General features: G+C 42.5%; 1 protein-coding gene across 1 annotated transcript; it reads left to right on the top strand.

The window, feature by feature from the left end:
* The first annotated feature begins 15,363 nt into the window (after nucleotides 1–15,363).
* LOC149919116 (uncharacterized) lies at nucleotides 15,364–43,734 on the top strand. Its single transcript, XM_090136142.1, has 4 exons — nucleotides 15,364–15,538; nucleotides 18,159–18,360; nucleotides 31,447–31,611; nucleotides 43,620–43,734. The coding sequence occupies exons 1-4, from the start codon at nucleotides 15,364–15,366 to the stop codon at nucleotides 43,732–43,734; spliced, it is 657 nt and encodes a 218-aa protein (XP_089992268.1).
* The last annotated feature ends 28,355 nt before the right edge of the window (nucleotides 43,735–72,089 follow it).

A 72,089-nucleotide genomic window follows, 5' to 3' on the forward strand; every position in this document is an offset into this window, starting at 1 on the left:
TCATTTAGGATTTTGTTGTGGATGCTCAAATTTTGATTCATTGGGTCCTATAGCAGTGCTGGCCCACTGCTGTGTATTATGTAAGGGGTCAGGGAACACACATCATGGCATATCTTTATTTCTCCCATGCTGAGACAGGACATGGAAACAAAAAGCCTGGAACTCTATGCATACAAATGATATCAGCTTCAGAACAGAGGAACATGAGACGGGAGCCAGATCAGAAAGTTTAGCGTTCAAAGTATGAGACTCAATGTATTTCTCTACATTCAGAGACTCCCTGCTCTCCTCAGCTTCATCCTGTGTGAGACGGGTTTCCTAATGAATAAAAGCTGTGTGAGCCTCCTGTAGCATTAAAAGAGGTGGGGAACAGATAATTTTAATGCCCTGGAGACAGTCATTATTCAAATATATATCTCTGCCCTCACCCCACATTACTGCCCGTTAAGGCTCAGAAGTTGTTGTGTGTCCTCAGCATATCTACAGGAGTACAATAAATATGCATGCATCTCCCCCCTTACCATGCTGAAATGAAACTAAGTAAACTCTGCATTATTAGACTCTTCAGAGAGATTTTAATATTTTCTTCCTTGTAGTCCACCAAGCAAAAACCTTTACAGAAAATCAGATAGTGATAAGCCAGAGCTGCTTCCTGGGTTAGGGAAAGGCCAGCGTGCATAAAGTGAATATTGCTAGTGCTTTGGTTACAAGGCCTAAGCTGTTCAAAGCCATGCTGCGTCATCTGTGGCTGAAAATCATTCACAGTACTGCTTCCTGAGCCTCAGATTTGCTTCGCTTTACACAGGCTAATGAGAAAGTGTCGCAAGTGATCTCAGTAATAGTGCTGCAGCAGAACCCCCTACCCATTCTCAGCTCACTTGAAGAGATTTTGATTAAACTACATAAAAAAAAAAAAAAAGAAAAAAAATATACATTCTCACAACTCTTTGTTTTCTATCCTCAACCTAAAAATACTGAATGTGGAAATCAAAACAATGGGATAAAGAGAACTTTATGCAAGATGTGCATAGGCTTGTAACACTGCCTGACCTGCATTCCACTAAAGCCCTAAGCAGAACAGAGCTCTTAAAGGCAGTGAATTGTATGGCACTAGCATCATCAAGTTATACAGCAGCATTTTAGGATTTTCCAGACAAAGGTATCAGTTTTTCAAGCATATCTTTTTGCAACTCCCTCACCTCCTCCCAGCCAGCTTCCCCCCCCGCTTTCCAACAGTAGAGCAAAGTGGCCTCTAAACCATCCACTCTCATGCGGGTTTGGAACAAGGACTCAGGATACGGGTCAGGACACAAATGAAAATATGCTGATCACAAATCAGAGTTCACCACAGAGCCTTCTTGTTAAGATACAGTAAAGGAAGTTCTTTGACCTGAATGTGATAGTATGGGGACTCTTGCTGGGCTGCTGAGACAACAGAGCTGATCCGTTGTTTTACAAATTCGTCTTTGCCATGCACTGTAACTCTTTTTGCATTTGCATGGCTCAGGAGGCAATACAGAGCCCTCTGCCCCTTTCCTTTTTCTGTTTCCAGCGCAGCTTCAGGGTGGAAAGGCAGCAGCCTTTGTTATACACTACCACGATGCTGACAGGTCAGAAAGCATCATGACCATAAACCATTTTATTGCAGGCTAAGGCCAAGGTTTTCAAGGATCGATTTTGCTGCCTTGCATGCTTCCTGGAGCCTTCACTAATTGCACTGCTTTTCTCATGAACTGTTGCATTAACTCCGGCTTTCTAAAGAACCGCCCTGAAAATACCGCAGACATAAAACTAGACATAAAACACATACCATGGTCTTGCAACACAAGTATTCCTTGTCTAATTTGCTTGCTGCCCACTACCGTATATTGTACATTTTGATACAACTTTCCCAAAAGAGCCATCAGGCTAAAGGGGAAGCGGGCAAAGCAGGGAGCAGACTGGGAAGCACTCAAAAGAAAGAGGAGGCCTGTCTGACAGGGGAGCTGCCTCACTGCCAGACTTTGATAGAGTTGTTTTGGCTGAGGAAGACACCGAAATTTGAACAGGGATTGAAGAAATGGACCTAATCTTTCCAAGATCCACTGGAGAGGAAACAGTGCTTACCAGCCATACTAGTTAATCTGTTTCACCTGCTCAACCTGAATTTTCTCCGTTGAAATAACTTACCTATCTTTGATACTGTTTGTATATTTTAATAATATCTGATTTGGGATAGTCTGGTGTCTTTTGAGTAATGGGTTCAGCTGGAAGAGAGATGAGATAACAAACTTTACCTCAAGGCTGTGGACTGTTTTGGGCATACGCAACCTGCAAAATGGAATCTGTTCCTTAGAGAAGACTTTTACATCACTTGAATGAGGAGAATACCCACAGGTACTGTGTCCTCTGGAGGCTCACAGGGATCCAAGGTTTGGAATGTCTGGAGTGTCGCAGTTAAGAGACTCACTGCTTCCAGCCTGGATCTACCTCAGTATGGAGCTAGAAGCTTTCCAACCAAGACTGGAAGAAATTCTCTGCTGAGAATTATACTTCAACCATGAAACCAGTCACCAGTTCTGAGCTCAGAAAGCTAAACCAGAGCATTCAGAATGTCATTCCTCACTAGAAGTCACAGTATATCCTGTGTATCCTATGGTAAGTTACACGCTTCAGATGGAAGAATGCAAGTGCCAGAGACCAAAAACATACATTCTTATCACTGCAACACCTGTTCTTTTCAGCATGTGCCTGATTTTGGCACTCAATCTCATATTTCTTCCAAAAAGCAGCTTTTACTCTAAGGTATTACATGGGTCAGGCTCTGTTCTCTAGAGGAAGTGATTATAGTTGTAAAGTTGGAGGGTCATTAAAGGAGGAAGTGTGGAAAATTCCTGAGAGTTTTTTCTTGGGCACTGGTAAAAAGTTTGCCTTAATTGGCAGTGGGTATCATTTCAGAAACAGACCAGCCTAACAGCATAAAGCTAGTTACAGTCACCTCTCCTTTCTGCAATAGGCACTTGTACTGCAATATGATGAGAACTGAAAAAGGGGGAAAAGGAACAGAATGGGAACAAGATAGATATTGAAAGGGGTACCAGAATGAAGTCAGTGACATTTCTGACCCCTCTGGTCATTCAAGATGGCGGCGATTCAGGATTTAGAGCACATTAATAATAGGAATTCTATACATTAATGTTCATTCTCTATCTAATTATAATTAGGAAGGGAACACTTTTTCCTTTCCACTAGACTGCAAAAAACTTAGACAGGATATGAGCTCCATCCTTTACTTCTCACCTTACTTTTTTAAGGCTGGGCTAAGCAGAAGACCAATGAGGTTGGGGTCTAGCATCTGGGAGGCAGTCCCTCATCTACTCAGTGTTACCAGATTACTCAAACAGAAAACTAGAGGATGTGCTGCAGCCCAAAGTAATTCCTGGGACTAACAGCAGAACAAGTCCTGAAGAGGAACATTACCGTGGTTTAAGCTGTTAAAAAGCTAAATGGGAATAAGAAGAAGTGATGACTGAAGGGAGAAAAGCTAATAGCTCTCAGGGCATAGCAACATTTATGGGTTAATGCATCTCCTGGTGTTGGCTGCATTTAAACCTCCCCTGCCTTTGTCGTCTCATAAGAATGGCGAGACATAACTGCTGAGACACAGAAAATATTTCTTCCCCTGGCTTTTGCCTCGTTTGTGTCATGGCCATTAGACAGAAACCATCCTTAGCAGGTATCTTCAAGAGGAAACTACTGAGAGGGAGAGAGGGAGCCGACACCTCAGTGGATTGCCGTCTGCTGCTTCCTCTCTTTTAACAGTGCAGATGTTACTTTCCAGCTGTGTTTGAGAGAGAAGCCCTACTGTTTGAGGATGTTGAGAAGATTAAGGGATTAAACTGAAAGGGCTCCTGCAAGAATTTCTCTTCCAGCTGATCTCAGTTGGGGTAGAAACTTTTCTGAGATGGATGCAGATATGGTGTGCATATGGATATATTTGACTCCTCTTTATTTAATTAATTTAATATTAATACAGTGTTATACTTTTCCTCTGGAGAAAATTAGAGTGTGAGATAATGCCACATGCTGTCAGTCTTGTAAGGAAATCAGTAGGGACAGATAAGTCCTAAAATTATTTTTTCAGGCTTCTAGTTCAGACTTGTCGCACTGCCCCTCCCCTTTTTCCATGTAATTCTAACCTTTTTTTTCTTTTATTTTTATCAGAAATGACACAGTTATTAACTAAGAGCTGAGTAGAGTAGGTGGACTGTGAATTTCTCTCCCTTTTGCTGGGTTGAGCCCATCCTTTCAAGTCATTTTACACACAAAGACGTTTGACTGCCTCTGATCTCCGTGCACTTTCTCTTGGTTTCTTTAGAATATGAAGGAGAATGGCTCAAGCAGTCCAATGCCCATTGAAGTCAGTGGTCCACAGAGATTAGAATGGCATTCTTGCTATGTATTTTTGGGGCAGAGTAAGGCACTGAATACTGGGCGTATTGGGGAGGAAGAACTGTACTTGGCCTCTCCTCTCTGTTCATTGTTAAAGGATTGCTAATACACTTTTAAGGTGTTTTGAACTTGAGAAATCCTCCTTAAATAAAGAAACACGTCTTATTTTTTAACACGTGAACAGACACACTGTGCAGCTGTGAAGAGCAGAACAAACCAGGATCTGGACTGACTAATCCGTGTTACAAGGGCCACTCATTGCTTGCTTTTTGTACAACATTTATTCTTTCTCTGTTCTGTTCCTCTGCTTCTTTCTTTCTCTGCCTTGCTCTGCATTATTTCTACCATATTCTTTCTTTGAATTTCTCTTTTCCATTCCTTTCCACTTTCTTTCAACAGGGAGAGATCAGGGAAACCTGGTGAGGACACTCTGCTCTTTATGGATCTCAGTTTAAACACGGTTAACACTGTGGACACAACATTAACCTCGTCAGCCTTCTCTCCCTCCTTCCCCTATCAGACTGATGTTGCCCCTGTGGATGTTTTATCTCATAAATCTGATTTTCTGGGATAGGAAATTTCAGAATGCAAAGTTTACCTGCAAAAGAGACAAAAAGAGTTCTCATCCTTTCTAAGTGCCTTGAAGAGGGATTGTAAGGGAGGCTGCAGTCTCTGCTCAATTGATTATATTATTATGGGGACAATAGTTTAGAAAAGGAAGAAAAATTTCACGTATCTTCTGTACAAGTCACTTATCTTTTCTAGTCATTTAACCCTTATTTCATATTAGAAAAAGAATCACCAGCACAGTCAGTCACTCCATTCTATTTTCCTGGTAACCACAACAAATTCCTTAGAGATTGAAGATACTTGTATTCCTGTAATTTGAACTGGACATGACTCCAACTAAGAGAAAGAAGGAAATTCACAGCTCTTCCACTTCACCCTTTTCAGCTAAAGTTGTTTGTTTTGTTTTATGAAAATCACCAGATTTGCAGAGCAGTTACCTTTACTTGACATCACTTACTTTGTTGTCATGGTCATTGCTGTGAAGGAAAGCAGCAGCACAAGTTCTTCAAGGACAGTAGCTCTGGTCTTGTCCAACGTCACCCACAGCTGTCAAACGATAAATAAACTGGTTCCTCATATTAGTCTAGGTCACAGTTGTCTGAAGTTACGGGGCTCAACAATGATGGTGGATGCATGTCCTCAGGGAATGTCTGTATTGAAAAGACACAACCCCACCATCAGGAAGGGATGACTGGGTGGCTGATTTGCATTGACTTGTGACCTGTGTTCCCAAGGGCACTTTACTAGCCTTGTGCTTCTGACTGCTGCTCACCCCAGGGCTGCGGCAGCCCACATCCAGCTGGAGTGTCCCAGCTGGTGCTCGAGGCATGGTGGCTGGGCTGGGCGGTTCCACCTGCCTCAAAGCACTTGGCTTGTCACTCCCGGGGACTGACACAAGCTGTTGGCTGTGACGGACGCACACTTGACTGGTGCTGAGAGCGGTGTTTTCTTTCATGCTGCCATGTTATTTTAACAGATCGCCTTTGTTCAGAACTCTCCATACAATCCTTTGTCAAACAGTTCTTTTGAAATAACACATCTATATGAAGTTCCCAAGTTTGCCTGCATTTGAAGCAACTTCTCTGCTCTTCAGTTTTTCAGAGCTGCTCGTGTTATACATGAGCATAAATTTTGAAGAAATTTACTTATTTGTTCAAGTGCAGACGCAATCATAGAATCATAGAATCATAGGATCATAGAATCATAGAACCATAGAATCATAGAACCATTGAATCATAGAACCATTGAATCATAGAATGGCTTGTTGGAGGGGACCCCAAGGGCCATGAAGTTCCAACTCTTTGCTGCAGGCAGAACCACCAGCCTGGTCTTGAACACCTCTAAGGATGGGGCATCCATGGACCCTCTGGGCAGCTTGTTCCAGCATCTCACCACTCTCTCTGTAAAGAACTTCTCCCTGACATTCAAGCTAAACCTTCCCTCCCTGACCTTAAAATTATTTCCCCTCATCCTATCACTGTCTGCCTTTGTAAAAAGTTTATTCCCCTCCTGTTTGTAATCCCCTTTTAAATACTGGAAAGCTGCAATGAGGCATCTCAGGAGGGAAATCAACTCTTTGAAAGGGTGAGTGACAGCAGGACAAGGGGAAATGGTTTTAAGCTGAGGGAAGGGAGATTTAGGTTGGATGTCAGGGGGAAATTCTTTACGGAGAGAGTGGTGAGGTACTGGAACAGGCTGCCCAGGGAGGTTGTGGATGCCCCGTCCCTGGCGGTGTTCAAAGCCAGATTGGATGGGGCCCTGGGCAGTCTGGTCTAGCATTAGGTGGAATGGTTGGTGGCCCTGCGTGTGGCAGGGGGGTTGGAGATTCATGATCCTTGAGGTCCCTTCCAACCCTGGCCATTCTGTGATTCTGTGGCCTAGGATGCCATTGGCATTCCAAGCTGCTAGAGCATGCTTCTGACTCATGTTCAGTTTTTCATCTACCAGGACCTCCAAGTCCTTCTCTGTAGGGCTACTCTCAAGGAGTTCTCCCATTCTGTATATGTATCTGGGATTACTCTGACCCAAATGCTAAATCTTGCACTTTGCTACGTTGAACCTCTTTACATTCACACAGGCCCACCTGTTTGTTCAATTGAGGTCTCTCTAGATGGCACCTCTTCCATCTAATGTGTAAACCTCACCTCTCAGCTCGGTGTCATCAGCAAACTTGCTGAGGATGCAGTCAAGGCCGTCATTGATGTCATTGATGAAGTAGTTGAAAAGCACTGGTTCCAAGACAGACCCTTGGGGGACACTGCTCATCACCAGCTTTCATCTGGACATTGTGCCACTCAGCACAACCCTCTGTCTGCTGCTTTCCAACCAATTCCCTATCCACCAAATAGTCCACCCTTCAAATCCATACTTCTCCAATTTAGAGATAAGGATATGGTAGGAGACCATGTCAAAGACTTTGCAGAAGTCCATTTGATGACATCGGTCGCCTTCCCTTTGTCCACCGATGTTGTCACTCCATCATCGAAGGCGACCAGATTGGTCAGGCATGACCTTCCCTTTGTAAAGCCATGAATCAGATCTTCTCTAGTGGCCTTGACTATTTGTGGCACACATTGGTATTGAAGCTCAGTCAGAGAAGAGCTCTTACTGTTCCCTGGCATTTATATCAGCTTCTCTTGGGGGAATGAAGATTCCAGAGGAGACCTAGCAACCATGCATAGAGGGGATTATCTATGCAGATCCCTATGTAAGAGTTTCTCCGGAGAATCTTCCAGATTTTTATACTGCAGCTGTAACAGGGTGAGCATAACCCTAACAAACTTCAGAGCCATGAGGCATTGGCTGGCAAAACAAAGAAGCTGGAGCCATGTAGAAGCACACACAGGGCTCAGTGCCCAATAATGCACAAATTTTCAAGGATGAAATACAGATGTAAGCCAGCAGTGCTGCTGGAAACTGGAAACTGGGCGATCAGAGGACTGCCTGCCAGTGAATAATATATATTTTGTGGTGCCACAGCTCAGGAAAGAAACAATCAACAACTTTAGAAACAGAAAAACAAGTTAACATATTGTTGCTGTTCTCTGTGTGTAGAAGCAATCTTGAACTCACAGGAATTACGTGGATAAATGGAATGGAAACCAACTAAAGGTAGCACAGTACTTTTTCATGCACAGACAAGTAATTATTATCATCTCACTTTTTATAGAAATAATGATTTTGAAATTGTCAGAAAGCAGAAATGAACTGTATTTTTAAGATTAAAGGAGTTCCAGGGTGAGTGAGAAATGTTTCTGTCATTTTTTCCTTAAACTCTTCACAGTTCCCCCACCCCAATAACCTCTGTTCATTTAATTTCAAGACCCAGAAGATTGTTTTTTCCTACTGCTTTCTTGGGGCCACCTAGAGCAACCTGCTTTGTGCAGAGCAGTTTCCAGCACTAGATCAGATCAGCTGCTGCTTTGTATGGGTGGGTTAAGAGATGATTTGTGGCATGGCTGTTAACTACCAGATGTGTCTCTGCTGTGCTGGGGATTGTCTCCCATAGAAGTGGGCTTACTCATTACAAATACAGAAAACAGCACATTTTGCTGAGTTTTGCTAGGCCTACTCCTTCAGTTTTATGGCTCAATATAATGTCAGTATCGCATGTGTACACATCAGCAAAGGTGCTGCCAATTAAGATATCTCACCACAGTATAAAGCTACTGGACACTAAGAATATTTGTATTTGAGGCTCTGCACAGTGCTTGAGAGCAGTACTCTACAGAATTATCAAAGGAGCTGATTAGAGTAATGAATGTTGATCCCATCCAGAAGTTGTAACAAAACAGTTTGCCGAGCAACTATCACTCAGTGGCAAAATTAGAGAAGGAGGCAAACTGTGCTTGCAAGAACATAAACTTACGTGCTGAAATATACGTTGCACATGCACAGAGAACAGAGCTTTGTTACAGTGTTCAGTGTATCACGTAGTGATAAAGTGGGGTAAAGTAGTGATAAATTGCTGCATGTGTCATAGCATAGTCTTTAAAATGTCAGAACCCTGTGTAAGTGATGGAATGGATGCTTTGCTGGAGCAGGTCCCCAGAGATGTGCTGGATGCACTGGTTTGCACTGTGTGGCACACTCTGGCATGAAATTAGACCACAAGCAAAATCATTTTCAAAGGAATCAAGCATATAAAGTATTAAATGAAAACTCTGATCTTGGAAAACTTATGGATTTGCTTATCTTTTCTTTCAAAAAGGTACGTTTGCCTAAAGAATGGCTGGACTTTGCAAACTCTCTTTACACAAAACAGCACAAGCCCCTACATGGCTGTGTGTGATTATTACATTAACACATCTCTATGGTTACACCACAGAAACCTTTAAGTGTGAATGCATTTTTTTTCCCTTAAGTACCAAGATGTTCCCGATGGAAAAAAAAATGACCTCTTTTTGGCTCCTGAGATAGAGTCAGGGATGTGATTAATGCTGACTATATTCCACTGTTTTTCCCTGAAGATGAACTATTAATATTTCCCAGTGATGTATGTCCTTTCACTTAGCCACAAATGGGTGGTCAGCAAGGTATTTAAGCCCATATTTTGTCTAAAGTAATAATTTTCTCAGTGCCACCCGCCATAGAGCCTTTGACTTGATGTCCAAGGGTTGCCCAGTATTTTTCTACTGCTCTCTGTACCCAGCACCACTCCAAAAATACATGAATGGAGCACCTCAACACATTTCTTCCATCCCATCTTATTTTTTATTTAACCTGACATTTAAAGCAGATCCAATAGCCTGTGAAATGGGTGGTATTTCTAGATTTAGTATATTACCTGGTTAACTCATAGTGGCAGACTACTGAAAAGCCTTACACATCACTTGCCACATGCTCTTTGATGTATGGCCTTGCAAAATCCATTTGATTTGGCTTTATTTTTTGTTCCATCATTTGTATCAAGTTGGCCCAAGAAATCAGCTAACACTTTAAAAAGGATTCACCTCTCGTTTTCCTTGAAGTGAGTATGTTAAAAGAAAGCAAAGGTTTCTGAGGTTCAAAGCTGTCCATTATTGCACAAATGTGTACAAATAGTTTAGAAACAACAGCAACTTAAACCACAAACTGGAGCAAAACAAAGCAAGACACTGATGGGTCAGACAGATTAAAGAAAAGGTTTGAAGTCAAAGGTGTTCCTGGACTCTTGGTTGCCTGCTCTTTACTCTCCTATGCAGGACTCTTTCAATTGCTTCCCAGGATCTATGCATTCCTTATGATCCTCTGTATATTCCTAAGGATGTCTCCATTCTTTTACTACTCCAAAAGCCTGATATGGACTTAGCTTCTTTCTGCATTGCCTTCTTCTCTTCCTAGGCTTATCTTGGTCTGTACTGAGACTTGGTACTTTGTTGTGCTCTGAGCCATGTCACACTGCTGCTGGGGAGAACCAATGTCTTCCTCTTGTAGCTTCTCCAGGGGTTTCACTTCATCTGGCAGCAAGTACAAGCTCCCACCGTGCTACCACCCACTGTCACAGCCTCCTTAGCATGTCCTGTCCTCATCCCATACCCCATCCTGATCAGTGGTAACACACAATGGGAAGAAACTTTCAGTATAAAGAGCTCTAGCTGGCACCAAAACCGGTGGTTTTATTCCACTTTACCTTTGCTTTCTCCATCTTCCCCACTGTTGTTCATTATAATTACTTGCATTTCTTTACAAACTAGTTTGCAAGCTGCACAGGGCTGGAGGAACCTGCAGCTCAGCAGCACTCTGCACAAAGGAGCTAGGCTCCCTAGGGAGGTCCTCACTAGCCATCAGGGCCATAAGGGGACATTGGGGGCAGCTTCAAGGTAGGGGTTTTGTGCAAGTGGTCCTGAAGGAGTGGGACATGTAATATTGGCATAGGCAAACTTGTGGCTTCATGAGTTAACATCTGTCAGGGGATTTTCTGCCTCAGCTTTCACTCTTTATATTTAAGCTCTTGTGTGACTCCAGAACTGCATCCAGACCTTTGGATGCAGTGCCACATTATTTTGCCTTGTTACTGAACTTCCCTGTTTCCTTTGTGCACATTAATTTCTCGTTCTACATTCTGCTGCTAGAAACTGAGGTCTTCAGTTTGTAACACTTTTATAATTTTATGACATATGTACTTAAAAACATGGTTTTTATAACTCCACAGTCAACTGAATGCATACAATCAGCACTGCAATGGTTGCAATGCCTTGTCACTAGTAAGTTTGAATTATGAACATGTTTATCTGTGAGTTTTAGTATCTTTAATACTGTCCCGGGTTGCCCTGATCAGCTCTTTGAAGTCATTGTCAAGACTGGGTTTGCTATTCTCCTCCATATAAACAAAGGACATTAAATACAATCCAGGGAGCGTGCCCTGGGTGTCAGGAGACCATGGCTGCATGAGGGCTTCCAGCAAGTTTCACAACAAAGCTGTGAAGTACCCGAGTACCAGTCGTGCATGCTTTTCCTCTTCAACAGAATTTTTTTGCCCTGAAAAGCCAGGCCACATCTATTGTGTATGTCTGTTCTACAGTTGGCTCTTCACTTCTCTGTGGGCAACCGCTTTGACAGAAAAGAGTATTTCTACCTTTGTATAATTTTGATAGAAGAAAGGGTAAATATTCTCCTCCTTTCTAAAGACATAACAGCAAGTGGTGTATCTCACTCAGAAATTTTTCTGGAATATGCCTGTCCCCCCAAAGACATACAATGTCCTGTTGCCAGGAGGCAATTGATATCTTCATGGGGAGAATGTAATAAATTAAAGCACAGTGGTCAGCCTCCTAGAAAAATGTCAGAGAAGGGTAGGTGTCAGGGAGAAACTATAGTAACACGGGAGGCAGATGCAGAGAACTAGCAATGTATGAGTCCAGACAAATCAATTCCTGCCACAATTTGCCATCCTGTAATTGCATGGAAATGAAGGTGAGCTGAAAACCTGAAAGGCTTTTAGAATAAGGAAATGAGTTGTGTCTCCAGGAGGACTACATCACTTAAGGACTACGCACTGAGTAGATTAGGCCCACATTTTCATTTACTCGTGGGATGATTTTTTTGTCTTGCAAGGCCTGGGATTCATGCAAATGATCTTCTTCATTTGTATGTATTTTTTGATTGTTATTATTTCCTCATAGATTTTGTAAACTCCAATAGCATGGTAGTGCACATGAGCTGGGAAAATGGAGGCAGTTAGAGTGAGCAACTGCTTCCAGACACTACAGTGATACAAATGATCCTATAAATCAACAAGCTCAATGGCTGATATGAAATAGTGAAAAATAAATAAGATTTATTTTGAACTTAGCTCATTTTAGATGGTCTAGATTGAACAAGCTATATATTAGAGATGAGAGTATTTTCCCTAAATATTGGCCACATTATGAGATTGATTTTTAAATGTGACCCCATGCTAAAATCAGTGCATAATTCTGCCTACAAAATGGCTGGTTGTTTGATGTATCTGCACTGTCTATCTGGAATGTCTTTAATCAGGGAAAAGGCTCCAAATCAGAGACATCCTCAAGGAGCAACATTTACATTTGGATTTACAAGTTCAAAGCTGCCACGTTTAAGTTTTCCATCCATCTCATTATATCTTCAGGGTATTTACAGACTCCAGCTTCAGATAGATAATGTTGCAGTGGTTGGATTTAGGCACTTTAAGTAAGTTTGCTGTTTGCAATTTTCTACTGGTATGTTTGGAGCTTTTTCATCTCCTTTAACCTGCAGAGACTCCACTGAACTGATTTAATGCCAAAAGCAAGGCAGAGAGCTCTGTGACTTCTACTGCTTTCAGTATCAATATTCTTGGCCGCCGTACCAGCAGAAACACAGATCTTTGAATCTAGGTGTCTAGGGTAAATTTTATCTGCTCCTGCCTGTCTAGCTCTTCTAGTTATTCAAAACACCCCCAAGAATGGCTTGAGTTGGAAAGGACGTTAAGAATGATGCCTCCTTTCTAATGTATCTGATGTTAGAGATGCTGTGCTCTTGATGTTGACCAATGTTTATTAGCATTTCTGGGTGGCACTTGAGTTCTTCTCTAAGCAGGCAAGTCTGGGCATAAGACCACAGAAAATAGATTTTATAAAGATCTGTATATTAAAAAAATGCACACTTTGGGGGGTTATGAATAACATTTTATGTCTCAAAGTGAAAAAGACAATCTATGTTTATCCTTTAGGAAAAAAGTTTGAAGCCACATTCACTCAGATTTTCTTTTAAACACTCAGCCTGGCCCTCTGAACTGAGATGCATGGAGAGATACTGACATCATGTCTTTAGAGGATGAATAACTTCCCAAGAAGCTTACAATACATTAATACCCATCTTCGGGGTGAACATTCCTGGGAGAAGAGTTACAGTAATTGCTGCTGTAACTGTAGCTGTTCTGTGGTGGTAGTGAGAGATGAATTGTCTTGCTGGGAAAAGACAGAAGATGAGACACCAGAAAGTGTCTTAAAACTAGAGGAAATATGGGAAGTTTGGGAATCTCCCTTCATAGGCTTAGTAATATCATTTAAGCATTAGGAAAATCCCATGAATGCAGCCAAGTTCTCTATTAATAGCTTCATTCTTATCCCACAGAGATGTCTATGTGATCAGAATTCAAGCCACTACTTCCATTAGAAGCAGAGCTTCCTTCTATTGCTTACTGCTGGCACAGGTGATGACAAGCCACATTGCTCCTGAGGAAAGAAAGCTCTCAGGGCGTCCAAATCTGGTACAAACACAGTCCTAGTGGCTACAACGTGTGAAGCAGAATACAGGAAATAGGGCCCATTTCTTCTGCTTACTCAAGTGTTAACTCTCATCGATGAGAAATTAAAAGAATAGGATCAATTTGAACAATGGAATACAAGTTGAAATGGGTCTGACCCACTTTCATTCTTTTCTTACATGGCACCTCCTAAATCATGCCAGTGAAGATGGATTATACTTTCAGTCATGAGATAAACCTGTAAACTAGTTCTTGTCTGCAGCACTTGTGTATTATAGATCTTGTGTCTCCTGAAAGATGAATAATTACAGTCCCTGGGGAGATACTTTTAGAAAATGCAGTCATCATGGATTCTGCAGCTGTATGGACAATGATGATAAAAGGAAGAGCCTTCTTCTTGTCCCCAATGGGCATGAAAGTGAAATAGGAAGAACACACAGCTCTCATTAGATTAATGAGTGAGGCTTCCAATTTATGGACAAGTTTCTGTTTTCCTTGCGCTGATGAAATATTTGTTGAAGACCTCTAAATACCATCAGATCAAACTGTGCCATAAACCAATTGCATTTGCCTTGATATAAAGCAGGCTTGCCCCAACACAGTGTCATATGGAAAGAATGGATCCTTCAAAATAAATTGGCTGGATTTTCTTTGCATCTTTTCCTGTTTGGCAATCTGTCTTCATTGAAACCTTGGTGAATCAGATAACAAAACCTAATGAGCTGTGCATCATAAATCTGTAACTTATCTCATGGATGAATCCTTCCCTGTGCATGTTACCCTATATTTAGAATTTCAAGCATACTCATTATCCAAGGGATACATGAACAAGAAGACTGCAAGAATTCTCTTCAAGCATATGCTCCAAATATAACCTGCAAAGGTGGTACACAGCTTTTCCCTTCCAGGAGCCTGTCTGAAATAAGTATATGAAGAGTGTATTATAAAGAATGCAGTACATAAGACACATCTGTGGTTATGAAGCAAATGAGCTTTTCAGGTGAAGATATCTTCTGGGATAGATGTAGCATTCCTTGTTCCTTGTTTGAAGCAGCTTACATGTAAAGATCACTAAGTGATCGTAGAATTATTGAATGGTTTGAACTAGAAGGGACCTTGTTCCAATCCCCCTGCCATGGGCAGAGACACCTCCCGCTAGACCAGGTTGCTCGAAGCCCCATTCAGCCTGGCCTTGAACACTTCCAGGGAAGTGGCACCCACAACTTCAGTGGTTAACATGTTCCATTGTCTCACCACCTTCGCTGTAAGTGAAGAATTTCTTCCTTATATCTAGTCTAAACCTACCTTTTTCCAGTTTATAGCCATTACCCCTCATCCTATCACCACATGCCCTTGTAAAAAGTCCCTCCCTAGCTTTCCTGCAGGCCCCCTTCAGGTACTGGAAGGCCACTATAAGGTCCCCTTGCAGCTTTCTCTTATCTAGACTGAACCTCAACTCTCTCAGCCTGGTCCCATAGGAGAGGTGCTTCAGCCATCTAATCATCTTTGTGCTCTTCTCTGGACCCACTCCAACAGCTCAACATTCTTATGTTGGGGGTCCCAGAACTGGATGCAGCACTCCAGGGAATTTTCTCTCAGCCTCTGTTCAGTGCCAATCCTAACTGGTACAGCCAGTGCTGTCATTGTCACTCTGCACTAACAGTAACAGCATAATGGTCGTGGAGACTCAATACCCTCTCATCAAGAGCTGTCCAGAGGAACCACAGTATGGTCAAGCCTATATTGCCTTTGCTACCAACAATTTTCATCGTCATACTCCATTTAACAAAGAAGCACTTCTCTACGTATGCATTGCTCCTTCAGTGCATTGGCCTAGGATTGTTCTGAGTAGAACAAAGAAAATGAGATTTAATAAGTGCAAGTCAGTATGACCCTTCCAGAAAGGTGACAACAGCTGTAAGGGCATGGAGACACAGCACTTGAAATCTTCACACAAATGCAAGAAAAGTTCACCATTTTGCCTCTGGCATTTGGACTCAAAGTGGGGAAAGAACCAGAGACGTCTTCAGTTACCTCATTAAGTGAATGCACAGCTACTCTCCCAGGAGCTGGGAAGGATATTTGTCGCTCTCCGGCGTAAATGATATATTTCAAAGCCACTGTTGTTAGCTTCCAACAATGCCTCAACCTTGAAAGCAGTTTATCTGAAGATAAAGCTTGAAAGAGTAAAGCATCTTCTAGCTCTAGGAAGACAAAAGATGATCAGCATTTACAAAGATTAGAGCCAAAACACAATAGGATGCTATTCAAGACAAGTATTTAGATTTTTATTACTGCTTGTACTATTGCTACCACCAGTACTTTTGTTACTGCTATTATTATGAAGGCAAACACAAAAGCTCTCTGAATATGCTCCTCAATATACAATACCTAATCCCTCCAGAATGATAGTGATTATACAAAAATGGAAGGGAAAAAATCAGTGTGAAGTAAAGTCACAGCGTTTAAACTCCATCAGTCCTTAGGCAGTGGCTCTGTGACCAATACAAAAAACCCCACAAAACAACAACAACAAAAAACCCCTCCACCCAAGATGTATTGATTATGAGAACATAAAAAGCACATACCTGCTAGAGCTTCACATACAGGAACCAAGTAAGGTCTTGTCCAATTTTTATTATATTATACAATACAAAATTGCTTGGACTAGCATTAATAGACTATATTTGATCTGATCATTGAAAGCTCTCTATCTACACGCAGTGTTTAAAATTCATATCAATATTCACATTAGGTCAGAATCAATAACAAAGTTTTTTCACCTTGTCCTAGTATCAAAACTAGAAGTAAAAATCCAAACCTTTTCATTACATCTCTTAGAACTCTAAGTCCTGTTTTAAGATACTTAGCCCCCTAAGTGCAGATACATTATATGGACTGCCAGCATTAAACAGGGATGGTGTTTCTTCTAGTGCCTGTAGTCCTGGACCATTTTCTGTTGGTAAGCTCTCCCATGTTGTTTAAGAAAATAGCACTTAACCATTCAATATTTTGCTTGTCAGCACTGTGACATGGAGCACTGTTCTGTCAAGCAGCTTGAAAAGGGCAGCAGCTTGCAGAGTGGAGGAAAAAAAAAAACACCAATAAAAGGAGATTAATCCCAAGGAGATAAAATAAATAAATAAATAAATAAATAAATAAATAAATAAAGAGAGAGAGAATTTTCACAAACACAAAAATTCTGGAGATTTTAAGTTGTTTCTCACAGCAAGCCACACCTTCATAACCTGGCAGGATGCTGCATGCTCCTTCTGAAAATCCCCTTCCCAGATGCATGCAGAATGCCATGATCCAAGCTCAGATTGAAGGCAATTCTCCCATCCCATGTTCCTTCCCATAGTGGGAAAGGATCCCACAGTGGGAGAGAAAGGATGAGCACCAGAGATTGTTTGGCACAGACTGGGTTTCTTTTTTGTGGGGCATTTCCGCCAAATGGAAGTGAAAGCATTAAGAGGAGAAAAAGTGACTGCTAGAATAGCATGCGAAAGTCTAGCCCAGCTAATGCCACCCAACTGTTCATGGGTTTATTATTGAATCAACAGAAGTACCGTCCAGCCTTCAGTGTGAGAAGGTGAAAGCCTAGGAGAAAAGCAAAAGATTTTATGTAAGATCTTCCTGTGAGGTGTGTGAGATGGCTTTAAAAATTCCTGTGAGCTGAGAAACCATGCTCTGCTCTCACCATGCTGGGTACTCTTCCAAGAGCTGAAATAACAAAAGCTGTTAGCAGAACCGTGGGAGTGAGCCAGAGTGGCCATCAGAGGCAAGCAGCAGGAGGAGAGAGGGAGCAGGTAAGAGAAATAGGTCACCCCATCACACAGATCTGCCTAAATTAGGCCTTGCTACTTGTCAAAAATTAATAATTTCAGACAGAAAGGGAAGGTTACAGCATGAAGGGAAAAGCAAGCCACCAACTTCCACAGAAGACTGACATTTTTTGAGCTGTGCTTATATTTTAACAATTAGGTATTGCTACTCTATAATGTCAGGTTTTTTTCTATTTTTTTTTTCTAAAGTGCATTTATTTCCTATATCTTCTGGCGAGAAATTCTCTTAAATTTGGACCTTGCCTCTGTGGCTGCCAACCGAGTCCTTCTGGAAGGGATGCACAGCCTTCATTCTGAAGGCTACCAATTGGATATCATTAGTAGTGGAAAATTTTATCCTCAGGCTTGTAAATCTTAAGAATTGTAACCATTCAGAGATCAGGAAATATTACAGTCCTTCTTTAGGCATGGTGGGCTGACAAAATCATCAGGGCCAGTGAGGAAATTTCACAAGGGCCATTCTTCCACTGACCACATCCCAAGGAGGAGTTTCATTTTGGTCCAGGAATACCCTTCTCTCCCAGCAGGATCTCAAGATCACAGACAGTATCCCCAGTACAAATAGTGTTCTGACCTAAGTATTTAATGTGTAGATTCAACTTTTTCTTGACCTTGCTTTGCAGAGTGCAGGTGTCTGGGCCTTGCGAGGGAGTCTGTGAGAGGTTATTTTGGTGAAAGGCTGGTTGCCACCCACCGGGCTTCTCTGCCAGCTGCTGTGCTCCTTCATTCTTACCACACCTCTCTCATCCTCAAGATGTTAGAAGTGCTTGTATTCAAGGTGTGGAACATCTGTGTGATCCAGCCTGCAAAATACCATCATGGCAGGTACAAGATGCCCTGCATTATAGGTTGTTTATTTTTTTAAATAGGGACAGGGAGAAAGAAAAAGGAGTAGATTCAGGAGTTTTCAGGATGTAAAGCAGAGCCCTGGACTCAACAAACTGAATGTTTCTAGGAAGGAGTGTTCTCACATTTCTAGGTTCTGCTATTAAGAGAAGGGTGTTTTTCATTTTGTTCTCAGCAAAATCCTGTTCTTGGTGTGGCTGTTTTTGAGCTCCATAACACTCTGCAGGCATCATGTTTGTTTCTGAAACAAACATCTGAGTTCATTTGGGTTTGAGAGGACACTAAACTCAAAACATATTTTAACATATTTTAAAATCAGGTACTAACTTGGAGAAATAAAATAGACGTTACCTTTTTACATGTGCTCTTGTCATGTTATGTCTCCTGCCAATTCTCAAGGCAGAAAGATGCTCGTATAGGCTGTAATATTTAAAGAGATATCAGAGGTGTTATATATAGATCTACAAGAACGTTAGGTTCTGGCTGGTGTGTGTGTGCACACCCCTCACCCCTGCCTACCAGATGAAACATACATGAGACCCGCTCAAGTGTTTATAAATTCTTTCCACTGGCTGAGCCTGTGAAAATGCTCTCATAGATTGCTGGTTAGAAATGCGTCCTTTGGAGGTAAAGGGCATAAATGCTGTGATTGCTTTCTGCATGTATATAGTTATCCTGCGTATAGTTACACCAATTATTTTACAATCTGAAATTACACAGCTGAAGAGCTCTCCTATTTGTCTGAGCTTCTAGTGTAGGGAACAATTTTTCTTTGACTTGAGTCCACTAAAGGAGGAGGGTAAGGTGATAAACAAGGTACAAGCCATATATGGGTGCAAGTCTGCAGAAAGATGTGTGGAAAGAGAGTGAATAACAGCACCCGAGGGAGGTGCAGGGAGCATTAATTCATGTGCTCCTCTGCTGCCTGCTGTCTCTTGTATCCCCAGTGAAAATGCTCCAGGTCACCGAAGAGGTGAACCCTTATCGCTTCCCCAGAGCACAGCAGTCACTTTGCATCGCCCTGCTCCAGCTGGAGAGAGTCGGGAAACTCTTGGTAAGGATGTAACTGTCAGGAGCACCAACATGGTGGCACTTGAGTTATTACAGGAAAATGGAGTACAAGTCTTGCTAGGAGCATGGTAAAAGCCAAAGGGGAGCATCATTAAAAGGTGCACTGTTACGGAGGCTCTACAGCTAACAAGAGTGATGCTCCCTGGGGGGAGTAAACCCCTGTCCAAAGCACTGTCTTGCTTGCCTAAGATGGATCAGCAAGGAGGTAAACTCTAGAAAAACTAAAGCCAAGATTAATAGCAAAAGTACAGTCAGCATCTTGACAGGGAGCCTTTAGGAGATAATTTATGACAATGAAGGAATAAAGGGTATGGACCACAGTAAGTGTTTGTGTAAGAGAAGGACAGTTCTGCAAAACAGGCTTATTACATGAAAAATGAGGAGATTTTTACCTCTCCATAGTTGAGAAGACTTGAAGATCCATTCATTTTATTTTATTTTTTAATGTTACCTTTCCCCATTAACCCTTCACAAGTACTCAGCTACCACCACAAAAAGATCTCTTCTGTTTTTGTTGGTTTTTTTTTTGTTGCTGGCTGCTAATCTGTGAAGAGCCACTCAGAGCTCAGTGCCATTAGGCTGATTCTCAACTCCTCTGTGTGGCTGGGGGCCAAATGAAGTCCTAGGCCATACTGTGTTTCTCTAGCCCTTGGGCTGGCTGGGAGACAAACTGACACCAAGTCAGGGCACGGAATCATTCACAGACCAGGACATTTAGAGCAGGATTCCTCTGTAGATATTTATATATTGGTGAAACTTCTGATTGCTTATTCATTCTTCAGTACCTGCTTTTCCTTTTACACAGCAGCAAGCTAATGTGGAACAGTCTATTATATAAGAGACACCAGGTATTACAGATTCACCTTTTTAGGTTTGCTTGAAAAAAGCCTAGTGACTTTCTCTTATTGGCTCAAGAATGCTTAGTCCACATTCAGTGTGAAACAGTGCAGGCTAAGGTGAGCTTCTCCTGGTCATCCTGCTTCAGCCCTGAAGCAACCTCCCTTGCCTGCCTGCCTGCCAACGCCTGTTCTGAGGCTCCATTCTGAGATACAGGCTCAAGATGAGTCATCCGTTGCAGGTCTCTCCCTAATGACTCTAAGAGGCATAATTCAGTGAAGGAGCCTCAGGTTTAGATGATTAATGTCAGATGAATCCACCTCTAAAGAAGAGAGTCAGTGGTGATATGCTAGGTCCCATGGCCTTCAAGTCAGATCATTATGACTGGACTATCTGGTGGAGGATACAGGAGGATGCCCTGTAAATCTCTAAGAATAAGGCAGTGGAGATTACTGTGTGTAAACGTTGGTTTATTTTAATAACAGAGCTATTAGGAAGCTGGCTGGAAGGCTGTACAGTGTATCCAGACTAACAGGGGCCATGACAAGACAGCCAGGAGGTTGTTATTTCCAGAGTCCAGCTGCACATTTCTTTTGCTAAGGCGAGGAATCAAAAGATCTTAAGACTGCTGGACATTAGAAGTGAGCTTCTTGAACAAAAGGTTCACCAAGCTGTCCAGGAGGTGTTTGCAGAGAATGGATATACAGATAGACAGACTGCCACCAGGGGCCTGAAGTCACAGAGCCTACTGCTGCACTAGGGAGAGGTCAGAGGAGCAGCTAACCCTGCAACTGTGACAAATCCTATGTCTCAATCTTTTACACGCTGGCTTTCCCATCTCTCTAATCCTCTCTGTCACCTGTCCCTAGGCCCCTGCTGTTTTTACCATATCTCTTTTTGGATCGGAAATGGCCAGAATGAAAGACAGTCTTTCAATTTATATAGCGGCACAAAAAAATAAGACTAAAAATCTCCTCCACGGAATGGGAGACAACAACCAGCATGAAACAGCAAGGGCCTTCAGGGAATGGTCTGGACCATTTTGTCTGTTACAGTTAAGACAGAACCCAACAAGGCACGTGAGTTTGTGGTTTCCTCTGGTGTGCACTGCAGGTTATGCTTCTGCTAGTGGAGTCTGCTGTTTGAGGCTGTGTGCCGGTGCATCAGGACTGGTTTATGCCTGGTAGCAGGGCTTTGCCACAGCCTGCAAAGCTGGAGAGATGCAGCCTGACTACAGCAGCACAGATGTTTGCCTGCCAGGGGGCTCACATAGCATCTGGCTCCCTAACACCTCTTTTCCGAGCCTGGCCTTAGGTAACAACAATAACAAGAGATCCGGAAAGCTGTTTCTTTCCCCACCTGTCTCTCTCAACAGTGGTGGTTTCACACTGATCACAGCTCAGCACCACCATGTTTCTCTCTCACTCCCCCTCCTCAATGGAACAACAGGAGAAGGAGAAAATATGATGAAAAAAAAAAAGCTCGTGGGTTGAAGTAAGGACAGGGAGATTGCTCACCAATTACTGTCATAGGCAAAACAGACTCTGTGTAGGGAGAGTAATGAAATTTATTGCCTCTTGCTAACAGATCAGAGTAGTGAGAACTAAACGCAAACAAAAAACACCTTCCTTCCAGCCTCTCCTGCCTCCAATCCCTAAGCAGTGCAGGGGAATGGAGGCTGCAGTCAGCCCATAACTCTTTATCTCTGCAGCTCCTCCACAGTCACTCTGCCACTGCTCCATGTGAGATCCTTCCCAAACTGATCCCACTTGGGCTTCCCACAGGCTGCATCTCTCCAAGTACTGTTCCAACACAGCTCTGTACCCCAAGGCTCCTTCAGGAGCACACTGCTCCAGCAGCTCCCCAGGCCTCCTGGTAGGTAGTGCACTGACCCACCCTCAGGCCCCTTTTCTCCTTTTTCAAGCCTGCATTTCATTGTACAGTCTTCCCTCCCGGTGATGTCAGAAGAAGGAAAAGTGTGTAATAGGCAGAAAAATCAAAACTATCGACATCGCTGCTGATTTCAGCAGTGACTCATCCACAGCCTCACACCAAGAGAGCTAACTTTCATTGCTCATTATAAAACAATATCTCCTTAGGTGGGGGATGGAGGGGAAGTGCTCTGTGCTTCCAATAGGAGGACCGTTTATCCCGGAAAATCTCAGTGTGTAATTTACCGTCTGGCAGGCCTGCCTGCACACGCACATGCAGGTAATGATGGTGTTAGCCGCCTGACAAATTGCGGGGCCTTGCACATTTGACCTCTTCTCCTGCTCTGCCTGCAGTATCGCATCTCCCAAGGGGTTCATTCAGACATCCCACCCCGGAGCAGCTTCCAGTCGCTGCCATTTTGGGTTTCCTGCCTATTTATTTATTTCCAAAGATCCTCCCAGCTCTCACCTCCAGGGTATTTCCATCTGCACTGCATGCAGGGCTCAGTTTGGTGTCCAGCCTTGCTGGAGAATCAAATACCCTATCTATCATTCATCTGCCTAGAAATGTGAACTTGTAGCGGTGGAAAGGGGAGCTTCAAACCCTTCTGAAGAGTTGTTTAGCTTTTGCCTTTAACCCTGAGTATTCTCCAGATAATGATCTTCAAAGCTGAGACCTTTTCCTGTATAGAAAAAAAGTCATTCTGGACATCTTCCAAATTGCTTCGAATTGCTTAATCTGTTCCTTCCAAACCCTGTTCTGTTCACCTTACAGTAACTAGGGCTTGAGAAGGAGATCTAGAAACAGTCCCGATAAAATTTTTAAGATTCTCAAGCCTTGCCAAAATAGTTTTGCTCTAAAAAATTCAGCTTATAGTCTCTGATTCAGCACATCTTTATCTTCTGGATTTTAGTACAAGTACTTAACTGCTGCATGGTAACAGATTAAAGCACATGTTTAAACACTTCGCTGAAAAGCATCTATATAAAATACATGATGTTGTGCTACAGGGTTTTTTCTTCACCAGAGAACACCCATTCTCTAGTGTTGTTGGCACTTGTGACGAAAGAAGTCTTCTCCCATTCAGCCAGGTGGACAGCTTCATACCACACTATCTGATATCCTTGTGATCTCTTTCTAGTCTGTTTATTTAGGCCACTTTATCATAGTGTGAAGAAAAAATTCTTCATCAGGTGCTTTGTATCTTAGCAAGTTAGTAAATGACCTCAAATTATAGCATTATGTTTTCAAAATTTCTTATGTAAAGATCCTGTTTCTGTAACACACTAGTAGGAGTCAGCCCTTGACATATATTCTAATTGGTAGACCATTATTTTAATTGCTAAACTTTAATAAATGTCAGTGTTTGCCCTGCTCCTCTCCCTCAGATTGTCTGCTTTTGATTTCTGATGATTTGCAAGCTTTCTCTTACTCCCTCTGGGTTTCTTCATTTCTGTTTGGTTCAAAAAGAGTTGTTCCCCATTTCTCTCTACCTACAATGCAAAGGCTTCCCTTTGCTCTTCCCAACCTGCACGTTGTAATTATAATCAGTTATGAAAAGTCAGCAAATGGTAATTTAAGCAGTTGCTTTTCAGTAAAAATAGATACTGGATCTTCTTGAGCAGTCAGGGCAGACACTGAGCCTGTCAATCAGGACCTCTCATGCTTGGCAGGACGATTTACTTGTCTGATGTTCCTACTCGTTTTCCATCATAAAATGAAAGCATTTCACGTGTCAAACATCTTCCTTTTTTTGGATGCATCTCGCACGCATGCTGCTCGGCCATTGGAAACTCAACTGTGCCTCTAGCAGTCAGTCTGACAGCTCAGCCAGAATCTATCCTAAAGAGGTTTCCCAGGAACCCATTGAAGCATCCCATAAGTTTGGGGACTGCACAGTGCAAAGACTTTTTTTATTGTGTGATGTTTCTAAACAGAATTAACACTTTTTATAGAAGCAGGATAGGTGTTTTGAGTTCTTTGAAATGGGGGAAAAAAGAGTCCTCTCTTTAGTGAAGCGTCCTGGCTGAAGCATAAGCTCTCCCCTGCTAGGAGAGCTTATGTTGAACAGCAGATCCAGTGCTCTGCTAGCAGTGGATCTGGCCTCCCTGGCTCATTCGGCTTGGTTGCCTCTTGGTAACTTTTGACTTGATGTTTCCAGTACAGCTATGGTTCTTCAGGCCATTCCACCTGGCTTGTCAGTGCAGCCATCAGCATTTCTCCTTAAGTTGGCTCAGGCCCTGAGATCCCAACCTGGCTCCTACACCTCATCCCTACTGGCATCGGGAAGAACAGGGTCTGACCATGCTACAGCATGGCCACAGTTCCTGACACATGCCATCCTTCTCTCTGGCGGCTGGATTTCTGTTCTTCTAACACCACGCAGACCCTCCTACTGTTTCCTCCCTTCAGCTGCCCCAGCTGCAGCCCTTGGTAGGAAGCCTGATGTGCTTGGTGATCTGAAAGCTATTTTAAGGCATGAGGCTCTTGCCATGCAAATCGAGGTAGCGTTGCATGTTTGTTATGAAAAATCACCACCATTCAATTCATCAGCCAGTTATTCATCTCACACTGTAATTGTGTAGCTTGTATACTACTCACCATCTCTAGGTGCATCAAGTGAGCTGATCTCTTATTTAAGAATTTGCCAACAGTATAACTGGATGCAATTATTTGACAAAGATTTTCCAGCATGGGGTTTTACAACATGTGTTTTTTCCCAAGTTCTAAAGCGAGGGGCTAACCTTAGTAATTTAAACAACAGTGTTTATCTGCCTGTAATTTACACTTGGGAAAGAGAAACATGGAGTGGATGGAGTGATTTTCCTATGTTTGTCCAAGAAGACAGTTGCCAAACTGAATTCAGATCCAGAGTTCAATTCACTAACTTGTCCCCCCCCCCCCCCGAGCCACATTGCCCACAACAGCAAGTTCTGCTGTACATAAGCTAGGATGCAAAAGCAAGCACAAAAGCTGATTTCAGGAGAAGTCAAAATGCCTCTTCAGCTCAAGACTGACATAGGCAGAGTAAGAGGATAAGTTAGCTGGAGAGCAGAGCACTAAAATATAGGAAGAGCGAGAAAAGGCACTGGCAGTATGAAGCTACCTCTTTCCTTGGCCAAATGATGCACCAATTAGTGGCTGGTTAATATTTAACATAACATATGTTTTAGCATTTGAGTAGTGTGCCAGGACAAAGGGCGTCACTATTTTGATAAGTGATTGAACTTTCAGTAGCAAGGGGAGGGAGATTTTTAATTTCAAAGCAAATAAAGAGATTGGCACATGCTATGGCCTAAAATTTTAATTTCCTATCTTTTCCAATTATATTAAAGGCAAACCAAATGACTCCTATGTTGGCTGAAGATCTTAGGGTATTGAAAGCTTTTGCATTACAGCAACTTAACAAATTACCACCCATCTGGTAAGCCGTCATATCAGGCCCCATGTGTGCTCTTAGCAATCCTTAAATCATGAACAAGAGCACATCAGCGTTGGTGGGCTGGCCTGTCCCTCAGAGGTGCTAACGCCATTTGTTTGGGAAGGCAATAGCACCCTTCGGCCAGGTGGTAGGAGCTCGCAGCCATCTGCTGAGCTTCTGAAACATGTGGCAGTAAGGGCTGGGAGCTGTTGTCAAATCTCCACCTTCTGCAAGACAGATCCTATGGGGTAGGGAAATGATGGCAACTGCAGACGTGGGGCTTTCTGGGATCTGACCCAGCGATACTTCTGGCATATATCTGCAGTCTCTTCTACATGTCCTAAGCTGAAAAATGGCACCAAAAGCACATAATGATGGCCAGCTGTTTGTTTCCTTGGATAGCAAGAGCTGTTCTTACCAATTCAAGTGACTTAACTGCTTTGAGAAGGTCATTAATTTGCAGATTGTACCTTGATTAGCCTGTACGGGTGCTGATGAGATCGATTACCTGCATTAACGAGGAGGAGAAGTGCCTTGGTGTTCTTGCAGCATGCGCTTTCAGATTAAATAGCAGAGTATGGCAGGACAAGAGGAGACCGTGGCACTGAATACATCGATCTGAGCTACGTCTCACCCAGAACCGTGCAGGTTTTGCTTGTACACACAATCAAATATGTCAAATGGCCCCTAAAATGTAAATGTTAGCAGTCAAGGTCACCTTCCAAAGGATGCCGAGCAGCGTGCCCCAGGCAGGCCCCATTAGCGGCAGCGTTGAAATGTGTTCCCACCACCTTCTCCTCCCCCAGCTCTTTGCTCCATGCTGAGAAATATTCCAGAGGCAAAAGTCTTTCCTATCTGATGCTAAAAAGCTGTTCCCTCCTCCCAGCCAGCCAAGGCTCAAGTTTAATAAAAATCCTCATTAGTTGTCATCTAAATATGCAGGAGGTCCATGCCAACGATTGCAGCTGAGATAGGGAAAGCCAAGACAGGTTCTAATTAAAGATGAGGCTGGACCAAACCCTGGGTCAGAAGCTAATACCCTGTGGAAATCTGGATCCAAGTACTGAATGCTATTGATGAGGATGTTCTCTTCAATGAAAGCCCCAGGTTCTACCTGGCAGGGCTGTTGCAAACCCTTGGAGAGATCCTTTGATTCAGTTGCCCCACATAACATGGTGGAGATCCTCTGCCTGTTTTGCTTTAATTAAGGGATGGGAAACCTTAATTAATACAACATGACAGTGAAAATATAATCAGTGGAGTGGCCCCTGTTGTTTGTTTGCATGTTAATTTTGCATTTTGCATGCTTAAAAAAAAAAAAAACAAACTACTTGTTTTTTAATTCTGTGAGGCTGCGCTGCAGAGCCTGTAGCCACAACACAGTGTTCCTCAAGGATCTCTGGGGAGCAGAGTGTTAATCAGTGCTGGGTTTGGCACCTGAAGAGCCATGGGAGGTGCTTGGGGATTATAAATCAAACAGAGTAGCTGGGCTTTTCTGTTAACATGATCATTAGGGAAAGACTGAAAAATCAATGATATTTTGTATTTCTTTCTTGATGTTTTTGGGTCAGCAGTGTACTGAGACATGGATTCAACAAGGCACAGATTTGTTATATGAGTTGCATATGTTCTAGTCTTAACAAAAATCATATATACATATATATAAATTTCAATTCTGAAGAAAAGGTGGAGTGTCATATGGCTGTGAGGTCTACAGCACAAAAGAGAAATCCCAAATCTGAAACTGTGTGGCCAGCTCTGCTCACCTTCCCTTGCAACTCAAGCTGCAGACTTGCTCCCAGTTTAAACTTCTTTTTTTTCTTAGCCTACTAATATATAGAAGGAGCTGAGTTACCTCCAGCTGAGCAGAGATGGTGTTTTCATCCTATAGCATTCAGTGTGCATATGCAATGAGGTTTTCAACCCACAGCTTCATTTCTATTTAGGAGGGTTCTTGGGTTGCAAAACCCTGTGTCTTTGAGCAGTAGGGATGCTGTGGCAAAAACTGAAGCTGAAGCATGGGCACCTCAGCACATCTCAAAACACAGGTTATTAGCACCTTATTGTTGGCAGAGGCTTCAGTTGGAGTGCTGGTAAGAATACTGGCTTTCAGCCACTAACAACACTGTTATCTCCTGAGAGACCATGAGTGGAACAGCTCAGATGTCCTAAACAAATATATCTGCACCTGAACTGCACACTTCCTATTTGCTCCATGGCTGGTAGGATGGAATAGACATTTTGTCTCACCCTAAAATCTTCAGAAAAAAATTTTAAAGTGCCCATATCTTCTTTCCAGATCACAAGTTGCCCCTCCAGTGACTTGCTTGCATATATACATGATGGGCATTGAGAGCCAAATGAGATGAGTCCCATTTGACACATGTATGACCCACTGGGGCCAGAATCCTGCCTTCACATTTTCAAGGAGCTCTAGTGTGTGAGTGGTATTTATACTAAGAATTTATGGTTATATAACTTAACAATTGAGGCATTGTTACTCTGCTTAACTACACTTGGAGCTTACAACATCTTACATCTTTCTGTTGAGCTTAGATCTGAAGACATTGAAAATAATTGTGTTAAACTTGATGAAAATTTTTGCAAAATAAATAACTGTTTCTCAGCTGATTCTTCTTGTTGACAGCACCCAAGAAGATCTGAAATGTCCATTGTGGACCTACAAGTAATTTGTCTAAATGGCATCTGTGTTATATATTGAAAGAATAATAAGGAAACAAAGACGAATCTACCAACATAATAACCCACATCTCCTGCCCTGCCAGCATTGTAGATCCTGACAGTGTTTGCCTGAAACACCATTCCCAGCTGCAGTTAGCCACGCGCACACAGAAATGTTAGCCGCTTACTGCAGAAAGTGTTATGAATATCATTAATGGAAATTGCATGGTGTTGGTAGCAGGCTAGAACTCAGACAACCTTTAGGAAGTAGCTGAGAGAAGAAATCAAAGCTGTTGAACAAACATTAATATTTCCTTCAGTTGTGTGAGACTCCTGTGAAGATTTACATAATTAATCTTGAGCAACAAAACATTTATAATGCAGTTTAATAATCTGGGTGATAGACAGGTCATGTTAATTACCATCTTTCTTCCTGGTTTTAAAAGCCACTGTTCTCAAGCTCTTAGCTCAGAAGTGACTTGCTTGTATCAGCTTGAAGTCAGAGCAGCAAGTCTGCAGATGATTAATGCCTGAGTACCTGACACCAGGATCTGCGGGACACATCCGAGCCCTTGCCTTGCCACAGGCTTTGTGTGCATCTGGGAGCAAGTGGTTATGGACACACTTCTACATTGCTGATATCCCAGCAGCTGATAACCCAGCAGCTGCTATTTGAGATTCCAGTTGCACGTCTCTCTCTAAGAGATTCGTTGTTGTTGTTAAATCCTATTGTGTCATCATCTGCTGAAGAGGTGCCAGTTTCTTGTAGGAGGAGGACAGGTGGAAGTGAATAGCTTGAGTGGCACTTTTGGTCAGCACCAAGAACCTGTTGCCTAACTATTATGAAGGCTTTTCTGGTTCTACTGTACAAGGTGAGAATAGAGGAAAGGTTTCAAGGACAGCACTGTGGTGGGTTTTACACCTGTTAGGGGAGATGCTCCAAGTAGGGGTAGAACATGGCAGAAAAGAAAATGAGATTCAAGGGAACAGCTGTGACTGAGATAAACGGGAGGCAGAAATTGCCTTTTCAGTGCAAGAAGATGATTAGCTTTTAGAATGAAAATCTTTACTCAGAGGGTGGTGAGGCACTGGAGCAGACAGGTTTCAGATGCCCCACCTATGGAGGCATTCAAAGCCAGGTTGGATAGGGCCCTGGGCAGCCTGATCTGGTGAATGGCAGCCCTGCCCATGGCAGGCTGTGGAACTGGATGGACTTTAAGGTCCCTTCCAAACCAAGCCATTCTATGATTTATCCTATGATAGCACAGGGACAAGTGGTTTTCACACCAAAGAGAAGGAGCAGCTAGTGGAGGGTCAAACCTGAGAGCTGACAGGCTATGAGAGTGATCTCCATAGTGGTGCTATAGAGGAATGCTGGCAAGGCAAGGATGTGGTAATGCTAAAGGAAAGGATGCTGCAGTAACGAAGACCCCAGATAATGAGTGCTTGGTTGAGAGTTTTAGTTGTGTAATTGGATAAGCAGGTTTGGATTCTACTTTACCTTGAAGAAAATATGAGTCTGTAAGGTATAGGTGATTGTGAAAAGCCAAAGAGAAGTTAACACTTAGAATGAGAACTTGATGTGGGAAAATAGCGTTATCCAACTGCTTCAGAAAGATCTGTCAGGAAAAACCAGGCTTTAGGAAGAGCTGTGCTGCAGCCTGGCACAGCTGGCTGACCTCTAATGAGCCACTAACCAAGCAGGTATTGCAGTTTGGGCAGGAAGAGACCTTTCCTATGAGAGCAGATCCATCAGTCAAGGAAAGAGCCAGCCAGGCAATGGTGCTGGTAAACTAAATTTCCAGAAATTAAATGATGGAAGGAAAAAGGAGGACACATCCACGGAAGCAAAGAGAAGGTGCATGTCTGGTAGTAATGCATGGGGCTGGAGAACTAGGAGGGCTGGAATGCAGATGTGGCTGCCCACAGGGCTGGGAAGAAACCAGAGGGAGGCTGGATGTCAGGGTGGTTTCCTAAGGTGTGAACTACTGCATTGAGGATAGGCCCACAGGGCAGAAGGTATGGAATAAACCAAGGAAATAGCACTTTAAGCTAATTTATCTGATAAGCTATTATATATGAGAAAATATGTGCTCTAATACTCTCATAATGTGGTATTCATCAATTACTAGGCATGTGTAAGCCAAATTGGTGGGTCAAGAAGTCCCTTAAAACAATCACTGTCTCAAGAGACTAGAAGATAAAAGCAGTTTCTAGCAGCGTGTTCTCCTTCCAGGTTTTTCAACTAGGGCTTTTCAGGTAAGAAAGGGTGACTGAGTTTCTGTGAGTTGAAATGTGTTTGGACTCCTTACCCGAGTAATTCTGCAGAATGCATACCGTAGAAATGCTTGTATGCCTTTGTATCCTGTGCTATCTTGGTGTCTGCATCAGCACAGTCAGAAAAGCAGAATTTCACCCTAGAAGAACTGGTATCCTGGCATCAGACTGTGCATTGTATAATGCTCTTGGGAGAAGGTTTTATTGCACTCATTTGATACTCTGGTGCCTGAAGTGGGTGGGGAAAAAAAAAAAAAAAGAAGAAAAAGAGAAATCAAATAGGGATCTTGATAAATAGAATTTCAGATCTTGCATAATATCAGTCAATGGCAACAGCAGGTGTTTGACAGTACTGTGAACTTCCTTGGAATGGGATCCTGCCAACATGGCTGTGATTCAGTGCAGTGATTCAATGACTGCAGGACGGTATCCTGCCAACCAGCCTTCCAGCAGAAAATTGATCACCCCATTGCAAACACTGCCAGTCCATTAGCATTTCAAATTTTGTCTATCTGCATGGCAGTAGAAAGTGTGCATCTCCTCCAGGTAATGGAAGGAGGGAGAAAAATTCCCTTTTCTCCCAGGAAAGGACAAAATTATCAGCTGCAATGTTATCTCCAAAGAGGAACATGGCACATGTTTTCTCAGAGGAGTTTAAAGAAATAGCTTCCTTTTGCTGCCCAGCTCTGCTTTTCCTTCCATCTCCAACCAGGAACCTTATTATAAGAAGACAAGAGATTCCCATCAGCTTTTACTTATGCCTTCCAAACTGTGCAGAGATACTACCAACATCCTGTGTTGAGCAAGAAAACTCACAGAGCTGTTGTTTGCGTTCTCCTTTACAGATATTTTTTGACTGCTTCCTTGCACATGGGCAAGCACTGCTGTGCTCCCTGCTGTCTCCCCAGTGCCTCCACAGAGCCCTCTGAGCTCTGCAATATGGATGCGTGCATACAAGCCCCCATTAGGGACAACCCTTGCATGCTGATACCAGCCCTTACATTGAAGAGGTACGTGAGATGAAACCTCCTCCAAGTAAACTCTCCACCAGGGATGCAATGCTGAGGGGAGCAAGCATGATTTAGCTCAGCTCTCCTCTTGTTCCATCTTTCTGTTGTGTAGCAGAAAGAAAACCCAGATTGACGCTGAGAAGTAATTCTCAGTGCTGATGCTGTAATCTTTGTTACAGCACAATGTTCTCATCCTTGCCTGGCTCTTTCAAACCTGCTGTAATATGAATAATGATCTACTCCACTTAGGGCGACTTTGTTAAATACTTTGCCTTTATCGTTGGAGCTGCGTAGCTGTCCAGGATCAAAAGGGACTCTTTGAGAGATGATTAGAGCAGGAGGGGAGGGTTTAGCGGCCTAAGCACTGCATTTGCAATAATTAGGCTCCCTGGTGTGATAGGTTCAAATCCTAGCAGGGTTGACTCAGCCCTTCATCCCTCTGAGGTAGATTAAATGGGTTTTCTGTAGTAGGGTCTATTGGACAAGACCTTAAAAAATGCACAGACGCATCAGTTTCTCCTTTATGTTCCAGAGCTGAATTTTACAAATACATAAAACAGAAACTCGGAGTGTTTCACATAAATCCAGCTGTTTGCCCAAGGACTACTTGCCCACACCTGTGCTCACTGTGGCAGTGATCATGCTGCTTTCCCACCTGTCAACCTCCTTCCCATAGGGGCTTTTCAGTGGAAGTCATTTGTAGTGAGGGCAGTGTTTGGGGTAAAACAATGCAGTGTGAATGTATGTGAATGTATCTTTTTACTAAACAGAACCAACCTCTAATTTCTAGGTTACTCTTTCAAAACAAGCACTTTATAATATACATTGACATTCCCTCTCTTGAGAGTGTCTAACCACAACTCCCACAGTGACCCCAGCCATGAGTCAAACCAGAGCACAGGTTAATGTAGCACAGTAGACTGAAAAAGACTTATTTCTGGTTTTACACACACCATCATAAAAGCTTTTCTAGGATGACCCCAGTTCTTTAGAAAGTATAATTGCCACATGTCTATTTGATTCGCATAAGAAGCCAAGTTCATTGTCACCAGGGAATTGTTCAAGAGGAGTTCGTAATCCCAGAGCAAGTTCTTGGGAGTAATTGAGAAGGTAAAAGAAAGGGTGCTTCAATCTTGCATCCTAGGGCTCTCTGTGGCACAGACAAAATCATACCAAAGAAGGTGACAGTGAAGAGAGGGATCATGAACAAAACACAGAGAAAAGCTCTTGGTAGAGCCAGAAGTTGGGCAAGGGCAGGCAGGCAGGAAGAGATAGGGTAGAAGGGTATCCAGGAAAGCGAAGAGTTGGTTTGACATAGAAAACAAGCATGCAGAAGAGGAAAAGGGCAAGGGAGTGGAACTGACAGGGAGAAAAGACACAGAAAAGGCTAGAGAAAATATTACTGGAACTGAATGACGGGGAATGTTCCATTTCCACCTAGTGGTTGTGTTTTGTTTGTAGAGAAGTGTACTGGGGAGGCAAGCGGTGGTGGACAACAGGCTTTTCTGAATTCATCTTGCATTTGTCCACAGTGTAGAGATGCAGAGACTGCAGACCAGGCCAGTGCTTTATTAGTCCTTTGTGTACTTCGCGCTTCTCCATCAACGATAGCTGTCATCCCTACACAACTAATACTGGGGAAAAGGAGGGGAGTGAGAGCGAGAGATGCAAGTATGACTGAATAGCAGTCGAGTACACTAGCTAATTGCAGCTTCATGTAATCTCTTTCATAGCTGTTATCATAACTGTATATATTTCCAGCCCAATTCGTCTATCTTTTCCGGCCTCCTGTCTTTGCAGCTGCCTCCTCTTCTCTCCTTCCTGATGGCTGCAAATCTCTGCTTATCACCCGTTTTCATGCTGTGTTTTGTCTGTCTCTTTGTGTTCATCCCTGTATCGGCTTCTTGGCTGTGTGTGGCAGTTTCTTATTTCCTGGACCTTGTGAGAGTCTTCAGTCTGAGCTGTTTGCTTCAGTTAGCATGTGCGACCTCTCATAATATTTTACTTTTCTGGGTGATTTAATTTTACACATGTTTACACTGAGGACTAGTTTTGCAAACTAAATTCGTCAATATAGATGTGCAGTTGCTATGTGAGGCAGTAAGAATTAAGACAATTATTTATTTATCAAATTTCTTTTTGTGTGGATGTATCCATCCACTACATGAATTTTTCATGCAAGCTCATCTTGAAAAAAACATTCCCTCCTCCCGGGAAGGATTTGAACTCTTTGGGGAATTCCCCCAAATTCTTGTTGTGTTTTTTTTTTCTTTAATTGAACTCCGCCATGTAAGAAGAGCTCCGTCTACAATATTGATTGCGGAAAAACACGCAGACCTGTCAATCTCTCTTTTCCCAAGGCAAAACTCTCTTATTGTCCTTTTCTGCCAGGGTATAATCTCCCCAAAGACAGACTTCAAACAGTTAAGCTTCTTTCCATTGTATTGGGACTATGTGTAGTGCTCCACTTTACATTCACATTTAACAGGTTTCAAGCTTCAGTGATAAACCGGCAACGTTTTTCCTTCATGACAGCTGTTTGACAGCATTTAGAAATGGATAAAAAATGGAAAATTACCCTACAGAGGAAACATCCCCTTCTCTTCATAATTCAGGCTGAGACATGGCAGGAATGAAATAACATACTTATTGCATTCTGCATACCAAATGCAAAACGCACTGCCTCCCTCTATTCCACTTGATTTGATAATCTTGTACAATTTAGGTCCCTTACAAATTAAATTGTTCGGAAACTTGGTTCACTGCCTAAACTCCGTGCTAGATTGTGCTATTTAATGATGCTTTTCTTTCATTTGGTGTTTTATCTTTGGGGTAAATAATTCAGCCAAATAAATCCTGTGATCTGCAAGGTTAATTGACACCCACAGTAATTCACAGCTTGTGCACAGCACCCACATTTGTCTGTTTTGCACAGAGTCCTGGAGCATCACCTAATCTCCATCCTCCATGGCTCACAGGCTAGTTCTTACATTGCCAGAAGCTCTGGTCATCAAAAATACTACTTTTGCTCCTGAGCGGGCAAGGTCTGAGCTCCACATGCTTGTTCGCTTTCCCTCAAGTAGTTACTCAACTGATTTCTGGGAAAATCTTAGGACAAATGGATCTAGTTCTATTTCTAGAACTATTTCAGGTAGAAAAGAAGAATGGAAAAAATGTTGTAAAAATATACAAACACATTTTGGGGAGGGGGATATATTCACAGGTGACATGTCTGGATGAATGTATTCTTATTTATTATTGAATCATTGAGATGGCCTCCCTCCCCACAGCTGAAGTTTATTGAAGAGAAAAAAAAAAGTAACTGGAAAGGATTAGGCCATTTCCCCGCCTTCTGTTTGAGTGTTATATAACAGATATCTCCAGCAGCCCGCTTGCTCTGTCTCTCTCTGCTTTTGGGCTATCACAGTTTATCGGCTATCAATAAAACATAAGAATTACTCCTGGTATAACAATAGCACCTCCCTGCAACCTTCAGCCTGCTTAGCTCCCAGGAACAGCGTGCTAATGAGAGCGTGCTGCCTTTTGGGCAGATGCTAGGATGTTGTGCTGGGCTGATAGCTGCATCTCCTGGATCAAACGCTGCGCTGGGATGACTCATGCATTTTACTAATTTATAAGAACAGTCTTCCTTGAAATCCCCATGTAAATATTACCGCCCTGTTCTCTGTGAGTGACTGCAGCCTTGAAGTCAACAGAAGTAATGGGCACTCCGCATGGAATAACGAGTCACAGGCATATATTCCTTTTTATCCTCCAGGTGGAATAGCTGAATTATGGGTTGTTTTCTCTGTTCTAAAGTTGTATTTTTCCCAAGTATTGTAGGAATGCAAAGACTATGTAGCATCGAGTGAGCTGAAGGATGTCATCAAAAGGGCCAAATCTTGCTGCCGTGAAGTGAGGCTGGAGCTGTACTACAGACCTGGCAGCTTGATGAATGCCAACTTGAAATTAGGGATTGCTTATGGCAATCATTACAGTGTCCTTTGCAAGATGGCCACTGAACAGGACAGATGTCACATTCATAGCCCCCTGGAAAAAAAAGCTTTTGAAAGCCAGACAGGCCTCAGTGCCTTTCCTTTTCCACTTCGATTGAATAGATGTTTGCATTTAAGTGTTTCAGACCTCCTAGTTTGTACTGGTGTTTCACATCCCTGCACTGCTCTGTGCAAATAAGGATGCCCAGGCACTGGTGTGCTTAGATGCAGAATATCAGATACCCCATTATAATTCCTGGAGATAGTGGGTATACCCAAGAATGAAGATATGGTTCATGTCTTTCCTCACTGAAATACTGTGCTTTAGTTGAGGACAAGACCAGTTTTCTGAACTGCAAGGCCACTTCCATGGTCTGTTTCGTTGCCACCTCTGCCTATAGACTGATAAGCACAGCTGTGCCCAGCATAACATCCTCACATATCCCTGGAGTCCTCCAGGATGGGATGGGATAACTCACTATCACATCTCTCTCTACTGGCTCAAAAGGGAACACAGATGTATAATAGATCTATAGGTAGCTAAAAATAAATGAGAAGATCCCATACAAAGTATTACTCTCCCCTAACTGGAACTGGGCCTGTTTTTTGTGAGAAGTAAAGAGTACTGATGGACAGCTGAGATGTAAGATCTAGAAGTCTCATGTCTCATTATTGTCACTCATATCTCAAACTGTGACAAATCTGCATGTGCTGTCAGTAGTATTCCAAGACAAACAGAAATATTTTCTCCCCCAGGCCAGTAAGTAAGGCGTCCTAAGCAGCTTCTTTTCCCTCGGACACAACCAGGATCTCTCTGGCCTCAGATTAGACACCAAGGAGGCCACACAGCCTTTGCTCAGTGTTTTCTATATGCAACTCAGAGTTCAGCTTCATTTTAACCCTTTTTTTTTTTTTAAACCATATCCTCAGCTGACACAAGCTCCACATTTCCCAAGGACTGAAGTAAGTCAGGTAGGACTGACCTAAGGCCTACCTGGTGTAGGGAACCTCCCTTGGCAGGGGGGTTGGACTCGATGATCTCTGGAGGTCCCTTCCAACCCCTACAATTCTGTGATTCTGTGATTCTGTGAAGGCAAAGGGGAAGAAGAACAAAACTTGGGCACAAAGCATCTTCAGGCCTTCTGATACTCAACAGAGCCTCTCCTGGATGTGCTTGTCTTTAGAGACCTGCCCATGTGCTGGAGGGCATTATTCCAGGAGCTGACCAGTCCCGAGGAGATAACTGTTCCAGGATGGGCTCTGCAATTTGAGGCAGAATCCTTCATATCCTGACAATGTCTCTAGGCTGAATAACCCCCTTCTGTGCATTGCTGTTCAGCTATACAGATGAAGCTGGTTGCAGCTTATTGACAAATAAAGTAGTTTCTGTCTATATAGAGAAAGTACATGAAATTTGCAGGAGAAATAGAAGCATTTCCCTGAGTAAAAAGTCCATTTAGTTTAAAGTTATTGTGATCAAAACTGCATAAAGATAATTATTGTCATTTAAAAGTGTTTTTTTCAGGGGGTAATATGAGTATGTCTTTCAGAAATGTTACTAAAGCTTTCACTTTGGGAAAACCTTTCTGCCATACATGACTATGAACTGCTCTCTTGTAATTACAGCCCGTCTACTTGCTCTCTCCAAATATCCCTCATAAGGAGACAACAGGCAGTGGTGAATGTTGTTATTTGCATATCTGACACAATGTGTGTCAAAGCTGTAACGACTTCCAAAAATCAGTGTGTTATTCCCTTGTAAAATACATTTGCTCGTCATGAGGATATATATACTGTTCCAAATTTCAAATCCACCAGAGTTCTTGTAATTCCCACGGACACTGGATGGGACTCAGATGTCCAAATGCATATTGAAAAACCTGACCTACAGTTGTAAAAAATGGCCTGCTTTTTTTGGAAGTGCTGTTCACATACAATCCATCCTGAAGCTAGTATATATGGACTTAAGAGTGTTCAACTTCCCTGGAAATCAGGCTCTGGTACATGCAGACAAGCAAACATCCTTAATGATAGTGTATTTCTTCCCAAAGTGTTAGATGCTCGTGAAAGAGCCTCTTAAAAACTTGAGAATAGCAAAGGTATTGTGTTGGGTTTTTTTTCAAAATTCATAGCAAGTTTTTTAGAACTAGTAACAAGTGTGCAGACCAGCAGTTAAAAACACAACAGAAATCAATTGTTATTTGTGTTCTGGGCATTCATATTCCTACTTTCTGTGTAGACAAGCTAGTGGGACTCTAGTGGAGTGTCACTATGATGGTCAGGAACTGGAGCACACAATGTTCAAGGATAGTCTGGTAGAGCAGGTTTTCTTATCCTAGAAAAGAGAAAAGATGAGGAAGGCCTTACTACAATGGAGAAAATGACGACTGTGTTAAAGGAAACATTTTCTCAATGAGTATGTTGAAGCATTGGAGCAAGCTTTCCAGAGAAGTTGTCAAATTACAATCCTTGGAAATACTTCTAAAATTTTGGTAAAAAAAAAAAATGTGACTCAGCTACACAAGGCTCTGAGCAGCCTGCTCTAACTTTGCAGTTGTCCCTTCAGAGCTTTGTACTGGATGACATTCAGAGGTGCCTTCCAGCCTAAGTTCGACAAATGGCCTGGGCACACTTGGCTAATTGCCCCTTTGCTAAGAGAAAAGTGTGTTTCCAAAAAATGCCCAAATGCAAATCAGAGAACCAAAAGCACTGGACAAGCTCAGGAAAGGGCGTATCAGCTGTGGGAGGCAGCACAGGCCGAAGAGCAGGGTACCTGTGTGAGAAGTGATAAAAGTGGTTAAATGAGAGCCTTTACAGAGCCTTTACTGTTACAGAGGGGAAGGTGATGCAGGAAGGAAGCAAAGCTGATATGCTGTATGCTGGTGCTTATGCTGTGATATATGTATTGCTGGGGGCTTTCTTCACAAAGAAATCCTTTTGTAGAGAAAACAATGAGGCTTTTATGTTTTGAATGGCCAAAGCCTTGATGTTGTTCCAAAGCATGAGAGAAGCATCCTTCCTCAGAAAGACATCAGCAGTCCCACGTGGCTATTTCTGCTTTTGTAGAGAGAGAGAAAGTGGTGAGTGAGAGGAAGAGAAAATGAAGTGTCCCTGACAAGAAAACAATGTGCCAGGAGCAACTCCTTTAAATACAGAAAGGCAAAAGGACAGAACTCCATTCGTTCTCCAACTTTTTGTGTGTGTTTTGTCTCTCTAACATCTTCCCTTCAATTTATTTCTTTTTCCTCTTCAAATCTTGTTCTTTATAGTGAGAAATCATGCAACTGCAGAGGTTAGAGATGCAAGAAGCCTATTAGATCATCTGCTCCACTGCTTTTTGCCAGAGGAGAATTGCTCCCTGTGGTATATTTTCTAGTGTTTTGTCCAGCCTTCTTGTAAAAACCCTGACTGACCAGGCTTCCACCAGTCCCCTGGCAGCTTTTCTCCAGCTGAATACATCTTAAGAGATTTTCCTACTAGTCAGCCTGTGGCTTCATGTTGCTAATTTCACCCCATTTGGCACTTCTGTGTCTATGTAATAGTCTAAATTGTTTCCTCCCCCTTGGCACTTCTGTCTTCTGAGTCTACTATCTGCTTAGCATGGAGCATAGAGTGGAGTCACAGAAAAAAACAGGACTGCAAGGACTTCTGCTGTTAATACACACAGAGCTTTTAAATCTGATTTTTAAGACAGTTCAGTTTCCTGATAATGTTTATTGTTTCCCACTGTCTTTGTTCCAATTTGTCCATGCACAGCAACACCCCCTGAATGAATTATTCCAGATACATTTGCATTAAAATGATGTAGAAAATAGGCTTTGATTCAAGTATCAAGGGAACCACACCTTAAAATTTCATCAGCATTTTTGCAGCCAAACTGTAATATGCTCTTATGTTCAATTGACCAGCTACTCTCATTGCAAAGTATTTTAGTATTCCTGCCAGCAGTTTGCCATTGACTACAAGTGTTTAGGAGGATTTTGCCTCGGGTATGTTATCATGCTTACAAGTGGGAACTCTTCTTGTTTTCTCTAGCAATGTACCAAGTCTCAGCAAATAATCTTATTTCTACATCCCAACTTGCTCTACAGTTCCTCCCGAGCCGTAGCCATCTGTGAGATCCCATTGTGTGCAGCTCACATTCCCTATAGATTATTAATAAGGACACTAAATCACACTGTTTCTGACACCATCACCACTTATTTTTGCTAGGTGATTCTGCTGTGTTGCATAATGCTTTCTCCCTCCGTTATCCATCTCTTGTGTTCCCATTCAGATTTCCTTTTTCTCCTGGGACCATGTGCTGCCCTTTGTACCTCTTTTCTGTTCTAACCATTTTGGTTTTGATTTAATTTTTTTTTTAGGACCTTCATGTTTTCTTGGCTTATTTACAGCTGTATTTTAGGAAGACGGGATTGGAAGCAATCTTCTGGATCAATGAATCCAGATCCCTATTATTTCAAACAGCTGTGCCATGAAATCTCTTTAAAATATTAATTGAGATCCAGTTTGATGAAACTGTAAAACCAATTCAGTTTCCTGCTACTGATTTTTCTACAAGAAGGTCACACTGGAGCTATCCTGATTGCACGTTAAAATAGTTCTTCAGGTTTCCAGAATTTGCTCATTGCTAGTTTTTACCACTTGTCCATGTGCCAAGGTAGTCCTTGAGCTTCGTTAGCACTTCTTCCTCTCTGTTGATTCCCCTTTTCCTCTCTCAGCATATTTAAGGACGGCAATCAGACTCCCTCTCAGCATTTGCTTTCTGAGACTGCACATGCCAGCCTCTGCCATAAACTGGCTGATACAGAGCAGTGTAAGAACAGGTAAATTAGCTTTCAGCAAGCTGTCCCAAGTGCAGGGTGTTGCATCGGCTGATGTAAGCTGCTTCCTTGCAGGACTTTTCAGGAAAACACTGTATTTTCATAGCTGTAAGTTGAGTTTATGGTTCATTGCAACATAAGCATAACGTCTCTCCATCTTTGCTTGCGTTTTTGTTTCCATTCCTTGGATCATACCAGCAGCCCTTCCTTTGCCTGCTCCAGTATTAAACTTCCTTCTGGAAGATGAATGATTATAGTAGCAGGCGAAAGCCCAGATGAAGTCTCCATACTGAGTTTGTAGCATGAAATTAATGCTTTTGTGTGTTAAATAGAAATAGCTCTGTTGGCATATTTTTCTTGTGTTATGGTCAGAGCTGTGGTTAGATAAGTTCACCCAGCTTTTTCTTCTGTCATTTCCAATTGGCCAACTTAAACTCACAGTTGCTGTCACTTTCGTTTGTTTGTTTGTTTGTTTTTAAGCATAAACTTACATTTTGCACTACTGTGCTCCTTGCTGCCTTACTTCACCCAGTCTATGAGTTAACACAGTCCTTCAGTCAGCCCACTCCTTTGGAAAGCTGTCCTGGTCCTGGCCCCCACGGATGAGGTGGTTGATGCCTCCCACCTTCTAGCATTCCCTCCTGTTGCTGTGGGCTTACTGAATTTCCTTTTTTATCCAGCTCCAGTACAAGAACATCTCAAATTCAAGAAGCTTGTTGTACTGTGGGTCCCGATTTACTTTGTGGCTGTGACAGAATCTTGGGCCCTCTTATTAAAGGAAAACTTTTTAGTTTTTGCATATTCTTATGGAATTCTCATTATTTTTTACGTCCCGCAGCTTCTGCTTGTTCTATCCATGCAGCTGTCATGGCTGGTAGGATAATTTGAAAGTGTAACTTCCCTATCACACCTATAAGGAAATACAGGCTCAAACAGTATTATGAGCCTATTGCTGTATAGCACAGTCTCCAATCTCTTATACAGTACTGCAAAAAAGTCATTTGGTTATTTGATAAGACCAGACTTCTTTTCTTGCATTCCTACCTTTTAATGGTTTTTAAAAGGTAAGTCCGTATTAAAAAAAATAATAATAATAAAATAAAAATTTTAAAGTAACACAACATTTTATTTACAAGAAGGTGCTGGTTTCCCTTGAAAGTGTAGTTGATCTAGTTCCATTACTTATTTGATAAACCTGTTTTTGCAACAAGAAAAATACTAATATCAATAAATTGTTCATAGCTTACATTTCTTTTAGTACCCATCCATGAGAGCTGGACAGGATAACATTATTGATGCCACTTACTATAACAGAACTCTGTTGATTTTGCTATATTTCAGTCTGGACAGCAGAAGTAGCTCTGATACCAGACTATCATCGTGTTTTCACACTCTGGGAATTAAACACCAGTTTTTCTTGTTTTGAAAGCATTGCCTTCCTTTGAATTGTTTAATTTAGCATTCCATTTCATATTGTGATAACATTTCTGTGAAATAAAATCAAAACAGAGTCTCATAGTTGAAATGTATTTTGATCAACCTGAAATGAATCTTCAAGAAGTTTTCTAGGAGAATTTTGAAGTGCATTTCATACGTAACTGCAATGAAAACTGACATCAAGACCTTGAAAATTTACATTAAACAGAATTTCAATTCTTGGCACAACTTCATTCTCAATGCAAAATGCTCAACAATTCAGCACAGCCCACCACATCTAGTTCTTGCATGGTTTCTCACTCAAGACTTGAAGAACTGGAAAATAATAGGAAGGTTTTTCTGCCTGCCTAAGCAGATGTAGTTTTCTGCCCCAGGATTGGTGTAGGTTATGCAGCCACACACACCGCTCTGTGAGGGTGGTTTTCTGCAGAGCCAAGATGTTTCTTTTTCCAAGATGAGCTGTCAACATGTTTATCTGTAATAGCCTCAATAACAAGCGCAGAAAGAGGAATGAGTAAAACTGGTCTGATGTCAGGAATACGTGTTCTACAGCCTAATTCCAGGCTACAGTTCAAACCCTCTTTTCTTTTTCAGGAAGGTTGGAAGGTTTGGCTTCATTTCCACCTATAGCTCATCAATTGATGTATCAGCTTCTAAAAATCAAATTTTTTTATTCGCAGCCCCCAGGTGTTTCCACGGAGGTGACTATTTGCCAAAGGCCTTGATGATAGAAAGAAATCTAAAGTGTGACTGATGCAAGAGGTCACTGAAAGGGTTTTTGTATGTTGTTCTGGCACACTGCAAAACTAGGAGGGTTTCAATAAAGAAAAATATACAATGAAACTTAAGTAGTCAATTCTTTTGAGTTCCCACTCATTCTTTGCCTGCAAAACAAGAGAGAGAGATTAAGTACATGCAAACACATCACTCTCTTTTAAACAAAAGCCACGAGGAAAAGCTTTTCAAGTGCCTTTATTCCCTGTTCTCTTCTATTTTTCTCTTTTCCTCTCTCTTATGTGCCCTCTTGTGTCATTAAAAAAAAAAAAAAAGGATTCTGTTCCCTTTATTTTTGTTCTATTTCACATTGATTTGGAGTTACCGTGGACTAATTTGATCATCCTAGTTCAACAGTGCCATCTTTAAACATTAAAACCCCAGAATTAGTGTTACTAGGATCTTTTTATGGCAGAACAGATTCTTCTCTCTCTGTGTGGGGTGCCACCCTCACCAACCAGCAGGTGCCAACCACAACAGCCGTGAGCTGGAGGCATCACGCTGCCTTCCCATTAACCTCCCAGAAAGACAGTGCCCACTGCTGTGCTCAAGGGCAAACCAAGGCAATCCTCCTCGCCTTGCTGTGCCCTTGTTTTCCATTCTGCCCTTTCGCTTCTTTGTATTGCAGCAAAGAGCAGCTTGTATGGTCTGTTCCCATTTTACCCAGTCTGGTGGGCTCTGTACTCAGCTAAGCTCACAGCACTCTAACTTTCTGCTAGATACTCTGGCTCTTAGGCATACCCTGCTTCTTAAAACATTATTTTCCTCTTGATAACTAAGAAAAAAGATTATGGAAAGGAATTGGCTGAAATCTGAGCTTTGTCTTTCCCCATCCTCCCTGCTGGATAGATATCCCTCCTGGACATAGCCAAGCTTTGAGTAATCGGGACCATAGTTCAGACAATTTGTAAATGCCTAGCAGTGACAAGTTTGACTTATATCTCAAGTTTCTTCGGTTCTTCTACCCTCCCAGCTGCAGCGTGCCTGCAGAGCAGCACTGCTTCTCACACCTTCTTGCAGCCCCAGAGGAAACCCACATGGATGGGGCTGTGCAGCCACCTGCAGCGTTTGAATATGGTCTGACGTTTGCCTGACTCAGGTCACTGCACAAAGACATGCCAGCCCCTGCCGGGCTCATTTGTTATTTTGGAAATGACCCGCCACGGTTCCTGCACTGCTAATTGGCCATGATCCATTTCCTGTTTTATCAATTCATCTCCTGGCCCTGCCGCCTGGTCCAAGGGATGCCAAGTACATCACTAAGTGTACAGTGCTTTGAACTCGGACTTAATGTGTAGCATATTAGACAGAGATTTTGATTAGATTAGGGATCGAGATCTGTTTGTGATAATCTCTGCAATCATTCTCACCGAATGATCTTACTGCCTACAGAGACTACAACTCTAGAGTGAAGGGAAGGAAGAAAATATATAGGACTCAAGGCAACAGAGTTACTCTGAAGATGGCTTTGGCCCAAATGTTTATGCAAAACAGATTTGTAATGTTGCAAATTTGTCTTTTTTCCTTTCTGTTTCAAAGTGGAAAAGAGCAGCAACAGTTGATACTGTCATGAAATTGCAAGACTAAAACACAAAGGATTGGAAACTTGAGTGTCTTTAACAGTGCTAATTCAAGCCTGCTGGACCTGTGGACCATTTTTGCAATCAAATGCTTAAGAAATGCAGTGTAGTGGGCTGAATACTATAATTCTAACAGAGGAAATTTGACACTAAAATCAGTGAGAATTTTGTCTGTGTGAGGATTATAAGATTGGGTAGTACTTGAAGAACAATTTTTCTTCTTCCATAAAGATCCTCGCTGATGGATTCCTATACTTCACCAGCTTCTCTTCTTTACCTCTGTCAGATTACAACAGAGGGTGGCATGCTCTGAGTGCAGCTGCCAATATGTGGCACATGGCTGTATCTTTTGTTCTTAAATGACATGACCATTGAGACAAGTAAACATGCCAGAAATCAGCCTTTAGATGAGGAAGGCTGGATCCCAGCTGAACCAAGCACCACAGGTAGGAACTACACCAAAGAAGTGGGCTCACTCAAGGCATTCACTGAAGTGGTGCAGAGCTCTGGACACATGCTGGATCTCCCACAAAGCTCGGAGAGCTGGAAAGCTTCCATTCCTACCAACATCTTCCTTACCTTTCTTCCTGTGAAGAGTCTAGGAATCACCAACAAAACTGCAGAACCCCGTGGACTCCCATATCTGCACCAGGAGGAAACTGTGACCCTGAGCTTGGCCAGCACAGCGTAAGGCTCCCCACCATCCCCTGCTTGAACCTAACATATCACAGTCAGCTTCTAGTGATAATACATCATTCCCTAATTTTGAAAGCAATTATGAATCTGACTTCAGGGTTGTTTTTTGTTTGTTTGTTTGTTGGTTGTTTCTTTTTTTTTTTTCCCCCCTCAGATTAAAGTCAATAAAACACTCAGACATCCAGATTCCAATCATATGCATATTACTAACTGTGATATTTGTATAGCTGGTCCAGAAGCCAAACACTACACTAACTCACTCTATTGCTAAAATAAGGACAGCATCCTCATAAGCCAAAGTAACAGCCTATTATCCCTTTCAAAGCCACCATTTTCCTGGCCTCATAGGAAGAAAGGAACAGGAGGTAAACAATGCTCTTAGGGGAAAGCAAACTACCCCTTGCACAAGAAGCTTTTAAACCTAAGCACGTGTACTTGACACACTCATTTTCTGAAATTATATTTTCATGTATCCCTCCTCTTATGACATACCTCTTACAGTATGTTGGAATCAGTCTTGTCTTATCATCATTGCCATGGTTACCTTATCATCATTACAGCATATATATGTTGCTGTAATACTACTGTGGATGTCATATCAAAATTCCCTAAAGCAAAATGATCCCAGAACTTACTCTGTACTCATCTCAAGTTGCTAAGCGTTGATAGCTTTATTATATGTTTCCCAGCTAAAACAAAGTTAGCTTGTGTGTCTCTGCTGACATACAGCTCTTTGTCCTTTCTGGTAGAAGGTAAATTATTCCATGTATCATCTTCACTGTGAGCTACTGCCTTATGTCAAATAAAAATCCCGCTCTTGACTGGGTATCTCAGCAACCTGATTTTCCTTTATTTACATTTCTCTATTACTAAAATTCACAAGAATGTTGGCATTGGAGGCAAGGAGCATGTTAACCACTGAATTTAAGTGCTGTGGTATTGCAGATACAGAGGTCATGATATGAAGATGTGGCACAGCTCAAAGCCCAGGACAGAGTATATACAGGCTTGGGACAGAGAAAACCCTTTGCTAGGGTTATGTGGCTGTGGGATGATCTTTGCAGAGTAGAGTGGAGGAGCACAGATGTTAACATCTGTTTTTAATCTAAACTCCGTATTACCCTCCAGTGGGCACTGGGGACTATGAATGCAAAACTCTTAACATAAGCAGAATTCCGTATGTGTAATAAGGATTTTGGTAATGAGTTTGGCTCTATTTGGAGGATGGACAAGCCTCATATGTCATAGACTAGATCTTGTCACATGCTTCCACTCCTCTCTGGATAGACTCACTCTATCCAGATTGCCCCTGCTTTTTTCATGCCTCTTTCCCACTGACAAGGCATTTGGGGAAGTTGGGTACAGATATAACTTAAGCATCTTACACCTTCAGTGACTGAACGCTCATTCTTCTGAAAGACAAAAGCAAAGCCGTGACTGGAAAAGTGAATGTGTGTGCATGAAATTGTGCATCTGTCCATGTAACCATGTTTAATGTGTGGAATCACAAGAAAACATGTCTAAGTCAACTGCGGGTTGAACTGATACTCAGCTCAGTTCTAACTATCAGATTTTCCATCATGTTCATCCTTATAACAGCTCCTTACTACATTCTCAGACAGAGGCTTTGAAGATGAGGCTAAGAGTACAGTGGTATGAAGAAAGTGATTCATCACTAGGAATAAAAAAACCCAAAGTCTTCATGGATGATACATTGCCTATATGCATGATTACAGGTTTAGAAACAAGAGGTTACATATTGTTCCAGACATATAATCTAACATTACCAAACTAAGGAAAAGCCAATACACTCAAGATTTTCAGGAGAATTCTCATGATTGAGAGGAGTGAAATCTCAAATAAACAAAAGTAAATAACAGAGCATTTGTGATAGAAGATATGCTGGTAATTGCAGCTGTGAAACTTTTCTTCTTAAGCTAAAGATGACTGGTAACTGCAAAAGCAGTTAACTGGCTACTTTTTATGAGGAAACAGAAACAAGGATTCAAAGCCATCGTGAAGACTACGTAAGGTAGCACTCCTATCCTCATGTATTCAAATTGTATGATATTACCCAGAACTGACAGTGATCCCTTCATCCCACTACACCTACATTCATGGGGCATGGAAAGAGAGATGATCATGTAGCAAAATTGTCATAGCACTATATGGGCTCTCTGGGGCAAGCTGGGGCAGCAGTGGGGGTGAGTGTGACAATGCAGATTTCCCCATCAGCAACAACCCTCTATTCATAAAAGCCCAAGTATCTCTGGTAACATCTATTTTCCTTTCTTTAGCTGTAACAGACAGATGTGCAGATTGTGTGCTTAAGGCAAACAGCATTCAAGGGTCCATGCTGTCTGGAAAACTGTGTTCACATTGAAGCCATATTGTTCCCTCCCTGAATCACAAGCTGAATTCCCCAGCTGGTGAGCTGCTTTGCTGCAGGCTTGCATAGGTCTGTGAGCCAACTTGGATAACAGTGGAGCTATAGCCAGGACTGTGATCTCAGACCCTGACCCAGCATGTATTCCAAGCATCATTCCTCTTTCCTTAGTGTTATACACTCAATCTGCTGCTGCTTGGCAGGCTCTTAAATCACAGTTCTCACACCCAAATAGGCCAACTTCTGACAGCCACTGCTGCACAAATGGTAGCACTGGTGAAGAAAATCCTGACTACCTGAGTGTTTGAAGGCCTGGAGTGGAAATACCTGGAAGAACTGAACTTCCCCAGGAGCACTACTGATTTCATTGTTGTTTTTTAATTCATATTTGTTGGAAACTGATTCAGCCAGGACACTGTTGGCCTTTTTTTTGCTACAAGTGTGCGTTGCTGGCTCCTTGTCAGTGTGGTGTTTGCTAGAACCCTCAGGTCTTTCTAAGCAGAGTTACCTTCCAGTTGATTGGAACACAGCATGTACTGGCTCTCGGGGATGTCCCTGCCCCAGGTTTTCTCTTTGTTCCAGAGGTTCTTCTCACCCCATTTCTACACCCTGGGCAGGTTCTTCTGGATGGCAGCACAGCCCTCTTCTGTATCAGTACTGAATACATTATTCAGCGTGTTTTCAATCCTCTTCATCAACTTGATGTAGTTTGTAATTCCTGTTGGTCTCGAGTAGCCACGTGACAGCGTCTGTGCTGTGCTGCTGGCTGCTGTTATGCAGGTCTCCATCCTTTTCCAACCAGGTCCAGACCATGTGAGTTAGACTAGTGACTAACATGCAGTCTGTCCTGGCTTCCTGGAAAATAAGGTTTGTAACCTGAATTAAAGAGCTCTGGTGAATCACACAGCATAGTAACCGAGTTAAATGCAAATTACATCAACATTTATGAAGTTTCAAAGATGCAAGTGATCTTATAAACGAACAGGAATAGAAATAAACTCATTTTCCAGGTGTGCTATTGAGCTTCATCTGCATCCTGCTGTTTCGTACTATCTGTATAACAGGATACATAGGTTTACCTGCTCCAAATGGCACAGAGACAGGAAGGAGAAGCAGGTTCCCCATCGGGATTGGTGGCAAATCTTGCCATGACAGACCCTCCTGGATGGGCTATCAAACAGTTGTGGAGATCTTACACAGTCAACACATTCCCAATACAGAGAAAATGGCCGCAGCATCATTCCTGAAAGTTACTCAAGAAGGCTTGGTTTTTTACTCTGTAACATGCTCTGGGATAGCTTAGTGTGATATATTTGAGATTTTTTATTAAAATAAAATACTTCAAATACCGTAAAATACTAAATGCTTAGGCTGATTCTCATCTCTGCTTTTCCAAATCGTATCAGGAACATGGCTGGAGGAAATCAAAATGGCAATGTGCAGCACCAGCATCAACAAGAAGCAGGTCAGCAGAGTTTCACAAATAATTGAGTGTATTAGTGCTTTTTGCCTTAGAATTTCTTTTTAATCACCTTCAGCTTCATAAAATTATTTAGATACTTATTTCTATCTTCTTTTGCTCCTTCCAGAAGTATGGAAACATACTCCATAGAAAGAAGGGACTGAAAAGTATACACAAAATCTAGAATTGTGATTTTCCTTTTGGGGGAAAAAAAAAAAAAGGTTTCTATCCCTATTCAAAAATATGAGGAGAAAGTCACTGTGGATAGTCAAATTTCATTTTAAAGAATGGCTTCTCAGGGAAGAATAGTTTTTGGATTGGCCAAAGTTGATGAGTGACCACCTGTGTATGCCCTCAGCACTGAGTCCTGCAGCCTGATGCACATCTCACACATGGCTGCAGCCCATTGAGATGGATGGCCATGCTTCTGGTCGCTGCATGGCATGCTGGGGCTGTGCTCTGTGCAGATCCTACTTGCTTATTAAAAATGAAGGTAACTGTATTTTGTTCTGCTTTGAACGAATCAGTGACCCTGAATTTTCTAGCAAATCCCCAGATGTGGTCTTCTATGGAAAAGAATTGGGTCTTTCTTCTGTTCATTAAAAATGAAAAAAACTTAGCAGCTGGGATAAAGCATTTGTCAGTTCCATTTACAGGTTACTTAGCTCAGCTGAATTAATGTCTGCCAAATGGGCAAATCTGAAAGATCGCTTTTCCCTCATCTCCTTTAAAAAAACCATGTCATAAGACATACTTAAAAAGGACAGGTAGAAGAAGATATCTCAGCTTTCCACTTTGACCCCTTGCATTTACAGAATTCCTTATTATATCATCCCCACCATTATCTTATCTAACATAGTCATACTGATCCAGAGATTTTGAGTCAGACAAACAGTGGCCTGTCTTTGCTACTGCTTAAGTATCCTTAATAACTTGTTCTTGAATTCAACTTTCTGGTTTTAACTTTCATCTCTCTAGCTTCCAGTAAATGTTGTTCCTAAAACTACAGATGAGGTACAGGAACTTTTGACGAGGGAATGTAATAGTCAGAGGAAAGGGGAAGATGTGGAAAGCAACTTCTGCCCTGCTTGGTTAAATAGGACTTCCTCTGACTTCCTGAAACAGATGATACCCTGATAAAAACAGCTGTGATTGACTGTGGTGCTGTCTGGCTGCACTCTGAATTTTTGAATGAATATGAAAAGTTGCCAGGTACCTAATCTTTTTCAAAGGAACAGCCAAGAGAGAAAGCGTTATGCTATGCAGTTTTGAGCCTACAGTAAATGAGACCTTGGTCAAGCTCAGAGACCCATGTCATAGCAGAAGGCATTTGTTTCACCTGATATTATCCATTCCAAAATCCTTACTAGTGCTTTACATTCCTGGGAAGAAGGTATGTAAGCCATATGGGATGGACTGAGCTCTGGACTGGCAGTGGCTGCCTGACGGCAACAGAATTGGAAGTAGGTTGGAACAGACAGTGTTCTTTTCAGTGGCTGTATGTGGAAAAATTAATCCCAATCTTAATTTAATTTCTGTAGAAGGAAGGAAGGAAGGAAGGAAGGAAGGAAGGAAGGAAGGAAGGAAGGAAGGAAGGAAGGAAGGAAGGGAGGGAGGGAGGGAGGGAGAGAGGGGAAGGGGAAGGGGAAGGGGAAGGGGAAGGGGAAGGGGAAGGGGAAGGGGAAGGGGAAGGGGAAGGGGAAGGGGAAGGAAAAGGAAAAGGAAAAGGAAAAGGAAAAGGAGAAAAAGAAGACAGAAAGAAAAAAGAATTACAGGATCAAGTTTGCCGTTGATAGAAACACGCACGTTTTCGAGGTGCTTCTAAATCATTCTAAGAGGTCAGTTCTATTTTGTGATGACCTTGTTCAGCAGACTGTAGGTGAAGATCAGGAGAATTTTGTATCAGTTTCCTTCCCATTCGCATTTTGGCAATGAGCTGTGGACAAGATTGATGAGAACTTGATCTCCATGCTGCTTGGACTGCCCTACACCCACCTCCCTGTCTTACTCACCTCCCAACTTGTCTCTCTCCATCTTCACAGAGTGCTGAGTTCCTAGCACCTTCTGCCACGTCTCCTTTACTTCACACTGATCGGGTTTGAGTATGCACATAAGTAGGTAGGATCAGATAAATCTTCCTTCATCATCTGAAGGCATAATCTAGACCTCATTGGCACCAACAGGGAAGTTCAGAGCAGCCTCAGCAGGCCTGCATTGAAGACCTGGATTGTCTGATTCTGCTAAAGGACAGGGAAGGCTTCCATTTGTGTGGGATACGTACCTGTGGCACCAATAAGTCCCATTATCTATCATCTTGGACTTTAAGAATATGTTTTCTATACCAGAAAAACACTAAATTCTCCAAGAAAGAAAAATCCTGGCTCCAAGTGTTTGTCTCTAAAAGCATTTCTGAAAGGATTTCGTTTTAAAACAGAACCATTATTCTCTTTTTATTTTGAGGAAAGAACACAATGTAGATTAAAGTGTTGTTACTGTTTGATCAAACAATGCACTTGAATGTTTGCTGCAAAAAGGTTTCTTAAAATACAGAAAAGTATCCTTTAATAATGCAGTGTCAGACCTTCTGATGAATTATAGTATATCACACAGCTCCCAGCTCTGATTCCTTCTGCTCAAACAGTGAAGTGTGTTTGCATACATTGTGTAGGCTTAATAGTTCTACTTAATTTAGCTGTATGGAAAGCAAAACAACAAAACAAAACAAAACCACCATAACATAAAATGAAAGGAAACAAGAAAAGAATAAACACTTGTACAGCCTGTGGGGGCAAATAAGTCCACGTTCATCTAGTGTAGTTCTGTTCAGATTCCCATAAATAAAAGGTAAATTTGTTTCAGAATTAAAGTGTTTTGTGCTTATGAAAACAAAACATGCTTGTATATGTCTCAGTGGATTAGGCAGGCAGAACATGTACAGGCTGTGGTAAAAGCTGCCTGTGAGAGATCCCTGTGCATCGCATCCTCGCCAGAAGGTTTGCTCCTGAACAGGAAGGTGCAAGGGCATTTGTTGGTTACCTGTCAGAGCCAAGCACCCAAGGGTCTGCTAGCCAGAGGAGAAGGAACAAGCACTTCCAGAGGCTGATTCATGCGTTCCCGGGTAGGCATTTAAGGGAGTGGAGATGAATCACAGGCAAGAGGTACTGCTTTTCCCCACTGATTGTTACACACAGTACTGACAGGAGTGGTTTCCCCATTTCAGAGTTGTTTGGAACAGCCCAACAACTTCAAATTGCACCTCAGCCATGGAGGACCTGGGAGCTCAAGGCACCTCTAAGGAAATGTGTATGACGGGCAACTGAGGACTATGATCAAGAGCCCTAGGTGAGGTTGCAAAGTGGTGATAACTTCAGACATACTTTATTACCTTGGTTGTTGGATACCCTCTTGACTGGTTCCTGCAACCTGTACTTCCTGTATTTGCCATAGACATGTCAGCCTGTCTTTGTCTGTATATGATCAGATACTTCTCTGAAGCAACCCTTTTTATTTAGGTGCCAGGAATAAAGGAAGCACTTTCCTTAGTCAAAATTTCCCCTTTTTCAGCCAGAATTCACCTCAATGAACTTGTCTGTCTCTGGGCTTTCTCCTGAGATATGCTGTGCTTTGCCTTACTTATTGTTTCCAAACCTTAGCCCCTTGAAGGATTTATTGTGTTGGTTTTTTAACCTCTAATTTAGAGCCCATTGTATGCCATCAAACTTCTGCATTAAAATCCCCACTCTATGTGCCGTGACTGTCATATTAGCTCATAATTTGGATTTCTCTTTGGTCAGGTACCATTGAGTAAAAGAATATTTAAAAGCTCTTCTAGATCTCGTGGAAAGGTATTATTTCCTCCAGTGGTTTCAGGAAGGTTTTTGGATCACACAGACTTAATAGAAACCACACAAACTTCATCACACATACAGAATTCCTGGTTTCAGTGATGTTGGAGCATGCATAAGGTCTGTGCATAGTTAACCACAACAGCACATAACATTATTTTTGTAGCCTTCCACCTCCTCCATCCATGTTTACCTGTCCTGTGATACTTAAACGTGGAAAGAAATCTCCAGATCTGGCAGTCAGAGAATGTCTGCAAAGTGCAGCACTCTGTAGACAGCACTGCATTAATGGTGCACCATGTGTTTTTTGCAGACAGAAAACACTTATTTGATTTTTTCCTCCTGTGTACCAGAAGGAGCAGGGACTCCCTACATCCACAGGGTAAAGAGCCACTACCACAATAGCAATATCAGCTGTAGTAATCTACCTGTGACAGGATGGATAAGACTGACCTCCTGACTATTAGCAGCAGGATTTTGTTGTAACAGCCTTTCCGTAGCTGCAGGCAAAGTGAATTACCAAGCCATTAAAATGGACACAGGGCGCAACGGTATCCAATTTTACTGCAGTTGTACTTAGATAATCAAGTTTCATTACATCAAAGGCTAGGCCAGGCAGTTATCCGCGTGGATATTTTTCCTGAGGTAAGACAGCCCCGATTCCCTTCCCTTCCCCTCACTTAGGGACACTGAAGAACTCAGGCAGGAGCTGACTGCTGAGACAGGTGGGTGAGGAGGCAGAGGGAATATTGACTTTTACAGTAGCTTCTTGTCTGTATAGAATTAGGGAAGTTGGGTAGACAGATGGTCACTTTGTCTCCCTCCATCACTTGCATCTTCTGCTAAGCACTAGCTATTTTTCCACTCATTTCAGCTCATATCCCTGCACACCATCCATCACTCTCCTTGGAGAATGATGTGCTGGCATTGCAAATAGAGGGATAAGGAGGACAGCAATGAAAAAAATCAGCCCCAAGATCCTCCTTGCACCACATCCCTTCCTATTTATTACTGCACCCAATGCACCCCAGCTTCTGTGCAAGTGACCAAGCAGCACTCCAACTTGGGAAGTAACCTTGTGGAATAGGGCTGAGAGGGTTCATTTTGCAATCGTGGTGGAAGAATGGGATGAACAGCTGGAAATTTGCACCTTCTGATTGCAACAAGGACTTTCCACTGACATAGTAAGAGCCACAGAAGGCTACTATGTTTGCTGACGTTGCTCCTTAATGTTGCATTCTTAGACTACCACGTTTATTCATGTTTGGGATTTGGCAAGTGTCACTGTTGCCATCTACCCTGTTCTCCAGTGCATTTACAAATCTTGCTTTTACATTAGTTCAAAAGTAATTCCTATTATTTTTTGTCTAGCAGCTGGCTCTGATCTCTTTGATTCACCTTTTTTTGATTCACCGCTAGTACCAAGTGTGGTGGCTTGGGTAGCCTAAGTCTGTGACTCTTCCTGTGGGTGAGAGGATTTCCAAAGGAACCAACGCAGGCAGGCAATTACAGTGAGCCTACTGTGGGCTTTGGACATTGCACCTTAAAGTTTCTCAGTCTTTCCTTCCACCAGCTTCATGCAGAGGCTGGACAGCCAGCCTGCTATCAGCTCTCCCTCCTCATCCTCCTTCCTGCTAGTTATACAGTATGGCTGCTCCTGGATGCAGGAACTTCACCAAACTCAGAGGAGTCAGAACACGGTTTTAGTCAGACATTAGATGCTGTCCAGCTGCAGCTCAGCTGGCTCCCACCTGCTTATCTGCGATGTCACATCTCCTTTTGCATTGCCCACCATCATGTATAATTCCTACAGTGTGTACAACTGTGCTCTGTGAGCAGGAGATAAACTCTTCCTCCCTGTACGTTTAGCTTCAGCTTTAGGATTCAACTCTCTGTGTACAAGCAAGAGATTTAAAAAATGGATGTGAAATATAAAGATGTGAAAACTCCCATCTGATCCAGAAAAGATGGTTTAATACCTCCCTACTCTTTCAGCGCCAGAAACAGCCGAAAATAGATTGACCTTGTAGCATATATAAAAGTTAACAAGCAGAGGCTTTGCTGGAGGGATGGAGGCTCTGGAGCATGGTTTCTCAGCTGGGGATTCCCTCATTTTCTGAAGGTACAAACCCAACTCCTCTGGTAACTGCATCTCAGCTGATGTTAGCAAAACATTCTGGGTAATATTTTTCATATTATTTTCCCTCTCATACATCCCAAGACTCTATTTGCTTTTTCTTAATTATGGCTTTTCATTAAGTACTCATCCTAATTGCTTCATGAGTGATTACCACAGGCTCTCTCACTGCATTGTTCTTGCCCCGTCATGGATACTCTGCTCTGTATCTGCCTTTGTAATTCCTCTAACTATGCCGAGCTTATACTTGTTACATTTCATTTCCTTCCTGACAGCTCCTCTAATTCACCCAGGTCATTGCAGCAGCTCCTAGATTATTAACTTTTGTCCAAAGTGTTGGGCCATTTCTGCGCTAACGTTTCTCACACTGGTCACTGCAGAATTCTCTTAAAATGCATTAAGAAACAGCCCTCTGTGAGATGCCTGAGGAGTCTTGTTTTTTGTGGGGACATGCAAGGAGGGCATGGACAGGTATGTGATGCTGAAAGCAGTCAGATGAGAATCATAGAATCATAGAATGTCTTAGGTTGGAGAGACTTAAATATCATCTAGTTCTAACTCCTTGCCATGGGCAAGGCTGCCACCCACCAGATCAGGCTGTGCAAGGACTCATCCAACCTGGCCTTGAACACTTCCAGGGATGGAGCATCCGCAACTTCTCTGAGCACCCTGTGCCAGTGCCTCTTCATCCACTGAGTAAAATATTTCTTCCTAACATCTAACCTAAATCTCTCCGCTTTTAGTTTAAAGCCATTCTCCTTTGTCCTGTCAGTGAAATCAGATGTAAGTCAGTAAAAAAACAACTTCTCGGAGATATGAAAGAGCAGGCAAATGGGCGTATCACCAGGAGATACAGCAGGTTACACACGGAAAAGGGAAATAATAGAATTAATCAGCAGTATTATGACCAGCATAAAAATGTACTTCCCTGGTGGATAAGAGAAAATAAGTTTGAAAGAGCTTCTGGTTGCGAAGGGCAGATCTGATGAGCTTTGGGGTTGCATGGTAGCAGCAGGTGCCTAACTGGTCAGGCATGAGTCCTCCTCGTGGTGGCAGGACCCTCTGTCCCTGAGAGTGGGGACACAGGCAGGTTGACCCTCCAGAAGAAAGGAGGTTGGATCAGAAAGCGGAGGTGGGCACTGCAGCTCAGTGCTCACAGCGAGGTGAGTGGCTGCTAGAGAGATCCAGGAGATAACAACTTATGAATCTGAGGGAAGACATGTAGAAAGGTGCGATCAGCTTGGCATGCATGCTCAGAAAGGTGATAGGAGAAGAGCAAAATGTCCAAAGGTGCAAAAAAAGTGAGACAGAGAAGAAGTAGCAAAACATGGAGACTTGAGACATAATAGTGTCCTATGAGAGGCATTTTGAGAGCAGAAGTGCCCTAGCCTCACTTTTCAAACTATGACTTTCATTGTGCACTTGTGAACCTCTCATCTGCATCAGCATGGAAACAAAATCACTACCCTTTTTGAGAGTGTGCCATTAACCTGACATCAACATATGACCAAGGAGCACAAGAACAGATCAACAAGACAGCAGATCTTTTTTCTCATCTGTGCATTTGCACCAAATTCAGCAAAAAAAACCAACAACCAGCCAAACAAAAAACAACAGACAAACTTTCCTGCCCTTGGGTCCCATGGAATCAGCTCCCTTCAGTCTCCCTAAGCTGTCTGCTGTGCAGGAAGGTTAGTGGTGCTAGAGTGCACAAAACCTGGCTATGACCTTCACAGCCATCTCAAGACAGTGGTAACTGAGTTTCTGATAACTCTAATGAGTAGCCAAAGGCATTTCAGAGCACATCACCTCCTCACATCATTTGTGCTGTGGTGGTACCTTTTAATGCCTGAGGTAGGTGGTGCTGCACAGCCTGGCATGAACACTGAGTCAGGTATTTCTCACTTGGGGGGAGCTGGTGTAAAAGCCACTACCCTGGTCATCACCAGGGCTGTTGTCTCAAAAGAGGAACTAGGGCTGATTCATCTCCTGAGATGCACTGGAATGCTCAGATGCATGCCTGAGTCTTACACAAACCATCCAAGAATGAGCAGGCTGTGGAATTTTGCCTGTCCTCTACCGCACAAGAGGAAGCATTATACTTGACTATATATGAGGTGTCCATCATCAGAAATAAACTTGTCCTTTCCTCATGGAAGGAGAGAGGAAGATACAAGACAGACCTATTTTCTGCCTAGTGAATCTTCAATCTTGTCCTTTTACACTGACAAAATTATTGTATGTGCATGCTCACACTTCACTGTGAAGTCTGTGGCTGGGCCCTTGTCCAACTTGGTAGATGTCTGACCTTGCACTCCTTTGCCAAGGCATGTGGCAAGAGATTTCTGTTTGCCATGGATACCATTCCCTACCTCATTTACCACATGCTGGAGTACTGTTTAATATCCCTCTTCCTATCAAAGATAAGAAGATGCCATCCACTCCACCACAGGTGTTAACCATGGGCGTGCCATATGCTTCCAGGCCCCGGGGCAGTATCCCCATGGAGCGAGGTCAGAGCTCCATTATCCCTCCAGGCAGGCAGCCTCCCCTGTGAGTGTGCAAGAACAGAGGGTGCTTCTGAGGAGATGGGAGCAAAGCCAGGGTGTTGGTATGGAAAGGCACAGAGGTCGTATCCTCACTGCTGTGCCTCAGTTCGCTCTTCCGTGACACCGAGACGACCACATTTGCCTGCCTCGCAGCCTGGTGAGTGTATCTACAGGGCTTCAGACAGGAGATGTTGTAAATGTCAGCTCTAATCACTGATGTGTCACAGGCTGGAAACACAGGCAGAAGAAGTGGCATTTGGGCGTAAGGAGCTCTGGTATCTGCTCTAGAGCAGCCCCTCTGGGCTGCAAAAAGCAGGGTGAGATGAGGAGCCACATGAGAACACAGCCACGTGTCTGCTCTCTGCCTTTCCCCTTGCACCAATGCAAGTGAGGGTAAAGCTCAGCAATGAGAGCGTGATGGGGAGCTAAGGTGCAGTGTGCAAGGGAAGGAGGCTGAGATTGAAGCACAAGAGCCAGAGTGACTTGGGCGAGTGTATAACGAATTGTCAGGATTACACGCGGTGGCAGCAGGATGAGGTTTGGAGTGAAATTATTGAGCTGATGATGGGAAAGTGTCACTGCATTCTACCGAGCACAGGTAATGAGCAGCAAACAAGGCGAGAGCGGCACCGAGCCAGGGAACAGGAGACAAAGCGTTATCCGTCACAAAGAGGCACAAATTGAAAAAAGGGAGCCATTAGCAGGAGATAAATCTGTGGAGGGGGGAGAGCGACAAGAAGGAGAGATTTCTCCGTACAATGGAAAGTATTTTAATGCTGTGTATCTCTGAAGAGCGGTATTAAGATACATGAATGCTGTGGTATACCTGAGATCATATTCCTATAGTGTGCGTGCCGTGTCATGGCACTCTACATCTGACGTGTGTGTGCATCCCTGTCGGTGTGTGCTGCTGCAGCATGGTACATCCATGTGAGTGATGAACTGCTTTCATCAGGCAGCATTAAAAGCTGAGAATTAGCGCAGCTGTAAGTCATATTTCATGTTAGGTTACGGGAGAAAATGGTAGGAGAGAGGATTTATGCTCTCTGTATAAATGAACTTTATAAGCTTTTCTTCGCAAGGGAAAAGAAATAGAGCCTGATAAAGTTCTGAGCTAAAAAAAAAAATGCAAGGTTTCTAAAGTGGGGGGAAAAAACACTTTTGTTATCACTGATGATTACTAGAATTGATGCGTAACTAGTGTTCCAGAGCAGGGAAACAGTGACAGAATGTGTCTCAGTGGTCCCCATTCTACTGTTGGCTGAAATTATAGTCCAAAGCAGACTTCTATGCCCCAGAAATTCATAAAAATTCAAGCGCCACTCTCACCAGTCTCGTTTTGATACATTCTTTTTGATTCAGTAACCTTTCTTAATGGAATTTCTCTCTCTCTTTCTCTCTTTTCTCTTACCCTTTTTTTTTCACTTTGGTCCCCACACTTATTATTCCCTCCCACTCTCCTCCGTGGGAGTGCAGACCTCTGACTAAACATCCATGTTGTAATCTGTACAGGAATTTACTGATGGTGCATGACAGAAGGAACTTAAAGAAAATTATGCATTTCTCAGATCTACCCTGGGGCACACAAATCAAAGTCTCCCTTGAACACTGTCTAGTAAAACTGAAAGTAGAGACACTTTATATGGAAATTAGATGATCCTAGGACATAATATAGCTAAATATATATCAAAACATAGCGACAATTAACGTAGAAACTGCTTTTTCTTTAGAGAGGGTATAAACCTCAGTTTTGTTTTATTTCTTCTGAGTTCTCATGGTGTACGCCTGTTCCTAGGGTGATTAGAAAAAACCTGTGAGGAATATGGCTTCATCGGGCAAGCTCCAGAGCTTGTGATCCTTTTTCATCTTCGTGTTGCTTATAGGCCACCTTTGTTTTGCTCTGAGTCTTTCCACTGCTTTAAGAAGAGTGTTTAGAAAAGGTCAAACAGTAGCAAATACCTTGATCTCAGCTGCCTTATGGACTCAGACAGAAAGGGAAGTGAATAATTTGGGGTGGTTTGATAGCTGATGGTACCTACTACTCGGGTAGAGAGAGGTGCAAGATAACGTGTCTAATTCTGTAGGTTTTTTCCTCTGTGTTCATATTTGCTTTTTAACAAAAGGCATACTGTGGCCATGTGTTGTCCCATACGCAATAGCAGCTGCTTTCACTCGCACCCGGGGGATGAGCCATTACCAGCAGAGCCCCTCCAGCTGCTGTGGCGATGACTGTGCACCAGCAGCTGCCATGTGCAGGTTCGGTGCAGCTGGGACACTGATCCCACAACATCTGTGATGGTGCCGCTTCCCTAGGGGTCCTGCAGACCTTTCACGTTGCTTTTTGGATGAAGTGGGATGGAGAGATCCACGTACAGAGAAGGTTCTACGCCAAAAGCAAATGGAAAAGCAGAGTAGCTAGGGATGATTGTGTATATTCCACTGGCATCCCTTTTTGAAATAATTCACTTTCTGTGATGCTTTGTCATCTTAAAGCTGGAGGAATCAACTCATTTTCAGGAAATAAAGAAGGCCAAATTCATCTTCCCTTGAGGTGCTGTGATGTGATAAACTCACGGATTAGCCCAAGCCTATTCCCACTCCCATAGCTGCATGGGATCTGATGGCAGCTGCAGCTCACCCCAGCAGAGCGTGGCGATACAGGTCAGCTCATCCAGAAACACAACCAGGCACCGAAACAGAGGCGAGGAACAACATACAGCCAGAGAACAGAGTGTGTTAACAGGTGTACGGGTTCAAGCTCCTGTTCTGTGACAACCTTTCTGTGGGCAAGTCAATCAGTTTCTCTGTGCTGTATTTACGTATTCATAAATTCAGAATGAAACTAGTTTATGGTCTCACAGGACCACTATGAAAAGAAAATCATATTAAATATTGTAACCTACTCTAGTACTGTGACACCAGCAGCAATTTAAGAAGCAAAGAGAGAAAGAGGGAGGTTTTATACACAGTTTGCTTTTGTGGGAGATGAAGAGCAGACAGTGATGTCATCCCTTAGGAGAGCAGCACAACATTGGAAATGTTTGTGACTTCCTCCATATATACCCAGCGGCTGCTCACCACCTGCCAAGAGGCCATTGAGAAGGGCAGCCAGGCTCTGTGCAGTGCTGCATGGCAGTAGGACAAGAGACAACACGAAGCAAAACAAGGGACCAAGAGAGGTTCAGACTTACCAGAAGGAGAAGCTTTCCCCAAAAGGGAGCATCTTGAAGTTGAGCCCTCTGTGAACAGGAGATTAGTCTGGAAAACTCCTGAGGTCCCTTCCCACCTCCTCAGGTCCCTTCCTCTGCCAGTCAAAATAGAATCATAGAATCACAGAATGGCCTGGGTTGAAAAGGACCACAATGACAATCTAGTTTCAACCCCCTTGCTACGTGCAGGGTCGCCAACCACCAGACCAGGCTGCCCAGAGCCACATTCAGCCTGGCCTTGAATGCCTTCAGGAATGGGGCATCCACAGCCTCCTTGGGCAACCTGTTCCAGTGCATCACCACCCTCTGGGTGAAAAACTTCCTCCTGATATCTAACCTAAGCCTCCCCTGTCTCAGTTAAAAAAAATAACCTTGTCTTTGTTAATGGCAAAGAAGGAGAGATCACTGTGGATAGGTATTCATGTTTTAAAAGATCATTTATGAAGATATCATATCTGGAAAAAGTCCCTGCTAAGTGCATCGTATCTGTTAAACACCTGAGGACATGGAACAAGTCCTAATGCAGTGCTTGGTTCATACTTTTCAGCAGATATCATCTCTTAATTTCTTTTACATGGCAGATGAGAAGGTATTTTCCCTTCAGTCAGAAACAAACACACATTTGTTTCTGACATCACAGGTGCAACTGAGAAATGGGCTTCCTGCTGTGTTTTTTCTGTTCCTGTTTTGAACAATACATAAACTATCCTATTAAAAACAGAAATGGAGTTAGAAATGCCTCTATCTACAAAAATACCTCAGGACTGCTGGCATTACAACACTGTCACATATGCAAGCAATAGTAGTAAGATGTCAAGGAGACAAAGGAGGAAAACGGAGACAGTATTTCCATGAATGAAATTGAAAATACAGGTACCATGGCAAGTCCCTATCTGCCCTTCTATCTTCCCACCAGCTGCGTAAAGATGTTTCTGCTGGGCTGTGAGAGAGGTGCGGGCTCAGAGGAGCAGCTCTTCTGTGCAGGCAGTGGAAAGGACAGTATGTGTGTGCATCCTGGGGCAACCAGCCTGTACAGATCTGATGGATCTTGACTGAGGGTGTTATTTATTTCTTCTTTTCATGTGAATATGCCTGTGCAGCAGTGAAAGCAAAGAGCTGCTAAAATTCCAGCTCAGTACTTGAAGTACTCACGCTGTCCTGCATATCTATAAACAAATGCTTTAGTATCCTGTGGAATTAAAAACAATGTAAGTAGGAGGGTATGGTCACAGTATTTGTTGTACAGGCTGGATGAAGTTAGGCAGTATATCATCCTCGCAGAAAATGGCCTGGAGAGCAGCTCTGAGATAGGCTGTATCCCTCTTAAGCAACACTGCATATTACAGCAGTTGAAACTCAGCCAGTTGCTTCTCAAAGAGCAAAGCATGGCAGATGCCTTCACCATTGTGCCCTGTCACATGAAGATTAATAAGCCATGAGGATCCTAATGATCTAGTTCTCCCGCTTGGTCAATGAAATACAATACTGGCTACTTGCTGGAAAATAAAGGCATAGTTCTGGACAGGTACAGCCATTGGGGCTGCTCAGAGGAGGAGAGACCACCACCTTGCTTTTGTGCTGGCACCACAATGCCAGCAACTTTTTCATCCAGTGAGTGAGTATTTGGGGAGGGTCACATGCTGCCAAGAGAGCACAGTTCTCGCCAGCTGGTCCCCAGCAGCAGGTACAGAGAAGATTGATTGGAAGGCAGATGGAGGTAACTTCACCTGCAAATGTGTCCGCTTGCCTCTGGGAGGGAGGCCTCTACTCCAAAGGAGAATATTACAGCAGCAGCAACAAGAAGAGAATCCTGGATAAATTGCAAGGATACATCTCAATGATAAATGGGAAAACATATTGGGAAAAGGAGTAGAGAAGGAAGAAATAAAATTTAGAGAAGACGCTAAGGTTTTCTTAAAATGAGGGGTCAAAGGAATAATAAAGGAGATATAAAGGGGCGTTTGGGTAGTAGATAAAAGGCAAGCAGGAGGATTGTTGGGAAATAAACTCATGAATAAAGAGCAAAATAGAGAAGGAATAGGGGCAAAGACATTGCTGTAGAAGCTTTGCATTGGCTCTTGTGATGATGGCTACCCAGGTGCCTCGGTGCTGTGCTCCCCCCTTCTGCTGGCAGCACAGTACAGATGTCCTATATAAATCCAGCCAGCCCTGCAGAACTTACAGGCCATGCGGCACATCCTCCTGTTATTAGGTCTGTACCTCACCAAAAATCCCTGCTTAAAGATTGGTAGCTGCGTTGTAGAGCCCAGGATCTAACACTTGAAACATAATTATGTATCTAATACTTGTAAATTAACATCTAGCTCCTGAAGTCATTGGGCTATTCAGTCAATTGGAAAGGTTCTCCTCTCCTCTCCTCTCCTCTCCTCTCCTCTCCTCTCCTCTCCTCTCCTCTCCTCTCCTCTCCTCTCCTCTCCTCTCCTCTCCTCTCCTCTCCTCTCCTCTCCTCTCCTCTCCTCTCCTCTCCTCTCCTCTCCTCTCCTCTCCTCTCCTCTCCTCTCCTCTCCTCTCCTCTCCTCTCCTCTCCTCTCCTCTCCTCTCCTCTCCTCTCTTCTCCTCTCCTCTCCTCTCCTCTCCTCTCCTCTCCTCTCCTCTCCTCTCCTCTCCTCTCCTCTCCTCTCCTCTCCTCTCCTCTCCTCTCCTCTCCTCTCCTCTCCTCTCCTCTCCTCTCCTCTCCTCTCCTCTCCTCTCCTCTCCTCTCCCTCTTTTTTTTTTTTTTTCCCAGGGCATGCAAAATAGTGTGGAACTGTTGATGTGTTTATGATGGTTTTATCTTGAAGACATCTGCTTATGCCAAGGGAATAGTATGAACTCCCAGTGACCTATAGAGCCTGCATTCCTAATTAGTGGAAAAATATTCTGTAATCAGGGCTTTGCCACTTCAGTGGAGTCTAAAGATAGAAAGGTTATGTTCTTGTCTGGGGTCACGAATCATCTTTTCTGACTTTATAGCTTCATTCTGACTTAGAGTTAACCAGGTGCAAAGCAGTAAGCAGCAGGACCAGATTACACTCTGTCTCAGAATACATCTACCCTGAGGGCTTACCTTATGTTTTTACTCACATTTTTTTTGCTTCCAACATCTAGCAAACACAACAAACCTTTAAGCACGACTGGGTAAGCACTCTGAAACAATGTCTGCTTTTATGGCTGCTTTGCTGCAGGCATCGAGCCCTGAGAAGCTGCCAAAAGCCAAAGGAGCTGAGCACCTGCCCTCCAGCATCCTCATACCCTTTCCAGCACCCACCAGACATTTTCAATACTCCATCTCCATTTGCATTCTACTCCCACCTTTTCATCTGTCGTTTGTTTGTTTGCTTGCTTGCTTTTAACTTGTCTTCTAGGTACCTGCCCTTTTTATATTTTCCAGAGCATCCTCCACTATCATCCACTGGTTGGCCCTGCCATGGAGAGGAGTCAGAAACTGGTTTCTCTCAAGGCCTCTTGCTGTGTCCTACAGCCCAAATGGGACAACCAGCTGATCCACTGGGATATATCATAGCTGAGTGGATAGTATGGGTAGGATGGTGATAGACAGAAACAGAGCAGCTTATCCAGGAGACGTGCTGATCTAGAAATTCTCCCACCTGCCCTGTCTTCTTTTCCTGACTCGTGAATCTGTCACAACTTCTCTGCAACAGAGAACTTCAAATAACTGAAAATCTCTATAACTACATCTTGTTCCTTCTGTTGACTGAGGCACAAATTTGAGATTGTAGGCACAAATGTAGGTTGGAAGAGCTAAGCATAAGTCTGTAGCTGGGAGATGTTACGTCCCAATTTCATGCTTTTGGTAGAAGGTGTCTCCTGCCTTCCAAACGTCTATTTTACAGCAGGAACTGATTATTGGATTTCAGTTTATGTAATGCATCTACATGGCTTATCAATGGAAGAGTCACAGAAATCTGTAAGTAGTGCAACGCTTGTGTGATGGCAAGGGTGGCCTCCCAGACTGGGATGCAGTGGCATGAAAAACACCAAGTCCTCCCAACTGTTCCAACTGGATCAGTACTTTCCAGGAAGTTATGAACTGCTGCTGTGGAATGATAATTAGAGTTTGGTTAATACCTGAAGATTAGTTTCTTCTTTTTTGCCAGCAGCTAAGCTTTCTGTTCACCTCTGCAGGAACACCTCTGTGAGCTCAGGGGAAGACATCGTCTCAAATAGGCATCCTTCTCCCCATCCTCCTCTCACTTACTGGTAGCTACAACTCTGTGAAACCGTGATGGGAGCCCTTGGGAACTGTTCTTACTTACTTGTAATGAAGTATAAAAATCTATTCTGAAATTAAAAAATATTAAGGTTAAAGAAGAACTTGGTGGTGAATTAAGCTGAGAAAAAGCCTGTAGGAAATTCACAGTTGATGCTCCTTTGTCCAGAGTTAGTCTCTCTCAGGCATGTTCCATTACACAGTATATGCCACTGTATAGATTTGTGGATTGTTTTTTATTTGTACAGGTGAGCAGTGACAATAATTCACGATCCAGGTTGTCTAGAGGACTGAGAAGTAATGATAATAGACTTTGTTCTTTCACTAGTGTCCAAAAAGTGATGGTTAGAACTGAATAATTCAAAAAGTTTTCAGGTAATCTTAGCTTAGGCCCTGATCTTCCCAAGGCAATGCTCATACTTCATTTCTTGCTTGCACAGTCACACTGAATGCAATGGCAGCAGGGCAACACATCTGAAGCTAAGCTTATCATAAATCAACTTTCTGCATCAGGGCCTCTATCACAGTCTGTTCAGAGATATGCCATAGGAAAAGAAAAAGAGTAAATAAGTTTGCTATGGCCCCATTTAAATTCCTTTTGTGTTCGTTTCCTGTGACAGTCTGGGAAATAGACCGTCAGTAATAAAAAAAAGAAAAAAGAAAAAATAGAAAAGGATGAGGAAACAGTGTTTAAAGCCATGTGTAAGTTCTTGTGAAAGCCAAATTGTGTGTTTGCATAAGCTAGCATTCAGGCTAGGTGTTCCCGCACTATTCCTGACAGGAAAAAGATACCATGCATCTGATTTATCAGGCCGCCACCAACTATGCACTGTGGATATTTGCTTTCAATCCACTGAGTTCAAGATTAGAAAAGGTATCTGTTGAATTCATTTGAATAGCAAATAGACTGGGGAATCACAATCTGTTCGTAGCTATTCAGTGGATGATAACCAGTAATTCATTAAATATGTTAGTCTCTCCATTCTAATAATTATTAGAGCAGAGACAGAAATTTGAAAACAATCATTTCAGGAACGGTGCAGCATTTCTACATGCAAGTGATAAGTGACATATTTCAGCACATGCGCTCCTCGGCTTCTGGATCAGCCGCAATCACCTCATGACAAATCTCCTTGGCTGCTGCTTGGTGGATAGCTGACAGTGCACCCCACACAGCACAGGTATGTGGATTTCTAAGGTCAAAACACAAGTTAGCTACGTTATTCATGTGGTATTACATTTTGACCCCTGCATGTATGTACAGTTATGGAAGTTAGCCAACTATAATGCTTACAAATTAATTTCAGCAAGCAGTTTAGTTGATCAGCACTGTGAGTACAAGGAAGCAGACCTTGGGCATTTTCATTTTGCATGAAACCATGAATGAAAGGACTTTGAGGACAACTGATAGGAAAAAAAAAAAAAAGCAAAAGCACTTTTGGGAGAGGACAGCACTGAGATCCATCAGTATTCAGTATTTCTGGGAGGAAGGGTCTATTTGTAGGGAATTTGGCCAGGATTAAGGCAGGTTTGTGATCTCCTTTCCAGGCAGCTTTTCCACATGCTCATCCTCTTGCAAGTGTGACTGGAAGACCACAGCCTTGCATGGTGGTGACTCATAATTCAGAGAACCAAGTAGAAATTCAGCCTCTCTGATTCACAGAGGATTTAGGAAATGCTTGCTCTTAGCTCAGAAGCCATTTCATCAGCTCAAGTCAGAAGCAGGTGGATACCCACAGAAACATCTGGAAAATCAGCATTACACATGGAAAGAAGACAGTACTGAAAGAGATGGCAAACCGCCATTCAGTTTTCACCCAGTTAATATGTTCCCCCCTTCACTTGCTCACTATGTCTTTCCAGGCTTCATAATCTCTGGTGGACATATCAAGGGGTGGAGTTGGGCTGGCAGCTATTGCCATGCATCACTGCTCCTACAAACACATAGTACTAGTATGGGCAGAAGGCACCGTTGTGCTGATCATCATCCTCTGAGTCAACCATTTGCAAACACCTTCTCCAGGCTGTCATCTTGCCACTAGGAATTCAAAATCTGAGTCAGAACCCAATTTAAACTGCTATAATTAACAGTCCCAATTTAACTGAATCTCACAGTTTGTCATGTTGCATTCTCTGTGTACATCTGAAAATCTCTCTCCAGGACTCCCAAAGAGCCTCAGTGGTTTCAGGCTTCCACTAAGACCAAGTCCAACAACCAGCAAACAATCCAAATGCTGGATTCATTTCACCATTAAATACAAAAGTATCAAACGTGATGAGTTGGATGCTGATGTGAGCTTTTCTATAAATACTGCTGGTGAGGGCAAAGCACAGGTGTCACATGAAGGAAAGAGGGGTGGAAGTATCTCATGTTCTCATAAGCCCCAAAAAAGTTAGAACAGTTGAGACTCCTATGAAGGAGATAATTACATACTGAACAAGCTAAAAACAAGCCCTTTTTTTTCTCTACTGTTTCTAAATGATGTTATTACAAATGAAAGTTCACTCTGAGGAAGGTCTCCAGTTACTGTGGATGGCTTAGGGGAACCCCTGAGTTTACTTTTAGGGAATCCGGTGCTATAGCAAATCAGGTGACCTGGGGACTGTCTGATGGTTTTGCGGCCATAAGTGACAGGAAGCTGAACTGTGGGTGGAAGTGCATTTTTGAAAACACTTCTTTTTAAGATCTAAGGAGAAATTTTTATTTCCTCTGCTTTTTTTTCTTTACTTTCATCTGACCATCAAGAAGCATTTCTGTGCTGCTCAGATGACAGAACAGTGGCACAGGCTGCCCAGAGGCTGTGGAGTTTCCTCTTTGGAGCTCTTCAGAAGCCACCTGAGCACTTTGCTCCAGATGTTCCTGCTTGGGCAGGGGTTGGGCCGGATGGACCCTGAGGTCCCAGCCACCCCCAGCCTTGATGGAATTCTGTGATTGCTTTCAATTCTCGGAACAATGGATTTAGTCTTTTGTGTTGGGCTGCTAGTGTTTTTGCAGAGCTATCTCAAGGCTGCCACTATGAGCTCCTCTCTCAGCCTAAGTGCTGCACAACTGTAGCTGGAGAGCCATCCATTTACCATTCACATAGGCAAAACATTTGAGGGATATAAAGAGAGGAACTCTTTATCAGGGAGTGTGACAATAAGACAAGAGATAACAGATTTAAACTAAAAGAGGGGAAATTTAGATTAGTTGTTAGGAAGAACTTCTTCACAGTGAGGCTGATGAGGCACTGGAGCAGACTGCCCAGAGAAGCTGCGAATGTCCCATTGCTGAAATTGCTCAAGACCATGTTGGATGGGACTTTTGGCAACCTGATCTAGTGGAAGCGGTCCCTAACCACGACAGAGGAGTTGGAACCAAATAGTCTTTAAGATATCTTCTAACCTAAGTGATTCTGTGATTCTTCAATTCTATTACTCTATGAAGAGATTACTCAAGTTCATATAGCAGATGAGCAGACCAATTGGGATTATTGCCATGTCTCCAAATCTGCTTGAGATAGTCTGTGCCCTAAACTACACTTTTTAGCAGCCTTGATATTTCACTGTCATTCCTCTCCATCCTGAGCTTCCCATGTACACCCACTAGGGATTTCATTCTATGAACACTTCCAGCCGAAAATGTACCATGGAATTTTTAATGATACTTAGACATTGCCTCGCTTTCTTTCAGAAATACCTACATGTCAAAAATTATGAACATTTCTAAAGAAGTCACTGAGCTAAAGACTTCTAAAGAAGTCACATCCTGACATGCCAGATGTGTCAAACCTTCATGTTTCAGCGTTGATCAATTCATTGTCTGCTCATGATGTTGTCTTCATTATTTTAGCATGAGTTTTACATATCAGTGTATAAATTATCATTATATATCTTTGGAGACAAAGGGAAATGTATTTCTGACGATAGGATTTTAAATATTTTGAATGTATTTTCACACTGAATCAGGAAAGTGTTCCTCAAATCTAACTCTTCTTTTTCATTAGCCCTTAGATACTGTATGTATACATACATGTCATATTTATAGTAGTATATGTCTGTACATAAGCTTACACATATGTACAAAAAAATCAAATTGGGTTGTCATTTATACTCTCAATGACCAAGCCGGGGAACAAATTTTTGCCTCATCACACATCTTTCTATTTCAGTGAATTATTTTTATTGATGTTGCAAGTCTTAATTCTAAATCTAGTTTTGATGAAAAAAGTAGCTGATCATCTGCCCTGTTATTATACAAAATATATTTATATTGAGTGGTAGGAAATATAATTTGTAGAATGATTAATTACATAATGATTATAGTGGAAAAATATATTCTCTAACAAAATTTGTCAAATGGAGGAATTTAATATGAAATAGTAGATTTCCAAATTTATACAAATAACACCAGATGGCGAGTAGCTAGTTTTAATTAAATTAAGTTTGATAATTATAGCTGATTAATTTTTAGGTTTGACTCAGATTAGAAAGAATGCACTATTTTCCTGTAAATTTATTTTTAGCATCCTTGCAAGGCTGTGAATATCAGTATGTGCTGAGATCTGGCCAGGTCCCACAGCTGCCAGCTCGCAGCATCCCTGAGGGACCCAGCAGTGCTCCTGCAGCTGGGAGGATGCTTGGGCCAGTACCTGATGGAAGTTGGAAGGAGTTTTGCCAATGGAAGAAGGAGGAAGTTTCTAACACAGGACTAAAATATGTTTTCACAACCCAATCTACTGACTCAGCTGCTTTGAACAAAGAGAAAAGCTCAACATGACCTCTTCACATATGCACACAATTGCACTTGCTGCAGCTTGTGTCCTGGGACATCTTCTCAGGGAGGAACACGCAAGGGCTGAAGCCTGGAAGCAAAGAGTCCCAGAGCTTGTTCCCCACACTAGCACACTCAGTCTCATCACTGCTTTCCATAAGACCATCTCATCTGGTCCCACAATTGATCTGACCAAGTGCCAGTGGCTCCACTAAACCATAGAAATACGCTTAAAGCCACAAATGTATCCAAGCTCTTTTCAGACTCAGAAAAGAGTTCAAATCCTACCCTGCGGGACCTAGAACCTGATGCTCAGTACTCACCGCTCTGTGGGAATCACCTCCCACCTTTGGAGGGAACTGTAGTGCGGCCAAATCAGAATCCACACAGCTGAGTCCTTTCTCACTAATACAGGTTTTGCAGTTTCAGCTACAAGAACATTTACATCATCTTTTCAGGCTACATCTGCAAAATGGCTGCTGGCTTCTGAGACGTATGGGAAGGCTCAGTTTCTCCCTAGCAGCAAGAGCCTGGAGGTAGAAACGTTTGTCTGAGAGTAATTGTGAGACATTTACTTTTTCTGATGATCAAGGAAGGACTCTTTCAGCATGCTTGAGCCTGTGGCGTGCTTCTCAACTGCTTGGGCTGTTAACCCATCTTCTGGTGCCTGTACACCATGAAAAGAAATAGGGACTGAAAAGATTTGATTCACTGTCTCATCACAGCACAAAAGAACATTGAATATTGTAATTATAATTAAATATTGAAATTATAATTGAATATTACAATTTTAAAATTGAATATTGAATTGAACAGTGTGTTGAGTAGATATAGCCTATAACTGCTCGAAGATATCAGGTGTTTCTAACTTCCAGCAAATAACACATTAGGCTACAAGAAGCCAGTCCAAGAGTATACTCCCCATTCTGGATGATATGAAACTTGAAAGATGCCTTAAATAATTCCTCACTGCAGAGCTTTCTCAGAGCCAGCACTTGGGCTGGCACTCAGGCAAGGTAGTGCTGTCCTGCCTCCTTCCTCTAAAGTCTCTTCTCTTTTATCTCAGTTTTCTCTCTGCAGGGTTCTTCCTCCATTATCTGCCTAGTGCAAATCCAGTCTCCTCCTCTGCTTTCTTTTGTGTGTGTGTGTGCTGAAAAGTGGCCTCCCTGAATTTGTATCATATTGATTATGTAAATCAACACTTCTCCTCTAGATTGCTTTTTCTTTGTGAACTGGGAGTATAATTTGCAGTCTTCTACCTGATAATTGTGAGCATAATTTGAGCTGTCTCTTTGTGGAGTCATCAGTGACTGTTTTAATTTCCATATGTGAGCGGTGCTATTTAACTTTTTTCCCTAATCCTGTCTCTTTCTGAAATAATGGATTGATTCTGCTGCTCATAATAGCATCACCTGAACAGTATTTTGGAAGTTTTGCTGCTGGTGAGATTGAAATTTATCTACAATGTGACAGGTTTCTCAACATTTTCAGAAAAGACATAATCTCGTAACTACCAACCTGACAATAAAATTGTCTATCTGTAATGCAAAATTGAGGACTCAAATATGGACATTTTTTTCACTGTGAAAACATTTCAAAATAAGTAAAACAATACAATTTTGTTGTGAATAGACATGTCTTTCATCAACTTCAAATGCCAAGTATAGATATCAAAATTAAAATAATGAGAGGTTCGTGACATACTGTTCTTTTATTCAAAAACGAATGCAACCCACTTACACAGTGCCATGTAGCACGTCTAGCAGCAAATGAGATATTGCAAATCTATTCAAAATGTTTCAAAAGGATAAGGAAAAAAAAAAATCAAATAGCCTCTTCCTGGCAAGTCCTTCAGAAAAGAAGATCATTGTTTCATTATGCCATTTTCAAAAAGCAATGCAAGCAGTTTCTTCCCCTCTTGTCGGGGTGATGTTGGTGTTGGCTAAGGGCAAACAACATGATGAATGTTTAAAGAGGCACGGATGGACAGGAGCTCTGTCCTCAAATGTTCCAGCATGAGAACCTAAGTCAGCTCCCATTAGTGTCAGTAGTGTATGGAGAAGGTTCCCAGGGCATCCAGAGGCACAAGTCTGGGGACACAGTAGGGACAGGGTCTCTATAGCTCTCTGTGACCTACCAATGGGACAGGACAGTGAGCTCTCTTCTGCTTTCCAGGTTAGATCATGCTTTTCAAGCCTGGCCCTGTGGAAAATCTGCCTAAGATGTGGTTGGATGGATCTAGCTTCTTTGGGACTGTGTTTTGCTAGGAATTGCACCATTAAAAAAGAGGAAAATGCCTTAAACTGCAGCAAAATATTACAAAAAAATCCTGAAATTTCTCCCCAAAACATTTCCATCGAATAAAGAAATATTTTATGTTGGCCAAGGATTTCTATTTTGAAAAATTCACCATGTTGAATTCTGATACTTTAATTGAGAAAAATATATCAGATGCTATCTAAACTTTTTAAAATGCAAAGTAGTTTGGAAAAAGTATCAGTTTGTTCCATTCCAAGAATGTCCAAAATGGGTGACATTTTGATCCAATCAATACGCTTTTTAAAAATTTCTGTCTGCAAAGAGAAATGCCATCACAACTAG

This window comes from Phasianus colchicus, chromosome 2 (genome assembly GCF_987193195.1).
Source record: "Phasianus colchicus chromosome 2, bPhaCol1.hap1.1, whole genome shotgun sequence".
Taxonomy (NCBI): Eukaryota; Metazoa; Chordata; class Aves; order Galliformes; family Phasianidae; genus Phasianus; species Phasianus colchicus.

Excerpts from the sequence above, each read along its gene's own strand:
- LOC149919116 (XM_090136142.1), top strand. The coding sequence starts at position 15,364 with ATGGTCGTGGAGACTCAATACCCTCTCATCAAGAGCTGTCCAGAGGAA. Across the intron at positions 15,539-18,158 it reads TTGGCCTAGGATTGTTCTGA|AGTGCAGGTGTCTGGGCCTT; the intron begins GTAGAACAAAGA and ends CTTGCTTTGCAG. Across the intron at positions 18,361-31,446 it reads GCAAAATACCATCATGGCAG|ATATTTTTTGACTGCTTCCT; the intron begins GTACAAGATGCC and ends TCTCCTTTACAG.